The sequence below is a fragment of the Arachis hypogaea genome, chromosome 20, assembly GCF_003086295.3.
Source record: "Arachis hypogaea cultivar Tifrunner chromosome 20, arahy.Tifrunner.gnm2.J5K5, whole genome shotgun sequence".
Classification (NCBI taxonomy): Eukaryota; Viridiplantae; Streptophyta; class Magnoliopsida; order Fabales; family Fabaceae; genus Arachis; species Arachis hypogaea.
The window spans coordinates 133,798,847-133,870,935 of record NC_092055.1 but is presented as its reverse complement, the minus strand read 5'-3'; the positions used below and the strand labels follow the sequence as shown (position 1 = coordinate 133,870,935).

The following is a 72,089-nucleotide window of genomic DNA, read 5'->3' as shown; positions in this document are numbered from 1 at the left end:
GAAAAATAAAAATAAATAAAAAATAAAAATAAAATAAAATATAAAAGAAAATGAAAATAAAAGAAAAATAAAATAAAAAAATAAACTAAATAATTAAGAAAATAAAATAACTAATAAGCAAAAAGGAGTATAAAATTCAAACTTAATGAGTAAAATAACTAGGAAGAATAAAAACAACTAAGGGGACACCAAACTTAATTTCAGAAATTAAGAGAAAAAATTTTAAATAAAATAAAACAAAATAATTTTTTTTAATTTTAAAGAAATAAGTTAAATGAAATTAAAGCAAAAACGCCTAATCTAAGAAATCAAACAACCAGTAGTTGTCAATCACAGTCAATCCTCGGCAACGGCACCAAAAACTTGGTACGAGATTTATAACCCACAAACTAACCGGCAAGTGCACCGGGTCGTACCAAGTAGTACCTCAAGTGAATGAGGGTCGATCCCACGAGGATTGATGGACTAAGCAACAATAGTTAAGTGATTTACTTAGTTAGACAAACAGAAATTGGTGTTTGAAGGTTCAAAAGTATTAACAGTAAATTCAATAAATCAGAAAGCAAGCAGTAAACAAGGTGTGAATGATATATGGAGAAACAGTTAAAGCTTCAGAGTTATCTATTTTCTGGATTAACTTTTTTTACTAACTATTTTAATCATGCAAGATTTAATTCATGGCAAACTATAAGTGACTAAACCCTAATTCCTTAGACCTTTTTAGTCTCCTCTAAAATTTATCAACCGCTAATTCCTTGGTCACTTAATTCCAATTAGAGGGTGAAGTTCAATTCTAGTTTATATGCCGCAAAAACCCTAATTACCCAAATATAAGAGGATTATACGTCACGTAGCCTGTTAAGTCCAGATAATTAGAAATTTAGGAGAATATGTTTTCAAGCTGTTATTCAAGTAAAGAGTTTTTCCAAGTTATACAAGAACTCAATTAGAACAAGGGTCGTACTTCCGTTCCACCCAGATTCATAAAATAAAGAACAAAAACAATTCTTGAATTATAAATCAGTACATGAATTAAAATAGAAAAATAATAGTATCAATCCATACAATAGACAGAGCTCCTAACCTTAACAGTCGAGGTTTAGTTGCTCATGGTTCAGAGAGAAAAACTAGGATTCGTTAAAACTGTAAATTTCCAAATGAGGTAGAAGAGAAGAGAGCCCGAAGGGCTTATTTTTTTCCCTTTTTATATCTAATCCTAATTAATGTAAAATATATTTGCTAAAAACTAAATAGTATCTTTTTCTAATTATAAATAAAATAAAAGTTTAAATCAAAATTAATTTAATCAATCCGTGCGGCCTTTGGAACGCATTGGGGACCACTTGAGTTATTGAGGTCCATGCTGAACTTGAAAATTTTCAAGTTCAGCGTGGATGAGGCAGTGGCTAAACTTGTGCTTTTCTTGAGTCCACGCTGAACTTCAAAATTCTCAAATTCAGCGTGGAGGAGGCAGCGTGAAATGGAAGAAAATGGTATACTATTATATATCGTTGGAAAGCTCTAGAAATTAGCTTTCCAATGCCGCTAAAATCACATCAATTGGACCTCTGTAGCTCAAGTTATTTTTGTTTGAGTGCAAGCAGGTTGGGGTTGACAGCATCATTCGGTTTCTTCCTTTTCTGCTGCAAAGCTCCGTTAAATCCATCCGAATGCTACCTGAAATAAACAGAAATTGCAAACAACTCAAAGTAGCATTCATAGTGGCTAAAAGTAATTAAATCTTGATTAAACTCAATAATTTGAATGCAAATTTACTAAGAAAAGATAGAGAATATGATCACGCATCATGTATATGGAGTTGATGGTCTGCACGAGCATCCCACATCTAACTCCAGTCATCCAGAAAATGTTGGAACCACTCACCTCAACGAACCTACCATCATATCGATGCATCTAGTCGATGTTCTGAGGCCTGGTCGAAATGTGTTGTAGGTCACCGAACTGACACACAACTCGGTCAACCTGATACCACTCGACGATAGCAAAGCGAAGGAGCGGACATACAACTGCTGCCGAGGCTTCAGCCTCACCTATCCCCGGTGAAACTACACCTTGGAGCTGTAGGTCAGCATACGACGTCCAGTCAATCTGTTCACAAAATGCAAGACGCATCATATACAAGTTTCAAACTTAATTTACATAAAATTATAATTCTTAAATCTTTATCACTTACATTGATGATGCCGATCCCATTCAGCATACGCCTATAATGCCTAAGCATGTTCTCACTTCTGGCATTGTCTGGACAATACTCAACCCACCTAAAATACCAATAATGATTACACATTATTTCTCAATTTCATTAAATAATGAAGAAAAGTACAAAAACCAATAATACCTCTCAACTAGCGAAAATCGACGAGTCTCAAATCCATATGGGCATAGCAGTGGAATATGGTGATAGGCCTAAGAGGGTAGCAAACTGACACAACCACCCAAATTGTGCTGACTATGCTCCGTGGCACGACACATCTAGCGGTACAGCCATGCCAGCACAACCGAGCCCCATGACAACCTGCCACATCTGTCAAGGTCCTCTAACAGGGGAGCCACCTTATGTGTACCCGAGAGTCAAATGCATCAGGGAATAAGATGTCCCCGATCACCTGCATGATATACCCTCTTGTGTACCGTAACAAGCACTACTCAGTGGCGTCCTGCTCCAGTTCTCCACAGATGGTATTGTAAAACCATGTGAGTTTGACAGTCCACTTTGTCTGTGACTATCTATCCTCTAGGCTCAGAACAGCACCCAGTAGCTGCTAACAGAAGTCCTCAATGGACTATCCATCATGGTGCTGCTCCCACCCACCGATGCAGCCACTAACAGGATCACTATCAATCCTGAGTCCCAATTGGTACGCCACATCCTACAAGGTGATAGTCATCTTCCTGCATGGCAGATGAAATGTATGGGACTCAAGTCTCAATCTCTCTATCAACGCTGACGCCCATGGCTAGTCATGCTCGAACTCCACCATGTATGCCACATATTCAAACCCAACTCATCTGAAATATGGCCTAATATGCTCAGGCGGGCATCTCATCGAATTCCGTTTGGTGCGCAAGATTCGAGACGCCTACTAAACAAAATAAACAAGTTAAAAAAAAAGAGGGACAATACATAAAATTATAAAATTACATTTTATTACAATATAATAAACAAGAGTGATAAAAGTGTACCATTCAATCAAGTATGCCTACAATTTGCTCAGCCTGATCCAATCTATAAAGCGTATGCTCGTACCCAAATAACTATTGCTCCATCTAACTACACTCTAGTAAAACAAAATAAAATAAACTGAATTCAATTCCTTTTACATTTTTTTTAAAAGACATATTTAAACTAACTAATTGTCTACCTTACATCTTAATCAGTTTATAAACTTACTAATTAATATGTAAACCAACTACATGATCATATCAACTAACTCTATAAACATACTAATGAATAATTAACTGATAACATAATTTTACTAACTATGTATCATTCTAATATAATCTAATTACATATTCAACTAACTCTATAAACATACTAGTGAATAATTAACCGATAACTTAATTTTACTAACTATGTATCATTCTAATCTAATCGGACTACATATTCAACTAATTAACATCTAACTCACAACTTAAACTAACTATTTCGACTAAACTAACAAACAATTAACTATTACGTTACTCTAACTAACATGTTATAAACATAAACAGTAACTCTACCTGAAAACAATAATATAAAAAATCTAACTAACATGTAAACAGTAACTCTAACTAACATGTTATATACTGACATGAAGCTAACGATATAGTAGATAAAGGACTTTACGGACGTCGAAAGACAGAAAATCTTGTAGAGAAGATTCTGAAAATGACAAACAAAGAAGGAAAAAAGGATAGTTAGAAGAGAGAAAGGTTGAAAGCGACAAAATGAATAGCCCCACGGTTATATACTATGGCAAACTCAAGGTGAAGTTCGCCAAGGGTGCGCGAACTCTATTAAAATAGTGGAGTTCGCTGGGGGTTCGACGAACTTGCCCTTAATGCAAAAAAAAAAAAAACGTATCTCTGAATTTAAAGTTCAAATAATTTGTTTTTGGAAATATTTTTTTTATTTCAGAAAAAAACTCGTCTATTGTGAGAAGTTTTTTGTCTATTGCGAAAAAGATTTAATATAGAGTATTTACCCATTTTGGTCCTCAAAGAATTCCGGGTCAGACACTTTAGTTTTCAACTAAAATTAATTACTCGATTGGTCCCTAACAATTAATTCTGTCAGTCACTTAGGTCCTTGGCTCCGTCAACTCTAACAGAAGACAAAATTATCCCTAACAACTCTAACATGGGACAAAATGTTCAAAAACGACACTATTCTTTCCAAATTTTCATCATATCTCGCATAATCCTAACATTCATACCCTCCTTCTTCACCTTGATAGTGTTCATTTTCATCTTTTCCTTCCTCCTCTTCAGCTCCAAGATCAAGCCATGGTGTAACTGCCACGTATGTCGTACCTACCTCAACATGTCATGGACCACACACTTCCTAAATCTCTGTGACTGGTACACCCACCTCCTCTGCACTTCACCCACCAAAAGCATCCACCTCCACGTCCTCGATAACAACATCACCTCCAACCCCGACAATATCTATCACATCCTCAAGACCAAGTTCCACAATTACCCCAAGGACAAGCCTTTCTCCACTCTCCAGCAAGCAATATAGATTCTTGGACATTAGGATATCATGATAAGATTCTCCTTCGACATAATATGTAAATTCTCATTTGGAATGGACCCCGAGTGCTTCATTCCTTCTTTTCTAGAGTCTAAGTTGACAGACAGCTTCGACCTCGCATCCAAGCTATCAGTATAACGAGCAATGTCGCCGTTGTCGCTCATATGAAAACTGAAGCGATTCCTGAACATTGGTTCAGAGAAGAAGCTGAAGGAAGCGATCGGAGTGGTGAACAATGTGGTCATGGAGATGATAGGGCAGAGGAGGAGGGAGATGGCGATGACGACGACGGGTCTCAACAAATCAGACTTGCTATCTAGATTCATGGGATCCATCGAAGACGACAAGTACTTGAGAGAAGTCATTATTTTCTTGAGTATGAATTGGTTGAGAACAAGTTGATGATTTTTCTTCTTGTGAACATTGAAGTTGCAGAGTGTGCAATGTGTAACTTGAAGTTACAGTGTTAAAATATTAGTGTTATGCGAGATATGATGGAAATTGAGAGAGAACAGTATCGTTTCCGAACAGAGGAGGTCAAGGACCATTTTGTCCACTGTTAGAGTTGTTATAGACTATTTTGTCATTTGTTAGAGTTGACGGAGCAAAGGACCTAAGTGACTGACGGAGTTAATTGTTAGGGACCAATCGAATAATTAATTTTAGTTGAAAACTAAAGTGTCTAGTCCAAAATTCTTTGAGGACCAAAATAGATAAATATTCTATTTTAAATTAAATTCAGAAATCAAAACTACAACATAGTAAACGTCAAAAATTCAAAATAATCATCAAAATTCTTATCCACCAAAACAAATCTACTCCACCAAAACATCAAAATTTTGGATGTGTCTTCCTCCAAATCTTAGAAGCTCATCATTTTTTCTGCTACATTAAAGTTAAAAAGCACCGCCAAGGCGCAATTATAATAAATAAGAGATAATGCCTTAAAATGGTCTCTGAAATGTCCAATGCGATTTAGATACGTTTCTAAACTTTTAAAATAACGAAATAAATCTCTCAAGTTACAAAACGTGAATCTCTATTAGTCCTTTTGTCAACTGACTAAATAATATATTGCTGTGGATTGTTAACAGCCACAATGACTGTATGATATAGATGGTGACGTAAATGCCACAATAATATGTTCAAAATGGTATCTCACATTATTTGTTTGTACTCAATTTAAACTTATCATTTATTTTAAAATCCTAAAGCCCTAAATCTGATAATCATCTCAGGGACAACTCTTTTCCTTTATTAGAGAGAAACCAATACATGCAATAGAAGTTGTCCGGCCAAAACAAGTCCTTTAAAAGCAAAATGTACGCTGAATTCATATTTAGTAAGATATGAAATAGGATAAATCCATAATATTACTAACTGATTGACTTTTAAATATTCTGTCAAGAACTTTTCAATTATATATCCAAAATATTGCTCAAACATAACATAAATAATATTTTCTCTATTAAATTTATATTGATGGACTAACATCTTTCCTTTTGACATATTTAAAAATTTTCAAGCGGTTGCAGACTTGTAGAACTCACTTGTAACTCTCCAGTGGCACAAGATCCTTACTTGCTCATATCTCAATATTTTCTCCAGAAATAATAGAGAAAAGGAGGAACATGTTTGTGTATATGTAACTTCTCTGTATACTTTTTTCTGATATTGAGAAGTGAAATTCGAACCCATCACTTCAGGTGAATATGAAAATATTATATCATTTAAGTTATAACTTATTGGCATAGGTTGAAAATTGAGCATAAAATTTTTTGAAAATATATTATTAAAATGTCATTATTTATAACTAATTATCTAAATATTATCTTTTCATTAAGGTAGCAGTTAATTTATTATTTTATTTTTAATTAATTATAGTAATATAAAAATGATAGCATTTGAATAAATAATTTTTAAAAAATAATATTTAATATTAAATTTAAAAAAAAAAAACGGTACATTCGTAAAATAAAGCCAAAAATACATCCTCAAACTCCTTCGAATAACTATGGAGATAGATGGATTTGCATTGAAGGTAGAAAATATGTTGAGCCATCATGAAGATGAATACTTAAAGGAGCTGCTGTAGAGTGAGACTCTTAGGAGATGAATTGAAAGCGGTTAAGAATTTATCATGATGAGAAGATAAAATTAAGATAGAAAATGAAAAAAAAAAATAGTAATATCAATAAGATCCTAAAAAAATTATATCATGGTTTATGGCTTTATGTTGTAAAGTCATTAATTATATATGTATGAGTAGTTAAAATGATGGTATATTATGGTCTTATTTGTATGAACTTGTATCATATTCTTTTTTTGGGCTTGATATTTTGCTTATCTAAAAAAAATAAAAAAATTAGCTAACAATGATCCTAATCATAATTGTTAAGGATATTAAAAAGATTCATTATTTCTTTTTTGATCAATGCAATAGATTCAAAGTAAAAAACTTAAATTTTTATCTATGCACTCAAGTTTCTATATTTTAATATTCTAAAAATAAATTTTATTTTTTTTCAAAACAATCAAGCCAATGCAATTCAAAAATAGATAAAAGCTAAACTGAATTACATGTTTACATTGTACTTACTACTTAAAATATATAAAAAAAAGTTATAGAACCAACAAATATTATTTTTAACTAACAATTAACCAATAATAATTTACATCTATTTTTATAAAAACTTACACATATAAAACATATTTTGTATTTATATTTAACAGAATTTATATATATAAATAAACACAGCTTGTACCTACGTTTATCAAATTTACACACATGAATTGATATAATTAATTTATTTGTTAAAGACAATTTAACATTTGTACCGATCAAATACTAGTCAAAATCAATACTGACCTCAAGACTTTCAAATAAAATAAATACCACCAAAAAATATAAAAAGCCGTAATAAATTATTGTCTTCAAATATTATTTTTTAAAAATTTCTTTTCCACTTAAAATCAATCCAAATCGACCACCAACACTCTAACACCTTTAAGTTATATACTTAGTGATGATTATTTGTAATGACAAAATTGCCATTCAAGACCCAAAGACATAAAAAATGAGTAGCTTCTTGTAAATGACCTAAATGCCCCTCTCCCCAACAGAAGCAAGCGCTCACACTAGATCATTTTCACTCCTATGTATATAGTAGTAGGTGACCCTTCCATTAATAATGGCATTACATGATCCTTAAGCTTATATGACAAAAATGGCTCTAGGGACTCACATCATGCAGGTTGCAATGGTACCATGAAAAATTTTCAGAAATATCTTGCCTGTAAACAATTTGACAAGTTCCTTTGCCTTGCACAACAAGAAATCACCATTGGTATTTGGCAGCAACAAGAACTTCCTCATATTGCTGAGCAGCATTATCCCAACTAAGATCTTGCATCATTCCCCGCCGTTGAAGCCCTTCCCAGCTCTTCTTGTACTCGCGATACGTTAATAAGCAGTTGCCCAACGCGTGGATGAGCTTATGAGTTTCAGCGCTGTCAAATGTCCACCCGAGACCTGACTCGCTAAACGGATCAAAAGGCTGCACTGTGTCTCTCAGTCCACCGACTGCATGTACAACCGGAATGGTTCCATAACTCATGGCATAGAGTTGGTTCAGTCCACACGGCTCGAATCTTGATGGCATGAGCAGTATGTCGGAGCCTGCAGTTATCCTGTGAGCCATCTTCACGGAGAAGCCAACCCATCCCCTAATTTTGTCATGGTGTTGGGATTCAAATTGTCTAAGCAATTCTTCTAGGTCCGGCCGGCCAGTCCCCAACATGATTAATTGCATATCCTGGCTGACCAACCAAGGAATCGCTTCGGCTATGATGTCAACACCTTTCTGATGATCCAACCTTCCAATGAAAGCCAATATTGGAACTTCCTCACGGACAGGCAAACCAAGCTCCTTTTGCAGGGCCGCTTTACATTGACGCTTGCCGCTATGAAGGGTCTCGAGAGAGTAGTTGGCGTAGCCATCTGATGTCAAGTGAACATCAAACTTCGGATTCCAATCTTTGGTGTCGATTCCATTGACAATTCCCCTCAGTTTCCAGTCACTCTCGTTTATTATGTTATGCAAACCCCAACCACCTTCGGAAGTTTTAACTTCCCACGCATATCCATGACTGACGGTGACAACACGATCTGCTGCCTTCAAACCAGCTGCAAAGATATTGAAATGTTCGCCTCCGACGGGGTCATATAACCTGAATAGATCGAGGTAGTGTTCAGGTAAATCCACGTAGCGGAAATCATCAACAGGGCCTCGACCCTATAAAGAAAGTAAATGTGAGAATGTGAAACTTCCTTCACTATATCAAAATAGATGCAATAAAACCTCAAACACTTAAAACATGAACTCAATTTAGATGCAATCCACAAGCAATGCAAGCTTTCAATTCATTTATTGAGAAGATATGTACTTGATTTGCTTTCTAAAGAGATAAATGAACATTTACATAATTAATTATGATATTCACAAAGAAGTTGAGAGTAGGATATTCACACCGTGCTTACTTCTCGATTATTCGAAGCATATTGTAAATTTGGTTAGTTTAAACAATCTTATCTTGACGTGAATCGAAAAATATTTGAAAATTTTGGAGTTGAAGTTCAGTTATTGGAGCATAGACTAAAGATCAATAACAGTTATAGAGAGACACTAAAGATGCTATCCATAGGCCCATAGCCTTTCATTCATTTTCTGTTTTCATATAAAACAAAAAACAAAAATCAATTTAACCATTTAGATAAAAGGTGATCCAGAAGCCTTAATTCTATGCCACACATTACTCTTCAAAATGCATGCCTTCCCTAAACATATATAATATCAGCTTCTTATAGTTTGATCTGGTAACAGACAACAAGCGAAAACGGAAAATATGCATGTCTATCTCCATTCAAAACAATGAATTAACTTGCATTAAAATCACTGTATATAGAAGGAACCTGGTGAGCTATGTTATGAATCACAAGAACGGATCTTGTATACTGCATTAAACCATGGTCGCGATAGTATGCCTTCAGATATACTGGCAGCAATGCAGTATGCCAATCATTTGCTATGAAGGCCAAATTTCCATCTCCATAGCAAACACCACCACATGGAACATACCACGGAACCTGAAAATCATTAAGTTCAATTATTCTTATACAAAGTAGGCAAATATCAGAATCACACAAGAATCGCATCCACTAAGGTGACTTTTGACTGTTAAAAATTATTTGGAATTTCAGATAAAAATCATGGTAACCAATGTTATTTGATGATAATCAACAATACACTTTCAAATTTTACTGTAACATATCAATATACTTTTAAATTTCACTGTAGTTAGGAAATGGTTAAGGTATTCCATATGCTGATATATAAGAGAAATTTGTAATCTCCAGCACATGAAGATGGAAATTCCTCATTTTGTCACCGCTCAAAGCGCTGATGGCAATTATTTCTTAGATTTACCATGATGAAACCTGAACATATGTTAGAGACATTCCCTTGAAGAAAATTTACAACTAGTTATTTACTATTTTCACCCAATGTAACGTAGCCTAATGTCACTTTCAAATTAAACAAGACATTATTTACAATTATGTGCTATAATGTGTTGTGATAAAAGCTCTTCAGGTACAATAATTGTTATAATTGGACATTTGTATAATTGATCTCGTCACAAAACATTTGATTCATGTACCTCAACAGCCGCCTTGCAAAACAGCACCATGCGCTTTAGAATATCCTGTTCCAATAAAGGACAAGCTAGAGTCAAAGTCTAAGAAATAATCATAGCAGAACTGTAAGATGAGTTTCTAAGATACCTTAAATCCAAACACCATAGCATTTTAGTCATTCCATACACAATCATTAGGTGTTAGGTAATGTTATAGTTTATATCAAACTTACCACTCGGTTCCCACCATATATGTTATTCTCTATATGCCTAAGTATTGGACTGTCAATGAAAACAAAATCAACACCATCAATATAGGCCTGGAAATACAATACTTCCATGTCCTGTAAAGTGAAAAAATAAGGAATTTAAGTCAAGGCAATAGCAATTAAAAAATTTACAAATTATAACTGATTAGGAACAGAGTAGCTGCTGCACACCTGACCATCTACTTTGTATCTTCTCCGTATACCCGTATCTTGTCCTTCAGCATAATTACCATATCGAGGTGCTACAACCTACAAAGAGATAAAGAAAAGAGAGCAATAAGTTTTAAAAGAAAACATTCATAGAATATGAACCTTAGAATCCATTAAAGAATTCTAATAATAATCTTATGAGCCATGATACAAGCTATATATTGGATCCACAATTAGCATAAAATAAGGGAAATATGGACAAAAATCACACATGTCTATGGCCTAGAGAGTCCCATGTTGCTTTTCTTTTGGAAGTTGGTAAATAAAGACCTGTTTCCAAATTGTCCTGGAGTAAATGGAAATATGAAAATAAAGACTAGAACCTTTTTCTATATGTAGGACTATTATTTTGATATTATGCATTTTAATGGCAAAATATTAAATGAGATAAGAGACGGAAAATCACCCTTTCAGTATGTATCTAATAAGCAAAGAAGGAATAAATGACCAAGAACCAATTGAAGTAGGATGAACACATTTCATTACCCAGTTGAAAAGATTGTGTTTGCATGATTCTTCATTGAACATGCAGTGATTTCAAAGATTAGATTATCTTTCCAGACACATGATACTCAGACAAATTACCAACAAGACAACATATTACCATAACTCTATGTCCACGCCGAGCCAAGGCCTTTGGTAATGAACCAGCAACATCTCCAAGTCCACCTGTTAAGTTCAGGTGTGAGTCTGTAAATTACATAAGAAAGAGCAGCATGCACTGAAGGACAACCACAGGTCGAAAAATTTGGTCCATCAAAGAACATTAGTGGAAGAGTTTATGACTCGCTTCAAGAAACTAGTTGCAGCATATGAATGCTTAAGATTGCATGTGCGTGCCGCATTTGGCTGCTAAGTTGCTAGTGCCATAACTCAATTAAAGAACAAAGCTTGCCATGATGAATATACAAACAAAAAAGAGAAAACTTTCAAAATATGGACATGGTGATGATGAACTGGTTGTCAGAAAAATCAGCCAAGTATAGAATTTCAACTATCATAGTGGAGCTCCTGATACAATTACAAGCGGAAAACATTCTATTGAATAATAAAAATGATTTACAATTACCTGTTTTTGACCAAGGAGCGCATTCTACTGCTACTATTATAACATTCATGACATTGGCTCCAGCCAATGGTGGTAATTTTTCACCTTCATGCTCAGCATTTTCAGCTTCATTAGTAACGACCTCTGAACTTGATTCGTTCACAACGGTCTGTTCAATATTTAGAGGAGTGGACATTTCAGGGTTCATAAGGAAGGCTGGAAGAGTATCTGGCTTGATTGTCTCATATCTCTTGTTCTCTGATTGTTCATTGAATTGTAAACTAGAGGAAGCCATTTCACGAGTTGGGGAATCTATTATCTCCTCTTCACTGGAATAGCCATAATTGTTTAAATTAACACCACCATTTTGGTTTTCTACAGCATCGCCTCGACCAATGGAAGTTTCCGGTTGTTTTGAGCGGTTTGACACAGATTCATCATTGCTTCCATACCCCTCTGATTCAGGAATGGTGTCATTATCTATAGAAGAAACCAGCTTCTTTCTTTCAGTAATCTGAAATACACACCAAAGCATCATAAGACCACCGTATGGACTTTTATTATAATAAAACATAAAAAAAGGGAACAAATGACGTAACGCTGAGAAATATAGATCTAATCTGTATTATCAATTCCATTATCATAAATAAGGAAACTGTAGAACTTCATATCCCTTGAACTCACTCATAAATCTCAGCCTCAGACCACTTTTTAATATTTTAAGTATGCTACGCTTAACAGTGTAAAAATTTTATGAGAATGAGATTCTGTTTAACCCAATACCAGATTGTGTTCAATACATGTGCATCTAGCAACACATGATAGAGAAGCTATTGTTATTTCACCAAACGTGTTAACTGCTTTAAAATCTCCTCATAATTTTGGCGAGTTATTCAGAAGAGAATGAATAACCAGCTTATTCAATTCAAATAACAAAGTCCCATTTAGATTATGTCATTATTATGCAGTGATCAATATCCAAAGCTGAATAACAAAGTTAATCAGCCCAAAGCTGAAATTAACCATTGCTTTTTAGTTTTTACTCACCATTTGCCTTACCTTTCTCAGCACTTCTGCCACAAAGGAAACGGATGCTCGTCATTTTTTTTTTCATAATTTAAGGTCCTAATTGTCCAATTACATAGAATCACTCAACACTCAATAGCCAGAAAAAAATGGGGGGATAAAGTAAATCAACTAAAAACAGCTCTGAAGGGACTCAACTTGAAACTTTTTGTGTATGGCTTAACATGGAAAAAGTTCAACCTTTTTTTCTTAAATAAAAAACAAATATATTCCAAATCATTCACCTGTTGAAGAAGTTCCCTCTGCATAGCAAGAACCTTCTTACTCTTTTCAATGGTGGCTTGAAGAGAATCATCCTCTGACTCATCCTTATCCTCACTTTTCCCATAGCTCTTACCCACTGCTCTTATGATGCGCCTTCCACACCTATGTTGCACTCTACCACGCCCCAACCCTCTGCCACATGAATTCTCAGAAACTGAAGAACCACTTAAAGTTCCAAACTTTGCTGGAAACTTAAGAGCACCATGATGACAATGATGATGATGATGATGACGGTTGTGGTGATTATTGTTCTTGGTGTGAAGCATTAGCACTGTGGTGTCAGCATTTGCTTCCACAAGAAATGGCAATGAACCAATTGAAGCCATTGGTGATGATGATCAAGGAAGAGAGAGAGAGAGAGAGTAACAATAAAAGGGGTTACTTTTGTCTTTTTGATGAGGTGAGGTGAAAAGCGTGGAGACCCAGAAGGTGAAAGTGAGTGATGAACAAAACCCAAGTTGAGATTTTCAAATCGGAGGTGACCCAAGTGAAGAAAGTGGAGCGAAAAGGTGGTTTCTTTCTCTGGGAATGGTGAGAAAGCAGAAAAACCATGGAATAAATGGTGGTTGTGAATTGGATGAGAACTGTGAAAAGAGTAACAAAAAATAGAAAAAAAAAAACAATAAAAATAAAACAAGGGTTCAAACAGGGAACAGCAGTGATAATAATTGATGAAAAACGATGATGATGATGTTGAGAATTTTGGATGAGAATGTTATTGTGGCCACAAATTTTTAGGGTCCCATTGCTGTGATTTGTGAATATTCTAAGCTACTAACTGTAACCTGCTATGGATCGAAAAAGGTGAATTTTTTACTCCCTTTTTTTTTTCATGAGATAATCGATTTTCGTTTCTACAGTTGCTGTGAACGTGTCTTGTTCTTGTGAACTTTCCACATCTTTTAGGCTTCTTTTGTTTTTTAGAAGATGATAAGACAGCATATAGAAAACATTACAAGACAATTATAGAGAGACAAGATTTTATGTTCTTATATTTTGTTTGTTGATAAATTAAAATAAATTATAAAAATATAATTTATTTTTATTTTTTTATTTAAAAAATTTAAAATAAAAATATAATTATAAAAAATTAATAAAAATAAAAATAAATTATATTTTTTATTAATATTTTTATATTTTTTATTAAAATAAATATAAAATATATTAATTTAATGTTTTTAAATATATTATTTTTATTTATATTTTTTTTATTAAATATAATTTTATATCAATATCTTATCTTTATAAACAAATAGTTTTATAATCGATCTTGGATACTTCACTGTTCACACAGTAACGACTAATGCAAAAAATAAATTATATAGTAATATTTTTTCAAAAAAATAAATGATGTTTATTATTGAATAAAAAAAAGCTTAGTTTTATTTATTTACATTAATAAATAATAAATAATTATATAGAAAAATTCATTTAACTAAATACGGTCACATAAAAAATTATTTTTAATATAAAGATAATAATGATATTTTGTTTAAATATTAATATTTGAAGTACATTACAATATTGTGAAAATATTTAACATGTCCTCTACATGTTTTAACAGTGTTAGCTGATGTCACGTATCCAACACATTTTTTACAGATTGACTTTTCATCTCCAAAACTTACAAATTTGTAATTACACCAAATAATTTTATTTTTAGTAAAAATACCAATATTTTTTTCATATAAAAAAATTTAGCCAGGATCACATGAACATGTCAATCTTTTTATATTAATACTGTTTAAATTTAACTTCATATAATAGGGAGCTAAAATATGATGATGAAAAAAAGACCTCGTTATACTTGAACCTTTTTTAAAATTAAAACTATTTTAATGTTTTTCACTTTATTTTGTTTTGTTTTGATACTAATGATTTTCTGCATTAAAACATTTATAATTTATTATCTGAAGTAGAACATAAAAACAATTAATTAAGAGATAGCTATAATCTTCCTAATAAATGTGTAAATCCTTAATATTAACGAGGAACATCAAATTATCCTTTGAAACATTTCATATTTAAGAACTTTGCTAATAGATGACATTAAAGGTTAAGGACATACAAATTACAATCGCAAAAATGTTATATTAAAAAGTAGCAAGGCTATATAAGTGATTGATTTATAATTAATTCGTAGTGTTTACGTAGTATTTTTTTTTATTAACATCGGAACTAAAGTTAAAAAAAAAAAAAAGAAAAATTAACTAGAAATTATTTTAAAGTGAACCATTCTTATAGTATCAGCAAAAAAATGAAAGAAAATACATGACAATGAAAAAAAAAATGACAATTATAACTTAAATTATGACCAAATGATACCAATTTATGAGCACATGAATTTGCTTCCATGAATTTATGATGAAAAGTTTAGCTATTGAGCCTGGGGCACCTAATCCTTATCGTTAGAGTTAGAAGTGAGTTAAGCTAGTTTATGAGCCAGTTCAAACTCGACTCATTAATAGTTCGATAAGCTGAAATCGTGAGTTGGTGAGTCAAATTTGAGCTTAGATTTAAAGTCATAAATTAAATGAGTCGAGTTTGAACTTAGATAAACTCAGCTCATTAACTCGTGAACTAGCTCGATTATATATATGATATTAAAAGTATAGATTAAATGCATATAAGATATGCATATTAATAATTTAATATATATATATATATATATATATATATATATATATATATAATTTTACATATATCTTAATGTTCTTAATTGTTTAAAATTTTATAGTCATTTTTTATATATATAATTTTGATGTGGGATATAAATAAAAAATTTATAATTGATAGATAGACAATATATTAAATTTATTTTTTTATATTTTTTTAATATTTATAAGTTATAATTTATTAATATAGAATTATAGATCATGTTCTTATTATTTGAGCCAGCTCGTAAGCTCGAGTCAGCTCGTGAGCTTTTGTTGAGTCGAGCTTGAGCTTACGAAATAGGCTTGATTGTTAATGAGTCAAGTCGTGAGCCAAGCAGTCGAATTTGAGTTTGGTCTAACTCGACTCAGCTCAACTCACTTCCAGTCCTACTTATCGCTGACACAAGAACTCCTACCGAATGTAAGTTACCCAAGTCTTAAGAATACAGTCGCATTGCTACCGTTGAATCAACCTCAATCTCAACATTGGAGTGTCCTATATTAATAATTAAATTAAGACTAAAGAGTATGTTTTAAAGTTCTGCCGCTGTCACGGTGCAAGCACCCAAATTTACGCTATAATAAACCATAAACTTCCATTGCTATCTTTAAGAATACCACTACAAGCCGCTTTGCCATTCTCACTAACGGAGCCATCCAAATTCAGCTTGATAAAAGGAGGAGGAGGTGGCTGCCACTTTATAAGCTTCTCTGCAAAAGTTTCCACCGTTTTCCTAGATCGCATAGATTTAAAATAAGTCCTGTGATAGTCATGTGCCATATAACAAGCTATTTCATGAATCTTTCTTTAATCTAGAATTCTATCCTTATCAAAGACAAAGGTATTCCTTCGAAACCACAGAAAGTTTAAGGTACTAGTAAGAGGAGGGGTCATGGAACCCCTTTAAAGAGAAGTTGGGAAGACAAGTTCTCCATCAACGAGGGAATGAGAGATTTGGTGAAAAAATTATCTAAAGCCAATCTATTATCAATCTTCTTCCACGTGTTATATATGACTGGATAATTACGCAAGACATGGAATAACGATTCAGAGTTACTGTCACAAACACCGTACAAAACAGACTAAACTATATTCTTCTGAACACACTTTTCATTCGTTAGAAGTGTATTATTCGCTATCAACTAACAAAAACAACAAAACTTTTGAGAGACTTCCAATTTTCGTATCCGAATAAAACGACTAACATTTTCAGTACTAATAGAAGAGACAAGGACAGAACAAGCTAATTTTATGGAGTACCTCATTCGGTGTTAGAATTCAAATAAGTGAATCTTCACCCAATTTCACTTTTGGCAGCTTAATAGAGGTAATAAAGATTGAGAGCCAATCATCCCCAAATAATAATTAATTGAATCAAAATTTTAATTATTATTCACAACATAGTCATAGGTTTTTTTAATCTGTCATATATATTATTTTTGTTTGCGCAAATCCATCAAACAATGAACACCAGAAATTTAATGATGTCTCCAAAAATTTACGGTCTGATCTAATCCTATCTTCTATATAAGATTTTTCTCAAATTGTTTTTAATACAATTCCGCTACGTTACCAATAATATTTCTGTCAACTCCTACCAACTCTTGTTTATAATTATATTTAATGAAAGTGTCTTTGTGAATGTGTCTAATAAAAATATTTTTTTATAAATATATCTAATAAAAATATCCTTATAAATATATTTTTTAGATATATCTCTTTATACATATATTTAAAATATAATAATTAATTATTATTAATAATAAGTTGATAAATAATATATATTATTACTCTATACTTTTCCTTTTAAATATGAGAGATATCTTTTCGAGTATTAAAGACGCATTAAAAAGACTTTATCACACGAATAATATTATTACTACACCTATATTTATTGCAGAAGATCTGCACTCAAAGAGAGTTTACGTAGCACGTTAATACAATAGAGTTTGTAATTTGTATATACAATAACGTCTATATATTTAGTTTCTTTTTTTTAGTGCTTATTTATAATTGATTCGTAGTGTTTAAATGGCATGTTTTTACAATGGAGTTTGTAGATATATTAACGTCTGCATATATATTTAGTTTTTTCTAGTGCTTAAATACCTCTTGTTTTTCAGTGTTTTATATATTTAATATATCAAATAATTTTTTTTATTGGTATTTTTAACAATTATCTTTAGAATATTTATTAGCTAAATTCTATATTAAATTATGAATATCAACTACCAAGTAGGCTATTTTTAATGTTGAGAAGTGTTTTTTTTTTAAATGAATCTTCTCTTTTAAATATTTATTTATTTATTGTTTACTTTATAAAAAAAGGAGGCATGAGGACTTATGGCCAAAATATGAGACAAATTACCAAATAGTGACGGACAATTTATGCTCATACATAATTGCATTTATAGTGATAAATATTTTAGTTATTTTATATTAATAAAAAGAATTCAACTTTGATATATTAATGGCATAAAAAAAATTTATACAATCATTAAATCAAAATGGTTCTTTTAAATGACTATTTATATGGTTAATATAAAAGTTAGCTACTTTTAATAATATCTTGTTATATAATTAGATGTACGTAAAAAATTGTTTTATACTAATATATATCAAAATTAAATTTTAATAAAAATATGAAGGTTTATGAAAAAATTATTTTAAGGGACCGTTAAAAAAATTTAATTATTAAAAAAAATTTTCATACCAAAATTATTAAGAAGGACTAAATCTTTTTATAATTTTTAGAAGAAAGGCCAAATTTTTTTATAAAAAAATAAATATATTTTTATATTAATAATTTTTATTTTTTTTATTTTAGTAACTTTTATTATTTATTTACTTATTTATTTATTTACTTTTGTGATATTTCATCCTTTCTTTCTCTCATTAACAATAGAAACCAATATACAAACCCAACAGTTAGGAACAACTCGGCAGAATAAAAATCATCGTGAAGATTTGCATCACTAAAAAAGCCTATTTCTTAGAAGTAAAATTATGTAGACGTGACTTTTTCTTAGGATCTTAGGATGGTTATTCTTCACCTGGTTAATTTATTATTTCTTAATTTATTTATGGACAAAATATAGATCAATCGTAATCATAAAATTAAGTTATTTTACATTAAATAATTTATATAATAATAATTTTATTTATTATCATAAATGCTGAATTAAATAAGTCATTATTATTTTTTATTTCGAATTATGTTGAATTTAAAAAACTAATATTTAATTAAAATGATGAACAAACATTATTAGAGAATTATTAATTATTTATATGATTATGTTGTGTTCGTGTGCACAAGAAAATAATTTTATAAACATGCCCAAAGAACAAATAAGTAAGCCCATACATTTTAATCCATCATAACTTAGTCAAGTCCAATCACAAGTCCATAAATCAAATAGGAGGAAATAAAGGAATGAGCCCAAAATCTTTCAAGCCTCATACGGTTACCTACTCCCACTTTTAGATATTTGAATCCCAAATTCATTCAATTTCATTTCCTTGAAACTTCCACCGAAAGCCAAAATTCTTTCTTCTCTCTCCTCTCTCTCTCTTTTTAATTTGGTCACGTCACTTAGCAAGGAAGGAAGAAAGAAAAGGAAAGTGCAGAAGCTATGAAGTGTTAAAAAATAAAAAGCTTGTTGCCAAAACTAAGTAAGAAGAAAGGGTTACAACCAAGTAGCAAGTTGCATTTGGTCAGAGCTCATTAAAAAGAAAATGTCATCATTTGTACTACACAGAGGAACTAAGAAGAAATCAACAAAGTCTCAAGCACTAATCAAGCAACTATGGAAAAATCAAAGTTAAAACTGGATAGCAGAAGATCTACGGTCCGAATCAAAATTTGGAGCCAAAGCAAAGCTCAACGGTCTAGATTGAAGAAGTTTGAAGAAAAATGATGAGAGAGAATGGGTGAGTTGTATGCAACAGATTCGGATTTCTCTCTCCTCACTGACAAAGCCGCTGCAAGCTTTATGAAGGTGAAGAAGACATTATGAACCTTGAACTAGTTTCAACCTTAGAAGCTTCACTCTTATATAATAAGGGCGAACGGCCAAGGGTTGAAGGCAAGAGAGTAGAACAGAGCACATGGTTCGGTTCTTATAGCTTCCTAAACTCTTGAGTTCTTCTCCTTCATGATTCTCATTTAGTATTTTCTCTTTCTCAGTTTAATCTGTCTGAGTCTCATTGAAAAAGGCAAACATGATGAGGTTTATAAGAAAAAGCCAATGAGAGGTAAAATGCAGTGAGTTAAACTAGGAGAAAAAGCCATTAGATGTCTCTAATTTTCTTTCTACATCTTTCTGTTTTGTTTCATAATCCTGTGGGGATTCTCTTGCAAGTTGGGTTAGTACTTTGCTGGTGAAAGCTAGATTGAGGCCTAGTTAAATTCAAATTGGATTAGAATTTGGATTTATCCCAGATAGGATTGGGTAGATCCTAGAAAAATGTTGGTGTATGTAATGTGTTGAAAAAACTAGTGAAATACCATCATAACTGGATGTAGGCTACATTGCACTAGGTAGCTGAATCAGAATACATCTGTGTGTCACTTCTTCTTCTCTACTTCACTTCTGGTTCTGTTATTCAGGAGACAAAAATAAAGTGTTTCTCAACTCGACACGAGATAAAAGCAAAACTATCTCCAAAGTTTTCTTGAGAAAGCTAAAAGCAATATTCAGCAGAAAAGGAGGCTAAGATTCAACCCCCTTTTTCTTAGCCACTGATAACCATTAATTGGTATCAGAGCTTGGTCTCATAGAGATCAAGCTTTGTAGCTTGGAGGAAAGATTCTAATGGCGAACAATAATAGTTCCAATGTGGTGGCTCTAACAGAAGGGCAATCCAACAACAGACCTTCGTTCTTCAATAAAAAGAATTACAGCTATTGGAAGGAGAGAATGAAGATCTATGTTCAATTAGTAGATTACAACATTTGAAATATCATCATGAATGCTCCCCAAGTCCCAACCAAAACTGAAGCAGATGGTGTCGTCACTCCTAAGACTGAAGCCGAATGGAATGATGAAGATAAAAAGAAAATAGAGCTCAACGCCAAAGCTGTCAACATGCTTAACTGTGCTATCAACTTTGAGGAATACCGAAGGGTATCAAGATGCAAAACAGTAAAGAAAATCTGAGACAAGTTTTAAATCACCGATGAAGGCACTACCCAAGTCAAGCGGACCAGAATAGACATGCTGAGTAAAGAATATGAAATGTTCCCTATGAAAGAAGGAAAAATGATTGATGAAATGTTTGAAAGATTCAATATCATCATCAATGGCTTAAATGCTATGGAGATTACTCACCTTGAACCTGTGTTAGAAAGAAAAGTTATAAGAAGTCTCACTAAAGAGTGGGAAACTAAGGCTATAGTTATTGCTGAGAGCAGTGGCATTGATCAAATGACATATGATGATCTGAGAAGAAATTTACTTGCTTTTGAAATCACTTACTTGAAAAATGACACAAAAAAGAAAGGAATTGCTCTCAAATTATTCACTAAGTCCCTGGATGATGAATCCAGTGATAATTTATCTGACGATGAGTTTGTTCTGTTTGCTAAGAAATTCAGAAAAAATGATGAAGTTTAAAGAAAGACGCAAGGGAGCCAGATCAGAAAGACCAAAAAGGGACTTAAGCAAGATCATCTGCCACAACTGCAAAGAAGCTGGACACTACAGGTTTGACTGTCCTAAGTTGAAGAAAGAAGAAAAGACCAAGAAAGAAAAGAAGAAGGGACTGATGGTCTCTTGAGAAGATCTGGAAAATGATTCAGACGAAGAGGAAGAATCAAAAAGCAAATTCCAAACCTGTCTCATGGCTGATCAAACTGATGAGGTAATTTTCATTGAACCATCTACTGAAGACCTTCATCTTATGATCGATCATCTCACTAAGAAACTAAGATGCTTCTTAAATGAAAATCATGACCTTGAATCTCAAAATGACATCCTAAAGGCAGAAAACACTTTTCTCAAAGATAAACTAAGGGAGGCCGAAACCGCTGTTGATCTTGTTGAAGAAAACAAACGGCTAAGGGCTGTGAGAAACAACATTCTGTAATTGCATACTTGAACTGATTTGAAGAAAATAAAAGGTTTCACAAAGAGGTAAAAAGAAGATTTGGCCAACTTTACTCAAAGTTTGAAAAATCTGAATAAACTCTTGGCTAGTCAAAAATTTCTTTATGAAAAAGCTGCATTGGGTTTCATTAAAAATCTAAAAATAATTTTGAAAGACCAGCTTTTGCAAACATAGTTTCTACTTCAGATGACATAAAGTTTCAAAACCCAACTAATCTACAAAAACAGTAAGCAAAAATGTTCATTTATGCAATCGGGATAGGCATTTTCCTATTCAATGTTTCATATGTGAAAAGATGATTGGAGACAAAGTGTACAAAATAGTTGGCAACTACAATGGTCTTGACCAAAAGAGGTGGTTTAACATTCAAGAATCCAAAAAGATTTGGATACCTAAGGTCACTTGAGATTTTTGTGTAGGTGTGTCTAACATCCAAAAGAAAGGACAATATGTGGTACTTGGACAGTAGATGCTCTAGGCATATGACCAAAAAGTCAATATTCTTCATCAAGCTAGACGAGTATGATGGAGACTTTGTAACTTTCGGTGATAATGGTAAAGGAAAGATAGTGGCCATAGGTAAAGTAGGTAAAAATTTTTCATCTTTTATAAATGATGTTTTTTTTTTGTTGACGGATTGAAATACAACTTACTAAGCATTAGTTAATTATGTGGTCTTGGATATTTGGTTATATTTAGAAAATTGGACTGTTTAGTTATTTCTGAAAAATCTAGTGTAGTTTTGTTTGAGGCAAAAAGATGTAACAACGTGTATGGACTCACTCTAGAGGACTTAAAAGATCAAAATATGACATGTTTTACCTCGATAAAATCTGAAAAATGGCTTTGGCACAAGAAGTTGGGTCATGCTAGCATGTACCAAATTTCTAAACTTGTTAAAAAAAATTGATTAGAGTTATTCCTAATATAAAGTTTGACAAGGATATCACTTGTGATACTTGTCAATTGGGAAAACAAACAAAATCTTCTTTTAAGCCCAAGGATGGAATCTCTACCAAAAGGTCATTAGAAATGTTACACATTGATTTTTTTTATCCCACTAGAACTCAAAGTTTGGGAGAAAAGCATTATGGCTTGGTAGTGGTTGAGGACTACTGTAAGGTCCCACATTGGTTGGGGAGGGGAACGAAGCATGCCTTATAAGGGTGTGGATACCTCTCCTTAGCATGACGCGTTTTGACGAGTGAGTGTGGGAGGGGGGTTTCGGCTATCATCCCTATCGTCAAAGGCAAAACCGTGAGGCCTTGTGTACCAAAGTGGACAATATCGTGCTAGCGGGTGGTCTGGGCTGTTACAGATGGTATCAGAGCCGGAGCCCGGATCGATGTGCCAGCGAGGGCGCTGGGCTCCCTTAGGGGGTTGATTGTAAGGTCCCACATCAGTTGGGGAGGGGAACGAAGCATGCCTTATAAGGGTGTGGATACCTCTCCTTAACATGACGTGTTTTGACGAGTGAGTGTGGGAATTTCGGCTATCATCCCTATCGTCAAAAGCAAAACCGTGAGGTCTTGTGTGCCAAAGCAGATAATATTGTGCTAGCGGGTGGTCTAGGCTGTTACAACTACTCTAGATACGGATGGGTTCTTTTTCTAACTCACAAAAATGATGCGTTCTATGCATTCTCTTCTCTATGTAAGAAGATTCAAAATGAAAAGGATTTGAAAATTGCCCATATAAGAAGTGATCATGGAAAAGAATTTGAAAATCAAGATTTAAAATCTTTTGCGATGAACTTGTAATTTCTCATAATTTTTCATGTCTTAGAACCTCCAACAAAATAGGATTGTTGAGAGAAGAAATAGAAGTCTACAAGAAATAACTAGGGCAATGCTTTGTGAAACTGAAATTCCTAAATTTTTATGGGTCGAAATAGTAAACACAACTTGCTATATCCTAAATAAAACAATCATTAGAAAAGGGTTAAAGAAAACTCCTTATGAGCTATGGAAAGGAATCCCTCCAAATCTTAAATACTTTCACATATTTGGATGCAAATATTTTGTATTAAACAATAAAGATAACCTTGAAAAGTTTGATCCAAAATCTTATGAAGGTATGTTTGTAGGATACTCAACTACTAGTAAAACTTATAGAATTTACCTCAAAGATCATAGAACTATTGAGGAATCTATACATGTATCTTTTTGTGATACTAGCTCCATACCAAGTGCTATCTTAGATGATAATGCAGAAAATGAAGCTGAGGAGAGTCCACAAAAGAATAAAAAAAATGCCAAATTAGGTCCTTCTGTGGAGAGTACCAGTTCTGAACCAGCTCATCAAAATGAATGAGACATTTCTGTTTTGTCTCCTGATGAAGCCAAAGAATTCATAATAATAAATGAAGCTGAACCAAGTCATAGCCAAACTGAAACCTCATCTCAAAAGCCCAGAGAGTGGAAGTTCTTGAAGAATTATCCACACGAGTTCATCATCGGAGATCCATCCCATGGAGTCACTACTAGATCCTCAAGCAAGAAAGTCGAAAGTAGCAATGTTACTTTCTTATCCCAATTAGAACCTCAAAATGTGAAACAAGCTCTTGAAAATTTCTCTTGGGTAAAGGTCATGGAAGAAGAGTTAAGCCAATCCGAAAAGAATGAGATTTGGACTCTTGTACCTTACCCAAATGGTCAGAAGGTGACCGGTACCAAGTGAATTTTCAGAAATAAATTGGATGAGGATGGTAGTGTTGTTCATAACAAAGTTAGATTAGTGACTCAATGTTATGATCAAGAAGAGGGCACTGACTTTGATGAGTCTTTTGCTCCAGTGGCAAGAATGGAAGCTATCTGGTTACTACTTGCTTATGCTACCCACAAAGATTTTAAAATATTTCAAATAGATGTCAAATGTGTCTTTTTGAATAGATTTATTAATAGAGAAGTATTTGTAGCTCAACCCTCCAGTTTTGAAAATAAAGATTTTTCTAATCATATTTTTAAACTATCAAAAGTTCTTTATGGCCTTAGACAAGCTCCAAAAGCTTGGTACGAAAGGTTTAGTGCCTTCTTGTTGCAAAATAATTTTCTAAGGAATACTACTGATACTAATTTATTTATTAAAGAATCTAATAATGATTTCTTGCTTGTCCAAGTTTATGTGGATGATATTGTGTTTGAATCGGCTAATGAATCCTTGTGTAAAGAATTTGGAAATCTAATGACTAGCGAGTTTGAAATGAGTTTGATGGGTGAACTAACATTCTTTTTTGGACTTGAAATCAAACAAACTCCTAGTGGTATTTTTATTCACCAAGGTAAATATGCCAAAAAATTAATAAAGAAATTTGGCTTAGAAAACTCTAAACCAATGGATACTCCTATGCATCCAAATACAAAACTTGACAAGGATGAGAATGGCAAAGATGTTGATGAAACAAGGTACAGAGAAATGATAGGGTCACTCATGTATCTTACATCTTTTAGGCCGGACATAGTTCAAAGTGTGGGTGTATGCTCTAGATTCCAATCACACCCAAAGGAATCACATCTTTCGACTGTTAAAAGAATCATTAGATACATAAAAGATACATCTGACCTTAATTTATGGTATCTTAGAACTAATGAATTTTGTGCAGTTGAATATTGTGATACAGATTATGCGGGTGATCGGGTGGATAGAAGAAGCTCCTCGGGATTGTGTTCTTTTTTGAAAAATCTCTAAGTTTTTGGTCAAGTAAAAAACAAGCCACTGTTGATTTGTCCACAGCTGAAGCCAAATACATTTTAGCATCCGCTTGTTGTTCACAACTGATTTAGCTTAAAACTCAACTTGCGGATTACAAATTGAAAATTGATAGTATTCCCTTACTTTGTGATAACATGAGTGCAATAAACATTTCAAAAAATTATGTGTTGCACTCAAAAACTAATCACATTGAAATGAGATATCACTTCATTAGGGAACATGTGCAAAAGGGAACTATTGAAATTCAATTTGTAAAATCTAAAGAGCAATTGGCTGATCTCTTCACTAAGCCACTGTGTGAAGAAAGATTTTGCAAACTAAGAAATGCACTGGGAATGATTGACATTAATTTTATAGATTAATTGTATTTTTTTTGTCTCTGTATTGTTTTGTCTCGCAAGTAGCAGGAAGACAAACTGGGCACGTGATGAACTCTTCAAAGGAACTTAAAAATGGCCCAGAAAATTTTTAAACTGGAAATATGGTTCCATTAGCCCAGTATGCTTCTACCACTCTTGGGCCTATGTAAGAAAAACTTTTTTTATATGATATGGGCTTATTAACAAAATCATAAAACTTTTTTTAATAATTTCTTTATTTATTCAAGTCTCTCTCTTTATATTCCATTTTAAGTCATGTCAATCAGAAACTTTTATCATCCCTCATGACTTGTCACTTCATATTTCATTGCTTTAAAATTCAAAATTTCTTGAAAATCGTTTTAATAAATTCTTTTCTTTTAAAAGAGAAGTTTTCCACTAAGTATTAATTATGATTTCATAAACTCTCTCTCCTCCACTAACCTTCTTTGATGCTTTCTCTTCTCTTCAACCTTCTTTCCATCATTCAATATGAGAAAGAAAATAGCAACAAGAAGGAGCACTGGTGTATTTATCCCTTCTCGAAATCCTCCTCAATATAAACAACCCGAATCTCACACTCACATTCACATACACTCTCATTCATTTTCTTCATCTTAACTGAGCAAATACATGGCCAGAAAAATAGTTCATCCCAAGGGTCCCTCTGCTAACAAGGGAGCCGAATCCTCTCGTGGGAAAGGCGAAAATGGAAAAGGCACCATGCAGGAAGAAGAAGATTGTCCACCATCTCCTCCTTGTTGCTTTGCTCCTCATCCTTCCGAACGCTCTGCTCGTTCCTCCAAAAATCCAAAAAAGTCCATACTTCACGATATTAAAGAGCCTTCACATCTTGACTCTCTTGAGTTCAAACAAAAGTATGGTAAACCATCACACTCTCATTATGATCCTCATCGTTTTGCCAGTTGCACTGACTATGAGTTTCATAAACAATTTCTATCAAATCGAACTCTCATCTCCTCTTATGTTGTTGATCTTGATGTTTTGTCTGAAAAAGGGATTGATTTTAAAAATAGCTTTCATGATCTGAAATGGACTAACATTTTCAATATTAGAAAGCCTGTCTATCCGAACCTGGTGCGAGAGTTTTTTGCAAATTTGTTTTTTCATGAAGGGAAATTTCATTCTTTTGTTAAAAATACTCAGTTTGTTTTAAATGTTGTAACTATCGGTGAAGCCCTCGGGTACCAAGACACAGGGGCGAATGTCTATATGTCTGAAAAATGGGACAATCATGTTGGTATCTCTCACCAAGAAGCTCTAGCCAGAATCTGTAAAAATTTCTCCTCCATGGATGGCACAACTCCCACGCACAAGGCCTTAGGTCTTGTTAGGGCTCTGTTGCATCGCATCATTACTCACATAATCATGCCTCAAAGCGGATGATATCAAAGGGTAATAGTTTGTGACACTCTTGTGCTCTATGCCATTTTGAACTCCATTCCTATTTCTTTTGCATATCTTATGATTCGCCACATGTGGGATTGTATCAAAAGTGATAAAAAGAGCTCTCTTTTGTATGGAATATTTTTAACTTGTCTGTTTGAATATTTTAATATTGAATTGAGCAATGAGCCCGTTGAGAACAAGGTGTCTATTATAAAAGGAGGTGGTGTACCCAAACAGGCACAAGGCAAAGGACTCAAAGGTACTAATGCTTTGGCAATGTATGAAAGTGAGAATGAGAGTCTTCCCTCTCCCTCAGTTGCTGGTACCTCAGATTCACATAAATACTTGATCATTGGGATAGTTAAAGACACTCTTCAAGAATTTGTCTTTATGACCAAACAGATGGTTCGATCAAGTAAGGAACAACGAAAGATTGCCTTACAAAATGAAAAATCCTTAATGAAGTCTCATGATAGGATTGAGGTGTTTTTGAAACATCTTGATTCGCTTGAGGACCAGGCTATGTCCGACGAAAACGAAGATGCCTCGAACACTGAAGACGAAGATTCTGATGCCTAATCTTACTCTCTACTGCCTCTGAATCACTCATATTTTGCTGTTTCTAAAATTGGAACTTTAAAAGATTTCTAGTTAATCTTGAACTTTATTTTATCTGGGATGACTGTAATAATTTTAACTATGTTAAACTCTATTTGGTATGCATGATTTGCTATTTTTGCTGTATTAATTGCTATTTGTGCTTGCAGGTTTTCCTCCGTGATAACAAAAGGGGGAGAAAGGATAAAAATAAATTGAAATAGAAACAGAACATCAACATTATGATCTTTTTTAGCTCTGATTCGGTTTTGAGCTCTGTTTTGAGCTCTGCTCTATTTCAGTTCTATTTTTAGTTGATAAAATACTTTGCTCTGATTTGTTTATTATACCTCTTGATTAAGGATTGGATATGAGTGAGAACATGGGTTGTACATGTTTCCCATTATGATTGGATTTATGAGCTTTTAGCTGTTAAAATCTTGCTCTATTTAAAGGATCTACAATTCTTAAAAATTTTTATCTTTGATCCTTTCAAATCGGGTTACTAATTGCATGATCAAAGGACCATATTATTGCTTGAATATAGGCATTATTTTTATGAATAAATTGTTCAAATCAGGTTGATCAAAGTACATATTAAGAGAGAGTATGGTGATCAAAAGAAAGGGGAAGTATTACATGAATTATTCATCAAAGAAAAGTTTTCTCTCCAAACTTTTTTAATTTATTTTTTAATAATATTTATCATCAATGAAGAGATTGTTGAGTTTAAAAAATTAATATTTAATTAAAATGATGAACAAACATTATTAGAGAATTATTAATTGTTTATATGATTATGTTGTGCTTGTGTGCAGGAAAATAATTTTATAAAAATGGCCCAAGGAACAAATAAGAAGGCCCATACATTGTGGTCCATCATAACTAAGCCAAGTCCAATTACAAGTCCATGAAGTAAATAGGAGGAAATAAAGGAATGAGCCCAAAATCTTTCTAGCCTCATACGGTTACCTACTCCCACTTTCAGATACTTGAACCCCAAATTTATTCTAATTAATTTTTTTGAAGCTTCCACCGAAAGTCAAAATCCTTTTTTTCTCTCTCATCTCTCTCTTTTCAATTCGGTCACGTCACTTAGTAAGGAAGAAAGAAAGAAAAGGAAAGTGCAAAAGCTATGGAGTGTTAAAAAATAAAAAGCTTGTTGCCAAAACTAAGTAAGAAGAAAAGGCTACAACCAAGTAGCAAGTTGCATTCGGTGAAAGTTCATCAAAAAGAAAATTCTCTCATTTGTGCTACACAGAGGAACTAAGAAGAAATCAACAAAGTCTCAAGCACTAATCAAGCAACTATGGAGAAATCAAAGTCAAAACTGGATAGCAGAAGATCTACGGTCCGAATCAAAATTTGGAGCCAAAGCAAAGTTCAACGGTCTAGATTGAAGAAGTTTGAAGAAAAAGGATGAGAGAGAATGGGTGAGTTGCATGCAACAGATTCGGATTTCTCTCTCCTTACTGATGAAGTCGCTGCAAGCTCTGTGAAGGTGAAGAAGACACTATGAATCTTGAACTAACTTCAACCTTGGAAGCTTCACTCTTCTATAATAAGGGTGAACCGCCAAAGGTTGAAGGCAAGAGAGTAGAACAGAGCACATGGTTCGGTTCTCATAGCTTCCTAAGCTCTTGAATTCTTCTCCTTCATGGTTCTCATTTAGTATTTTTTTTCTCAGTTTAATCTGTTTGAGTCTCATTGAAAAAGGCAAATATGGTGAGTTTTGTAAGAAAAAGCCATGAGAGGTAAAAGGCAGTGAGTTAAACTAGGAGAAAAAGTCACTAGATGTCTCTGATTTTTTTTTGTACATCTTTCTGTTTGTTCATGATCTTGTGGAGATTCCTTACAAGTTGGGTTAGCACTTTGCTAGTAAAAGCTAGATTGAGATCTAGTCAAATTCAGATTGGGATAGAATCTGGATTTATCCCAGATTGGATTGAGTAAATCCTAGGAAAATATTGGTGTATGTAATGTGTTGAAAAAAACTAGTGAAATTCCATCATGATTATGATGGAGACTGGATGTAGGCTATATTGCACTAGGTAGCTGAACCAGGATACATTCGTGTGTCATTTCTTCTTCTCTACTTCACTTCTGGTTCTGTTATTCAGGAGACAAAAATAAAGTGTCTCTCAACTCAACACGAGACAAAAGCAAAAATATCTCCAAAGTTTTTTTGAGAAAGCTAAAAGCAATATTCAGCAGAAAAGGAGGCTAAGATTCAACCCCCCCTTCTCTTAGCCACTGATAACCATCAAATTAAATGTGAATAAAACCAAAAATACTATTTTATTTGAATTTTAGGGTTTAATGGGTGTCACACTCAAATATAAATAGTGACTTTAGTATTTTGGTCCCTAACAAATCAAAGCCGCATCCGTACTTCTTTTTCCATCAAAAAAGTTGTGGTTCATCTCTATTAGGGATGTAGAAGGCTTTGGTTGAGGAAGATCATAAAACCAAACTCTTTCAATCATGCTCACGAATTAAGATACGCTTCCACATTCAAGTATTTCTTTTTTAATAATTTAACATAGATGGTTTTGAGGTTTAAAAAATTCTAAAAATTTTTAACAAGTGGTATTAGAATTATTTATAATTAAATTATTGAGAAATAATTGATTTACTCTAGTTAATATTTGAATTTTGGATTAAATTTTTTTTTTCGGATCGTTTAGCTTTCCCTCTTCATTGGTGATGTATTTATTTAGATTCAAACTAATAAAGCTTCTTCCTCTCATATTATTTTTTGTAAAATTTAATTCAGTGCAAATTCATCATTATGAACAATAAATTAGTTTTGAGTAATTAAATTTAAATCCTATGATTTTGTTATTATATGGATTTTAAACAGAAAGTGTACATCTCTCTTTAGGTATATGGACGATGATCATGCATATAGGTGTTTTGATTCATTATTTGTTTCATGGATTGGGTTTTACTGAAAAGAAAAATATTTGGTAATAAGTTGTATTTTGTATATTCTACGATTTAATTTGTGTGTCATTGATTTGGTATAAAAATTAATTATATTTTAGAATATAAGAGTTATTGTATGTGTAATTTAGGCAAATATTTATCAATTAAATAATAAAAAAAGGTTTACATTGGACTAAATTATATACATACATTAACAATATTATATATTTTGGATACGCATAATGATATGAATCAAGTTTGTGTTATATATGTTTTTTTTTTTTTTTTTCGGAAGTTTTTGTTAAAACGAAATTAGCAATTTTCATATATGAAACTATATGTATTATTAATAAAGATTGACAATATTATATGGTAGTTATATATTGTGTCTTATTATTTTGTTTATTATTTTTATGTTAAATAAGTATTTGGTTTTGTTACGTAAAAAATTAGTAATAATTTGGATTATATTATATTTATATATTTTATAAGGTTTAATTTTAAAATAAATTGATTGAACATAATGCTGTTAAAGTAGTCTTTTTTGTAAAAATTAATTTATTTTGGAATATTAAGAATATGATAATGATATGTAATTCATGCGAATATTGGTCGAACAAAAAGAAAGTTTATATTTGACAGAGTTACATTTGCATATAATTGATATTTATATATTTGGGTAGCTAGTTAAGAATAAATCAATGCTTATTATTTATGTGAACAATAATCGGCCCAAAGAAAATTTATTATTTGCCCAAATAATAAACATCGAACCTTATGTTTATTTTTTATTTAATTATGCAACTACTAATCGGTCCAAAAAAAGTTGATGTTTGGCCAATTAATAAAAAATATATGCAGTAATAAATAGGTATAATTTTCAAGTTTTCATGTGAACAATGAATCGATCTAAAGATAGGCTTATTGTTTGACAGAATTTTGGTGAGAATATTTGGCAAGCTGCACTAAATGAATTTATGTGTATGTAGTTTATGCGAGTACGAATCGGTTCAAAGGAAGTTCTGTACTTAGTCGAAATATGTGTGCATTTGTGGTAATAAACATGTGATACTTATTTGATTCCATGTGAACAATAAATTTGTCCAAAGATAGATTTATTGTTTGACATGATTTATTATCAATGTTTGATTATTGTATTAAAACACTTTCAAATTAATATTTATGTGCAAAGACTAAATATTAATATTGTGTTGAGTATTTTTGTTGAGTCCACCATTATATAAATTTTATTCATATGATATGTAACTTATGTTAATATATTATTTTGCTTTAAAGTTATATCTGCTTGATATTTGTTGGTCTAGTTTTTAAATAGAATTATTTTTTAGAAACTAAAAGAAAAGAGAGACTTTTTTTTCATTAATAACTCATATTTCATCAAATTATTATCTCACATGAACTTTTTGAGATAATTGTGGTTAATGACTTATATCAGTTCAGTGGACTAGGCGTAATTATATTTTTACTATTTTTGTATGTCGGCATGCAAAATTATAAATAAGGTTATATATTCAACTCTAAAGGAGACAAGTATAGTCCCATTACGTACTTCAAAAAAGTTATAAAGTTCAAAAATGCATAAGGTTTATTATGCTTCAGCAGTAATATGATAGATAACAAATTTGTACACTTATAATTATTGTGTACTTTATTGATAATATTTGAGTCGGTTAATAATGGACCACTAAATAGTAGACAACCAATTTTTGTTATAGCAAAAGGGTACATATTTACACATATGAAGTCAGAAATTAAAATTAAAGATCATTTGGTATTCAGATTCTCACTTTGTTGAATGTCAAGGAAATTATAATTCACTACAGGTATATTCATATATGGTGGATACTATCATGAAAATTTTATAATTGTCTTCATGTAAAGATGCATCTTTTTTACAATCAGATGATGATTTATAGGGTTTGATTTGATTTGCTATAAAAATGTTATCTTTTTTTAAAATATGGCCAAACAAACAAAACACACCTTTAACACAAGGCTCTTCATAAAAAAAATATTTTTAACATCTTTATTTGAGTAGGTGCCTTCATATATTCATTATAAGAGTGTTTGGAAAAAATTTTGTGAAGATAATTATTACTCTTTTTACTAGAATACTTGAATATAAACTACTTTATGAATACATCTATTTTGGTGACTATAAATACCTGTCACAAATTATGAAAATAAATTTAAAAGATTACTTGAGTTCTTTTGTGATAATGTGTTAGTACTTAGTAGTCTAATAATTTAAATTTTTTGTTAAACAAAAGAGTTCAGAGTGTTTAAGTGTTTTCTACGCAACTTAGCACAAATTCCACAAATGCATGCATATTTGATTAGTAAGAAACAAATATGCAAAGTCTTTTTTGTGGATAATATTCATATGGATGTCATATCATTTTATGATATATTGTTTTCGTAGAAGTGTGCATTTGGATGCTCATATGGTTTAGACAAATTTTTGATATAAATATTTTTACAGAAATAATATATTCACTTTCGTTTTCACTCTGACTCGTGATCTCATAAAGTTTATTAAAGTTAGACTAATTGAAAATAGGCATGCATGAAATCATTTTCATATGTAATTTCTGAATTTTTTCATCTAAATTTGATTTACGTCATTGAATATATTAGTATGGTGATCATAGTGGTTTTGTCACGACACTAATTTGATAAAAGTTGCGGTAATTTCATAATTGATATATGAGACGGACCAAATTGTTAAGTAATCAAAGAAATAGCATTCGCGTATAAAATTTATAAGTTGTGATTATCTCAGGAAAATATATATATATAAATCTAAGTGGGAGATTGTTAGAAAATTATTATTTCTTAATCTATTTATGGACAATACATATATCAATCATAATCACAAAATAAGTTATTTCACATTAAATATCTTATATAACGGTAATTTTATTTATTGTCATAAATGCTGAATTAAATAAATCATTATTACTTTTGATTTGGAATTAAATGAGAATAAAATTAGAAATAATATTTTATTTGGGTTTTAGGGTTTAATGGATCTCACACTCAAATATAAATAGTGACTTCAAAATTTTGATCCCAACAGATCAAAGTCGTCTTCGTACTTCTTTTGTTTGTTTGGCCATATTTTAAAAAAAGATAACATTTTTATAGCAAATCAAATCAAACACTATAAATCATCATCTGATGGTAAAAAGGATGCATCTTTACAAGAAGACAATTATAAAATTTTCATGATAGTATCCACCATATATGAATATACTTGTAGTGAATTATAATTGCCTTGACATCCAACAAAGTAAGAATCTGAATACCAAATGATCTTTAACTTTAATTTCTAATTTCATATGTGTGAACATGTATCCAGTTTTATTAAAAATACAGAAAACTTTGATTAAAAAAGATAAAAAAAATCAAACTCTTTCGATCATGCTCACACAAATTAAGATATGCTTCAACATTCAAATATTTATTTTTTAATAATTTAATATAGTATTAAAGTTTAAAGAATTCTAAGAATTTCCAGCCGTTTACACCACATAATGGAGCATTCTTATGAAACATTATGGTTTTCATCATATACTAACGTGGAAAGAAATAATAAAAAAAATGAAAGATCACAAAAATAAAAAAAAAACAAATAAAAATAAATAAATAATTAATAAAAATTACTAAAATTTAAAAAAAAATAAAAATTATTAATATAAAATTATGAAAAACAAATAAAAAATAATTAAAATATTATAAATATTATAAAAAAAATTATTCTTTTTAATATTTATAATATTATATATCCTTAATAATTAAATCTTTTTAAAAGCCTTTTAGATGATAATTATAAATCTAAATCGAGAATCTTCCGGATACTATTTTTTAAAGTTAAATCAAGTAGAAAGATTTTACCTGTTCTTGATATTATGATAAAAATAAATAGAATGTCATTTATTAAAGTTCTAATCACGTTTTTCATGATGAATTATTAGAAATATTGATGTAACAGAAAATAATATTAAATTTATATGTTTCATACGTGTACAAATAAAAAAGGTACAAAGTGCTCAAATAACAATCCTCAATAAAAATATATTGACGTACTTATCATTACTAATCAATATTGCTTTGTCAAGATTCAAGTAGTGTATATTATACATCCCAATCATTGAAATTGTAGACAAAACTTTCTAATCAATGATCTTGGCTCTGTTTAAGAGTAGCAATATCACCAGATTGAGAAGAGGAGTTTGTGGGTCAAATTTTGTCACAATTACACAAGGCAACAAGTTTGCAGAATGGATAGCAAAGGAGAGAGTGCCAAAGCATTTCCTAGATTTGACTCTTGATTTTCTGCCATTAATACTGCACTTAAGCTGAGAGTCTAACTTTAAACTAAAACCAATTTGGGTGACAGATATTATATACATGTCATATTTGGATTGAAGCCTTCCATATAAATCAATAAGAACATTAATTTAGGGGAAGACAAGCTGATACAACAAACAAAACTACATACAAATATTTTTCATGTCCCATGCATCCGTTCAAACTATAATGAACAATAGTTAATTTTAACAGCAGCAGCAACCTCACAAACCATTTAAGCAGCCTTTTGGCATACAACAAAACTCGCTGGATCAATCGTAATGCTCTTCGTGCAATTATCAGTCTTATAAATCCCAACTAGTCTATCGGCCAATTCAAACATATTGTTCCTGAGGCTGCAGGAAGAAAACACAATGTTTGGATTAGTCAAATGCATATCTGAGAATGATACTAGCACAGGTATGAACATATTCTAGAACTATCACTGCCAAACGTACCTAATGATCACGAACTGAGCATCCTTGGTCCTATCCTTTACATAATGCCCAACAATAGATACATTCTTGAAGTCTGCGAAATCATATAACAATACGGGATTCAGTACACCGTAGAATGACATAGGACTTGGAATCAAAAGAGATTTTGCTTTTATAAAAATTAGCATTTACCCAGGGCAGCATCAATTTCATCCATTACATAGAGGGGGGTGGGCTTGTAATGATGAAGGGCAAATACAAGTGCCAATGAGCTAAGAGTCTGCAAAATGGAGATAAAAAATCTAGATCAACTTTAACAGGAAAAAGATTCGTATCCATGAAACAATATTATGACAACTAACATGGAATTAAACAAGTTATTATAATTTAATAAGAAAATTTTTTAATTGAAAATATTAATTACAGCTCACAAGCGAACGGTTCAACTTCAACTGATTAGTTTGGCTTTTAGAACATTGTAATGAAGGTACTTTTGTTAATGATTACTAGGATTAAACCAATAGTCACCGAGAACATAGAATACTTGCTTAAACAAAATGATTTTTCTTTACATAAATTGAGGCCAAATAGAAAAGGAAAAGACAGCAAAAAGAGAGAGAACCTTTTCTCCACCCGATAGATTAGCAATATTTTTCCAGCTTTTCTTTGGCGGTCTAACACTGAACACAACACCTTCAGAAAAAGGATCCAAAGAATCCACCAGCTCAAGTTCTGCATCACCTCCTAGTGTAATCATCTGGTACATTTCCTTTAACTTTAAAGATATGGCATTAAATCCTTCCATAAACTCATCTAATCTGAAAGAACACATTCAGGTAATATTTTTGTCAAAGCAACACTCATCAATTAAATTAAACCAACCACCAAGTCCAATTAAGTCAGGTACCTAATCTACTTGGGCCATATTATATATAAATTAGATCATGGTAACAAAAAATATGCACACCTCTTCTTCCTCCACTCATCATATTGCTTCTTTATATCATCCCGCTCCTGGGTGACTGCATTAAGTTCTTCAACTCGCTCATTGTACAGTTGTACCTTCTTCCGGTACCTGACAGTCAAAAAGAAAATTCATTAGGAAACATCAAAATGAAAGATAACTAGGATAACAAATTTTAAAAACTTATACTCTGCAATTGAATCAAGATTTGGATTCATCTCCTTCAACTGTGCTTCAAGCAATCCAACCATTTCAAGGGCCTTTTTAAGGTCACAAGCCGCATTAAGATTATCATCAGCCAATGTAGCCTGTAGCTTTTCGGGATCTACTAAATCAACTTGGATTCTGCAACAATTGTACAACCTTATAAGAATGTCAAGATGAAAGATACCCAAATTCGAATAGCTAATGACTTACTGCTCAAGATGCTTGCTAATAGTAGTTTGCAACTCATCAAGTCTTTTCTTGTAACCCTTCCCCCTCATTTCCAATTCTTTGCATGCTTTCTTCATATCTTTTAGTTTGAAATCAGCATCAACCTAAAAATTATTTACTGCCATGAGAAAACTTCGAATATTAAGTAACCTTGGAAAGATACTAGAGGTACCTCAGATGCCCGCAACACATCCACCGCTTTTTTCATCTTTTCGTACTCTGCCTTTGCTTCATCCAAGACAACCTTATGTTTGTACATCAGCTGCATAGGGGAAAAAAATCAAATACAACACAATAACAACCAAAACTTATATACATTTAGAAAAACATATATAAAAAGCACTACGATTTAATGCATATCACTGTCCACGCACAAGTTTTACATAATATAGTGCAAGACAAGAAAACAAACCTCTTCTATTTTCTTATAACTTTCTTGAGCACCAAATGCTTTCTGTTCAATTTCTTTAAACTTGGACTTCAACTTTTCTTTTTCTCCAGTAAGGCGTTCTACCTCCTTCTTTGACTCCTCAATTCCCTTAATCAACTTTTTCATCATCTTTTGTCCCGTCTCTATTTGTACCTTGTGGCGGTTAATCTCTGATTGGTTCTTATCGATATCCTGCCAATAGGAACCATTAGTACAGACACAAAATCAAATCAACTGAACAGTTCTGGGTATACAAGTTGCTTACAGACTGAATTTTCTGGACCTTTGACTTCTGAGATTTTAGTTTTTCCCCACCAGCATTTTCTATATTTTTCTGTAGCTCTGCAGCCTGAAGAGAAAATTGAGCCAACCATGTTAAGTTAATTAAAGTCATAAGGTTTATTCAACATCCTAGGTAACCCTCACTTATAACGGAATCACCAACCTTTTTCTTTAGTTGTTTAGACCCATCAATAAGTCTATTAACCTCCCTTTCTTCTGCAGAAATAATCTTCTTCAACTCTTCCAGTCTATCAAGCTCATCCTGCTGCGGATTTGATGCAGCCTCAAGGGAATCAAGTTGCTTTTCAATGTATTTATGTTGTGAAGTCAAACTATCAACCTGCAGAATGATGGTAGAAAAGCATAAAACCTCAAGGCCCTACACCAACAACTCCAAGAAAAGTATCTTTTCAGATTCAGAACTATGGATTACCTCCTTCTGGCTTTTAGCCAACTCCATTTCCAAAGAACCAATAGCTTTTTCAGAGGCTTGATATCGTCTCACAGCATCTGCTATTCTTTCGCGAATGTCATTCAATTTATTAGCTAATCCAGATAACTCCTTTTCAGCATTTGCAACCGCTTCTGTAGACACACTGGTAGCTCGAATAGATGTCCCCATCTTCCCCCCACGGGGTTTACTGCCCCCACCACTCATTGTTCCTGATTTTTCAAAAAGTGCACCATCAAGAGTAACGACTCGTCGAAACTCATGGTTGCCACCATATGCTATACGTGTTGCCTAAAATTTTCAAGACGGAAAATACTTAAATGCTACCTTCACTGATATGAAAAAATGTTGATTATATTGTCCAAAGTTTCTATATTTTATTCCGCAAATTTGTATTACAGTAAGCCCTTATTAACGTAAAAAGCCAAGTTTTCTGCTAGAGAAGCGTAATTGACCTGGTCTAGATCCTTAGCAACAACCGTATTTCTCAGGGCAGCAAAGAAAGCAAGCTTCATTCTTTCATCATGTACTTTTACTAAATCAAAAAGGCGCGGGACCCCCTCTGGGGTGCTAACTTTCTTTTTTAACATTGGAAGAAGGTCAACTTGCTTCTCCTGATTACATAAAGAAAAAAATTGTCAGTCATAATTATCAAATTAGCTTCACTTCCATGTGCTATCAGTATACCAAAATAATACACACATCATTCATAACAGTGTGTATACAGAACTCAACGTTAAGAAGCTGTCATGCTTTCAATCCCTTACTTGGTGTAAGCGCATGGCCATTAGATTCTTCAAAACACATAAAAGGCTTTCAACTACATTAAAACCTCCAAAGATGAAGTTGGACTACACAAAAATCACACGCTATCTAATTGAAGTACATAAATGGCTATAGTACAATGGCTTTTGCCAAAAACAGAAATGGTTTAATAATAAGTTCCAGTTGAACCAGTTCAGAATCCAAAGAACCAGATGACTAAATACGTCAATCAAATGTCTCCTTCAACAACGGAATCTTCACACTTAAAACAAAGTACTTGAAATATTAATTTTAGTATTTAATGGAGATGCTAATATATAATCAGCAGAAACTCTTAAAGGAACTAGAAGCTGGGACTGGAAATGTACAAACCTAAAACCAGCATCTAGATGAGTCCACTCGAGTTTATACAAATCCAAGGAAGGCTATGGTAAAACAAATCTATTCATGCTATCCTAAACATTAAGAATGATCATTCAAAGACGTAATGATAGTTAAAAATTACCAATATCATGAACGTAGCAACACCAAGATTCTCTCGACGAAGCAGCTCAACACATGCTTGAGCTGCATTTGTTGTTTCCACTACAATATAATCAAGACCAGCACACGCTGTTGATACTGCAATATCATACTTTGCTGCAATCATGGAAGATAAAGAAGTAAAAATATTGGCATACTGGGCATACAAACAAAACATAGAGTGGTATCGAAATCACCATTTACCAGATTGCAGGGTAGAAAAAAGAACATAAATTTCATGATCAAGTATCATTCTAATAATAAACCACAGTATCAACATATAGAAAAATGGAACAATGTAAACTAACAAAAATAAACTGAGAATAGGGTAACTATGCTATTAACTTTCTTGCCAACTCCTTGGCCATGGATCAAGACTTAGGCCAAAGGCCATCTAACAATAGGATATAATGCTGAAAATAGTGCTTCTGTGAATTGATGTCATACTGGGAGAAATCATGAGATGGATTTTAGGTCTGATGTTGATTCTTTTTCTGCTCTATACCTTAAGGTCAAATATTGAATACAGCAAATACATAGATGCAGTAAGGAGAGGATTAACTGGATAAAATGGTTTTATATAGGCGTTAGAGGAGCAAGTTTGGCCCCTGTTGAATCTTACACTAACAGTCAATATCAGAACATAAAGCTACATCACTTTTTAAAGTGATCATATAACTTTTAAACACTTAACAGTTTATAATCCTGACTATCCATGTATGGTTATACAGTCCAGATTATGATTAATTATGTATGGATGAGTTTAGGAGAATAGAATTCACCTCTTCCATGAGTGACACTATCAAGTACGAACCAAATGATCAGTAGGATGAAGATAAAGTCTAGTTTCTAACCAGTGGTTTAGCATTTCCATAATACTAATGCCTCAAACAAGAAGCCTAATCATTGAGTTTTGATTACATAAAAAGATATATCTTTTCTTGAAAAACTCATAAAATAACTACAAAATTTTTAAAATTAAATTAAATACAAGCAGTATCATCCAAAACAGGTTTCCAACAGTTAAACATAAAAAAAAAATGCATATTTGGAAAACTCATGAAGCTTAAAAACAGCTTTATAAAAACCTCACCATCAATAGCCCCTAAATCACCCATGCGTCCATATATTCCCTCTATTTTCTTGGTTTCCTTAGCTTTCAAGATTGCCTTTAGAACTGATCCCTGACTTTTCTCAGAATCCATTACAGACTTCAGCTCTGCAACCTTTTGTCTGGCAGCTTGCTCTAGAGGTATCAACGCATCTTGTTCTTTAATACATTCCTGGGAGAAGACCACTCAGATAAATGCATGCTTAGGGGTAACATTTTCAAAGAGCAAGAATAATAAATAAAGATAAAAGATCCTCACTTCTTCCACTTGGTGTGCTTCCACTGCGTCACGCTTTCTCTTTTCTATATCACCCATAATTTGAGAAATGCTGGCAGTTTTTGATTCAATTGTTTCTGATATGATTTTCATCTGACTTTGAGCTTCCTTAAAAGCTTTATGAGAAGCTTCATGCTGAAAAAAGATTCAAAACTTTCATCCTACATTCTATTAGAGGAAGATTTGAACAGTTCTAGTTTTGCCAACATGAGTATGGCAGCAAGTAACAAAGCACAAAAAAAAAACATAACTGCCTCCTATTATGAAAAAATATACTGATATGATTATATTGTTGTGTCACAAGAGACACGACATTAATCCTATTTATAAAAAAAGAGAAATCCTAACCAAATAAAGAAATAATATTAGAATAATAGTATATATAAAAAACTAACCCTAGTAGATATCCATTGATATTCTAAGACATAATGGAGATAAACTAAAGTATTTTCTTCATTTCTGTGAACATTGAAATATGTCATTCTCACCTTTTCATTTAGAAGCTTAGTCTCGGTAGATGCAACATCAAGTTTCCCCTTGTGCTCGATCAAATCTTTTTCCCAAGGTTCAAGCTCGGCACGAATTTTAGCAAGCTCAGAGCGGAACTTCTCAGTTTCAACTGTTTATCAATAAGAAACAATCAATTTAAAAGTCGAACCAAAGGGAAAATAGATGCTAGTAACTAGTTCAAGGCCCACAAATATGCACATAGAATATCAGCTCCTTTGAAGAAGCAAACAAGGTTACACCTTTGGAGCAATCAATTATCTCTTCTAAGATCTTCTCCTCGTCAAGCAACAATTGTTGCAGTTTTGGGATATTGTCCTCAAGTTTTGGTATCAGATCCATTGAGTTCTCACCCTCCTTTACAAGGGTGTCATGTTTTGCAGAATCCTGAAATAAGAATGAATGGATGAGGTGTATTATTTAGGAATACTTTCAGCTAACATATAGTTATAAATTACAAACTATGGCGAATTCCTCTCACTTTTTCAACTTTATCCTCCAGCTTCTTTATTTTCTGGCTCACATGCTTGAAATCTTCCTGAAACTTGACATCTTGTCTCTCAAATTCTTTGAACTCCTCCTTGCACTTCCTCATATCACTATCTAGCTCCTGCACAATGGAAATCAAGAAACATTTTACTAGGTTACTGCATGATGAGCGATACATTGAGCATAAAATGCCCTTAAAGCAAACAGATATCAACTCCTAGACCCATGTCCTGCAAACCTCTTGTCTTTTTAAATGCTTGTTGTGCTTGGCTTCTATCTCCTCCAAAGTTTGTTTGCTCTCTTGGATTTTATCCCTAGAGTAAGATATCACCAAGTTCTTCATGAGACAGGCATAACAATGCATTGGCTGTGACAAAATTACCAATTTAGATCAAAATTTACCTTTCTGCCTTGAGACTTTCTTCTAGGCAAGAAATTATCTCATGTTTCTCATCCATTTTTGCACCAGTATCATCAAGGGCCAACTTTGTAGCTTTCTCTTGCCATTTCAGCAAAGATAACTCCTTCAGCATGTATGCTTCAGCTTCATTTTTCACATCCTGTTACAAAGGAACTCTTAGGTGTCTGTCAAATGTAAAATGTTGCCCCAAAAAGATTAAATTAAAAAAAAAAAACCACAAATATACATGCCTCCAAGCCATCTCTTTCTTTCTCAGAAAGCTTAACCATTTGAACCACTCCAGATCGTTTCTCGTTCAGAGTTTCTAATCTTTATCAACAACCAAAGATTGCAGAAATTAGGAATTCCATGTTAAACTTGAAACTTAATTAGTTTTCAAAATCACCAAAAAGATATGAAGTTATCCTACAGACAGAAGTAGTACACAGAAAGAATTGTTACTTGTTACAATAAATGAACCATTATGTTTAATTATAGCTAATCAAATGAAATTCAATCAGGCAAAAAGAACAACAAATATAGATATTTAAAAAGAAAAATGCATTCTTAATCTTTTTGTATTGAAATGGATAAAAGGTGCTCACTGTTTATATGACTCATCAATCTTTTCAACATATTTGTTTGTTCCAATGATGTCTTCCAGATATTCTAAAAAACCTTCATCGTGAGGTCCTTGAGCTTTTGGTTTCATAAGTGATATCTGCTCAACTTCACCCTAAAAGAAACAGATCAAATATGAAGATGTATAAGACCTCATAGAAAAAAACATAAAATCATAAAAAACATCATGCAACAGATGCAAACCTGAAGGATTAGAAATCTATTATTGTCAAGGTCAACACCTTTTCCTTTAAGCTTCTTGGTAACTTCAGTGAAGTTACTGGTCCTGTCATTAATATAATACTTCGAGGAGTTATCACGGAAAGCAACCCTGGTAATCACAAAATCACTTCCAGGAACAGCCTCATACGTTCCATCATCCTGCAAGTTGCAACAAGTGATAACTAGTTCTATTTTAAGCAGAGACAGGATGGATGTGATGAAAAAGAGACGAAGAAAAAAAAAAAAAAAACACGCACACACAGAGCACTCTGAAAAGTAGCCAGTCAGTGTATCATGATGGTAAACTGAAAATTAGCTCTAGAGCATACGACAAGGAACCATTCAAAAATAAGAAATATGAGAACCAAATTAAGCAAGAAAAAGTACAGGACTATTGTGTATCAGTTAGTATCTCAGCCTTTGGAAACAGAACCAGCACCAGAATTCAATTGGCAATTTTTTCCAACTTCTGCACAAATCACTATTTGAGACTAAAAATTATATTGAAAAATAACTCAAAAGGATTTTACGAAGCATATTAAAATGAATTGAAATTCAATTGCCATTCTACTATCCATGCCTACATGATATGGTGTGCATATTGAAATCCAAACACACTAATCTTCTGAGTGAGAGGGCTTACTTTAGCTTAAATTGTAGTGGGGAAAAAATCCCCTCAAAAACTCCAGCAATAATATATTTTTTTATCATTCATTGTTTTAAACACAAGATAAACTAATCCAATGACTAACTTAGCATATTAAATATAATAAATATGAATATAAATATATCTAGCATAAGAGAATTTTACCAAATCAACAATCTCCTGGAAATGAACAGAAACCCCTGCACTGTCCAAATTCTGGTGATTGGTTGAATTATGAATAAGCTCAGATACTTTGTTCAAACGCATCTGCAAGCATAACGACCAAGACAAAATAATAATAAAATTTAAAAAAAAAAACAAGGACAAAAAAAGGAAATTGAGTTAATCAGCACAAACAAAAACACTCGGGAAAACAATCCAGAAATATCACCTGCTTCGCTCGCTTCCCGAAGACGAACAGCATTGCGTCAATGACGTTGCTCTTCCCGCTCCCGTTGGGTCCAACCACCGCCGTGAAGCTCTTAGCTCCAAAACAAACCGTTTAGCAGAGTAGCACACTCAATTTTCAGAGCAACCGAAGTGACTAAAATCAAAAGCAAGGAGAAAAAGAAAAAGAAAAACCCTAACCTTGTGGAAAAGACCAACGCGTTGTTCTCCAGCGTAGGACTTGAAGTTCCGCATCACCATTTCCTTGATGAAGAGCCTCGGCCGAATCGACCCTCCCGCCGCCGATGACTCGTCGTGCTGCTCCATTATGCTCAGTCCGAGTCAACTCGGAAGCGCTTTCCGAGTTTTTGATCTCCGAAATTGTCTGAAAATGAAAAAGATTTTGGAGCCTTTGGCTATTTGGGATTTTCAAAATTTGTTGGCAGAATTGGCGCGGAAAGGAATGTTGTTGGGCTATTCAAATTTTTAATGGGCCTTATTGATGAGCCTTTTGATGATTAGCCTTGTCCACCATCCCAAAGAAAAAAATAAAAACGCGTTGTAACCACTAACCACAACCAACTTTTGGTTTAGACGCATCCTTAGAGCATTGGCTATGATCTAAGATATTCAAATTTTAATGGAAAAACTACCTAAAAAAGTAATGACTTGGACTCTCAGGAATGAAAATCGTCTTGCTCATGCAGTGGCAAAGGTTGCAGAATCAGAAACGTTACTTTCGACTTGGAGCTTTCAACCACCTGCAGAAATACGAAGCATCTTTAAAAGCGAGATTCGAAAATGAAGAATGCCAAAAATTAAAGGAGGAAAAAAAAAAAGGAAAAGCAAAGGATACATTGAAAAAGTTCGCACCAGTCCTAAGGCAGGAAAGCAAGAGTTTAATCCAGATTGTTATGATCTGAGGCAGAGAACCTGCATGCATCCAACAGCGTCACGGTCTCACGGGCAAATGTTTTAGGTTTGAGTGTCAACCACATCTCCACAGGTGGGGTTGAAATTAAAACCGGAGATACAAAAGAAAAGAACGTTGTGGTAGAAAAAGACAGTGGAGGAATTGGCTGCGGTAAAAGAGGCAGAAGCTTTTGGCCGTTGTGAATTGGACCTCCTGGGCGATGGAGGACGCCGACGGAGAAGACCCAACTGCTGCTGCAGCAACTAGATGGGTTACGCTGGAGGCGCAACAAAATTCAGTCTCCGATAGCGAGGCTTCTAAGGTGCCACCACCGCTCAGAATAGTGGTTTCCACGCTAGTGCTGTGAAGAAGAAGATGCTTCACAACATGCAAAATTAAGCCGTTTCTCTAGTGTAGGGGTGTGCATGGCCCGACCCGACCCGAAGACCCGGTCCGATCCCGAACATTTTAGGGATTATTTTGGTGTGATTTCACCAGGTTTAGGGTAGGGTAAGGGTTTAAAAAATAGATCCGGTTATTATTTCAGGTCGAGTCCGGGCCCATGTCTCGGGTCACCCGAAGTCGGCCTGGTGATCCGGTCATCATACATAATTAATATTTTGTGTTATTAGTGATGGATGATGGGTATTCTTATGTGAAATTTAAGTATTATAAACCTTAATATTTTGTGTTATTAGTTATTATAAGACTATAAGTTAATCTTTTATGTTTAAAATGCATAAGATTTTAGACTAATGCATAATATTGTGTTATTTATATTGATTTAAATATTTGGTGTTATTAGATAATATTAGTATTGATTATGGTTATGCTTTAATTTTAGAAAAGAGTTGGTTCTTGTTATATTTTTCTAAGTGAATTTTACTATGTCAAATAATGGTTGGAGTCTTGGAAATTTGGATATTTTCACATGCTAGCTTATAAGAAGGTATCAAGGTAATATAATGTTAACGGCCCGGTTTTCACCCGATTTTTACCCGGTATAATCGTGGCCCGAAAGTGTATACGTTTCATCGGGTATAGGACCGAGTTCGGGTCTAATAAATAGGCCCGGTATATATTTCGAGTCGGGTGTGGATCACATCAAACATGGTTTCACCCGACTCATGCACACCCCTACTCTAGTGCAACAGATGGGAAGGCTCAGTGGGTAACGGGTCGGTTAGGGGGCAGGGGTTCTTTGTTTTTGGCCTGGGCGGGTCTGCTGGCCCAGGTCTCTGTCAAAAAAAAAAAAAATAGACGTATCCTTAGATAAATAGTTGATTTGACATCTAAATTTTAATATTTATAATATTTTTTTAAGTAAAAACTAAAGTACAATCAACTTCACGTAAAGTTGATAGTTGAGAGCCGTTAAATTTAAAAATTTTGTATTTTTTTTTTGTTTTATATTAAAAAAAATTAAAATACAAATATTGAATTTTAGATAATTTTCATTATATAAACTTTGACATCATGCCAAACTTCTAAAGTGTACTTCAAACTTCAAAGTTTCAACCATTGATTACATAGAGATAAGTTCGGATTGTTCAACACTATTTCATAGATTGAATAATTATGTATCTAATATTATTAATAATTGATTAATTTTACTATTTTTATATACAAATTTATTTGAAGAATAATTAAAAAGTCTAAAAATATTCCGATTAAAAGCTAGAACTCAGGACATAGGATTGTAATTTGTCAAAAAAATGAATTAACTTGTTTGGCTAACAATTTCCAACAAGAAAAAAAAAAAAATACAAAGCATTAGAGAAGTTTCGTAAACAACCTACATCAACATTCAACACCGTATTAACCTCTCTTTGAAAAGCAGAAAAAAAGTGATAGTATATTTGGATGGAGTATTTAACAAAGAAACTGTATTTTTTGTAGACTCTCTTAAATTTTTAAGGACAACATATTGTGTTTGGATATTAATTTAAAGCATCTTAAATTTTAATAATATTTTTTTTAAAATAATTACTGAAAATAGAATATTTCAAATTTCACCTATAAATAATAAAAAATTTCAATTTTCTCCATAATCTATCATTTTTCAAAATATGTTCATATATATTAAAGAGTAAACGATAAATAAGTCCCTAACTTCTTATCTCGAAAATAAATAAATCATCTATTAATAAAAAATATAAAAATGTTTATCACTTTCTAAAATATGAGATATCTAAATTTCTCTAGAAGACCAATTTGTTTTTATATATTTTAGATAGAACGACTTAAATGTTTCGTATTTTAAAAAGTTATTGACCTTTTTTATAATTTCAATTAGTCAGAAAATTATGTGTCTTCGAATTAAAAAGTTAAAAATTTATTTATTTTTAATTAATATTTAAAATTAATAAACAGTAACATCAATTACATATTTTATGAATAAAAGTTATCTAACTATTTTTTCAAATAAAGTATTTTAAAAATATAACTGATATAATTACTTTAACCAAACAAAATAGTTAAAAAAAATAATAAAATTTAATTTTTTAATTTAAAATTTTCTAAAACTTAACAACGATGAGTAGCATGCAAATAAAGGAGCCCACAGATAAAGGCCCATCCTCAATTAATACACCGACCCTATCTAATACACCAACAAATTATATAAAATAATACATGAGAGGCATTGTATAGAACCAAGAAAAGCAAATGGCAATATGGCATCATCTATTTAGTTACTAGTTAGACCATAAAGAAGGAAGAAGTAAATAAATTAAAATTATTGCATCAAATTTTTTAAAAATAAAAAACTAATAAAATAAAATCTGAGGATCTAATTATCTTGGAATCAAGATAATTAAACACATACACGATAAAATTACAATCTCAATATTAAATACTGATTTCTTATTTTTAACGATTTTTTTAATTTCCCCGGAATTATTGTTTACAAGGTTTTCAATTTTCAATTTCTCTCTGTTTAATTAACTAATTAATTAAGGGCATTTTGGTCCTCCTTCCTTGGTCTTCCAGTTGTTGTAGCAGGGGCAGACAGCTTTGTTCCCATAATACCCCGGGGGAACACAGAGGCACTTGTTACAGCACTTCTGACAGAAAAACATGCACGGCTTGTGGTATTGGGTCCTACTGCACCTTGTTGAACATTTTGATGGGCATTCTGGTCATATCACATATTTCAACACAGGTTAACTAAATGCTTCTTGCCAACAAGTATTCTAAGTAACTCTTATTAAGGTTATTCGAGATATGAAAAAATTAAAAATTTTATAATAATAATAATTGTATTAAAAATTTGAATCAACTTTAAATTTGTTAATATTGCAACAAGATTTTTTATGTTAATAAACTTAAGAAGCGTTCTTCATGCAATTATTGGCTGAATTTGTTAAGGTACATATTAAGGTGTTTAAAATAAAAATATCTTTTTTAAAAATTCAAAATTTTAAAAGATTAATAATATATAAATGTCTTTTAATTCATAAACTCAAAAGATGCAACTTTAACGGTAAATTAGATGTAATCCATGCAATAATATTTTTATGGGTAATGCTAGGTAGACAAAAAAAAAGTCAGAACTTGTCTTATTTAGCATTAATTAATTATCGCAACAATTAATGAATGCTAAATAAGGCAAGTTATGGTTATTTTTGGCTGATTTTCTTTGGTTATCAAATATTCCTGTATTTTTATAAAATAGATAGTGTAAACAAATTATTTTTTTGTTGCTTATGATATCTCATAATTTGATAGGTTAAGAATTAATTTATCATAAATTAAAATTTTATTTAAGAATATGTTGATGACTAATAAATTATTGTATGTATAAAATAAAATTCGAACTTCAAATATTTGTTTAAGTGGATAAATAAGTTAACTACTTGACCAATTCAAATTAATTATGTAAATAAATTATTTAAAATTATTTTTGAATAAATTTTGTTTTTTTTTTTTACAAAAAATAACATTTCATTAAAAAAACAGTCATAAAACACTTATAGATAACAAAAAGAAATGGATCTCAATCTAAAAAAACAAATAGATATTCTATTTGTTAAGCATTAATGATGTAATTAATAAAACAAAGGAAACATCACTTACGGTAGCTCTTGAGACTGCCAGGTCCATATTTCCTCTGAGAAAAACCACATTTGAGAAGCAGAAGTCAGCAATCATTTGGCATTATTAATTATTAATTATATTCACCCCTAAGCTTAGTAGTTGGTTGAAATCAAATTCCTAATGTTACTAATTGAAGAAAGTCTTACCCCGGCCCAACTTCTATTATTGTCAATAAGAAAACTAATGCAATAATAGAGACATATTTGATATTTCGATCCCAACAAGAACTTAATAATTTCCTTGCTAGAGAGGAGGATTCCTTTAGGTATACAGGAAAGACCGGTGTTTCAGTTATTTTAACCGTCGATCTGAATTATAAAATATATATAATATATATTAATTGAAATCAACGGTTAAAATAACTGGAATACCGGTATTTTCTGATACATTTAAATTTTTTCCTATACTATAATAGAGACAAATAAAGACATTAGATAAATGAAAATAGTTGAAAGGGAGAAAAGGAAAAAAAAATAGTGGGTACATGTTATTTGCTCTGTTTATTTATTTATTTTGATATATTTTTCTCGACATACATTATGATGTGTTGAGACATTTTTCTTAAAATAAAAGAAAAAAAAATACATCTCATTTGGTTGCGTAAAAAATACACACTGTTTATTGATTCTCTATTAGGAGTAAAAATAAGTCTATAATCCAATTAAAAAATTCTCATTAAAAAGTAAAATTTATTATAAATAAGATAATAATAATAGAGTCAGGAGGCATTCAATTAGTAATGAATATAAAAAGAATAAAATTAAAATTAAAATTCAATTAAAATGTATGTATCATGATAAACTAGTTACTTTTTTTTTTTTTTTTGCATCAAAATATCTATCAGAGCAAAAGTCTAATAACTAATTCTTTAAGTAGTATTGTAGAGATATAAAATGAACAACATCTTCACACAAGTAAATACCATTCTCATCATCCAGATCAGAAAATAAACACAGACTCTCATTCATTTGTACCAACTTTTATTAGTAGCTACCATTCTCTTAATTCTTGGGATTTTGACCACCCCGCCAAGAGAGATAGAAACAATGCATGTGTGGAAGAGAGAGAAGAGGCATTTGGTTATGCATTACATACCTGGTCATTGTAATGGTGTCCTCCATGCCCATGAGATGCCATGACCTTAAAAATCAAACAAGAACATGTTAGAGAATCCAATGTGTTTTCTACTTTCAATCAAAAGACTACCATATATATAATAATTCACAATTAGTTACCACAGTTTGAAGCATGGAAATGACAATGAGGGCCAAGATGAAAACAGGAAGGAACTTAGACTTGGCCATTGTTACCCCCTCTCTTAGATCTCCCCTACACTTAGCCAAATTTTGCTTATATAAATGAAAGAACCAAAAGGCACTATAAAGAGATTGAGAGAGGGGGCAGTGATGAGTTATTATGATGGTGGTATATGAAATAAAGAGTGTGTGGGGGCTTTTATAGAACTTTAGGTGGGGGTATCATTCCATATTATTAGGTGCCAGATTTATTTCTGGCTCATCCAAACATTAAAAAAAAAATACAACTCATCCATCACACTTTTTATGCAAAATCACACTAAGGTCGTGTGACAAATTGTCATATTGAATTTGTTAATTTGAGTTATAGGAATATTTACTGAATTGATTCAATTTTTTAATTATGCCCAATTGAAAAAGGAAAAAAATCATACCAAATGTAGTCTGTTGTACAAATACACAAACTATGTGTCTAATAACCATTCTCTTTACTTGGTGATCAAAAGTCAAAGTTCAACTTGTGTTCACATTCTCTTTTTGAATTGGGTCATAAAGTATATCAGATCATCAGCAATTTCAATTTATTTTGATTGAGTGTGAATATTGTAGAATATGTCAATGATACCAAGAATTGAACATACGAGACATGTGCATGCATTAATGCTTCACAAGACGGTGACGCAAAGCATATATAAAAGATGCCATCGCACGGTCCGTAATACGGATTATTATCGAAGCCTATTCTTCAATATATTAATAATAAGCGACTAACAAATTAAATATGGCCAAAATGGCTAATTAGTAACTAATTATGAGTAATGCTAGTGAATTGATTTTTTTATTCAATATTAATTAATCATCAGAATTTATTATTTTTGGTTATCAGTTAGCGATCAATAATATTTAAAAGTATAAGATAAAGTATATTGTTAAATTATTATATTAAAAAAATAGACTAAAAAAATTGAATTAATAACTAAATAATAATTAAAAATAATAAATTCTAATAGTTTTCTAATTCATTAACTAATTTTGTTAAAAATATTTTATTTATTATAAATTCTATATTCTAAATAAAAAATATTAAATTCTAAATTATAAATTTTAAAATAAAAATCACTAATATCAAATTATTGACTAATTAAAAATTAGTTCTTATATTTTTTATTAATTATATTGCTGTTATTGAGAATTACCTAGTTACTGGATGCGTTGGATTATATATAATATTATAATATGAAATATATAATATATTCATGTAATGAAATATATATAGTGCTATAATCTTGTCCTGAAATATAATTAAGAGTAAAAGACAAATAGGTCACTGACCTTTTAAAACGCGGACATTTTCGTTTCTCAAGATTGAAAAATACATTTCGATCCCACACGTTTTAAAACGGCCGACAATTATACCCTTCCGTCCGTTTTGGGCCAAAAACGACAACGGAGCCAGCTGACATGGAGGGGTAGTGAATGACGTGGCCGTTATACTTGCTGAAGTGGATTGGGACGAAATCTTATTGGACAAATTCGTCCCTTAAGTGCAAAACGACGACGTTTTCACCGTCCCCTATATTTGAAGCTTCGCAATCCCCATAACACCCAAGAGTGACTCCACATATTACAGAAAATCCTATTAGAACAGGAACGCCCTTCTCCCTCCAAAAAAAGAACGACTTCCTACAGTTGAAAGGGGTGGTGTGGTCAGTCGACGTGGTTGTTGTTGTTGTTGAAGGTTACAGCAAGCTTTGCGTGGAGAGGAAGCTGCCATCATCTACAGAGGTAAGGGTGATAATGAAGAGTATGTATGTTGTTTAACTGAGAATGCATGGGGTTGGGATATGGGGGGACTGCATGTTTTTTTTTTTTTGGGCTAAAAGAATGAGGAAAAGGTATGTGAAGTTAACTGATTTCAAAATTCTGATTAGGTAGGGTTTAATCTCTGATTTATGTACTTGTGGATAATGCAGATGGATGATATGTATGTGGTACCTATTTTTTACCATGGAGGCCGTTTTGGTAGAAAATCGAGTGGAACTCTTGAGTATATTGGTGGGAAAGTTAAAAAATTTCCGAAGATGGACTTAGACTTCGTGAATTTTGGGGATTTGGTGACATTGTTCAAGGGTTTGGGGTATGCATCATATAAGGCAGTGTATTGGTTTGACCCAACTAGTAGTGATCTTGAGGCTGGAATGCACATTCTGAGAGGAGATGCAAACATCAATGAACTTCGAGAGAACAAGATGAAGAATTCAACCACTGATAAATTCTACATTTACTTCGACCATCCCATTGATGAGCCACAGATAGTGGAAGAAGGTAATGCGGCAGAAGCAGGGGTGGAAGAGTTTGATGACCCTATTGATGTGGACAACATCATGAGAAAGCTCCAACCATCACCATCCATAGAAGCTGATGGGCAAGAAAGTGAGGAGGATGAAATGTATAAACCTCCTCCAACTGACTCGGAGACTATTTCAGATGAAAACTGTTCCAGTATTGATGAGGAAGATGATAGGATGAGGAAAAAAAAAGTCTAAAAGGAAAGGACAAAGTTCTGCCAAAGAAAAATAGTAGTGTGAAAGAAGGGACAGGAGCAGAGTCAAGTGAAATCATGAAAATGGTTCCTTACACTGCTTCAGGAAGATCTGGGTGATGCACATCAATTTGGTTGGAACTTTATGTCCGACCAACAAAAGGTTAAACTTCTACATTACTGCATATTAGTGTAGCATGTTAAATTACTGCATATTAGTGTAGGATATTAAATTACTGCATGTATGTGTTTGTCCTAAAATTTCTGCATATTAGTGTAGCATATTAAATCACTGCATGTATGTGTTTGAAATGGAATTTAGTGCATATATGTATTTGTAATGGATATTACTGTATAGTAGTGTATGAAATTTTGAATACTGCATATATGTGTTTGCAATATTATGTGTTGGCAGGGTCTGCTACCAGCCTTAAAGGAGGTAATGCCGAGAGCACATCATCGGAACTATGTCATGCACATGTGAAAAAACTTCATAAATAGGTTCAAAGATATGCACATTAGAGACATAGTATGGGACTGTGTTAGGTGCACAACTGAACCAGAGTTCAAAGAGACCATGGGAAAGCTGAAGGGGGTGAATAAGACGGCATGGGAGTATTTGATGAGGTTTGAGCCAGCCACTTGGGTTAAAGCTTTTTTCAGTCATGGCCCCAAGGTGGATAACCTAACTAACAACATGTGCGAAGTATTTAATGCAAAAGTGGTTAAGTACAGAATGAAGCCAGTTTTGACTATGTGTGAGGAAATTAGGTGCTACCTAATGCGGAGAATGACCAAGCACATTAGGCTGTTAGAGCACCATAGTGAAAAGCTTACACCAGTTCAGGAGAAAAGGTTGCAGATGCGGATAAAACCCAGCAGAAGGTGGATTGCCGAGTAGGTGGGTGATAACGAACGAAAAAGATTTCAAGTTAGCAGAAAGCAGACCAAAGTAGATGTGGATTTGATCAAACACACTTGTTCATGCAATGTTTGGCAATTGATCGGTACATACTTTATTTTGAATAATTTTCTTTAAGGCTGATCTAATATAATGCTAGGTAATATGTTATGTAATTTTGATTCAGGCATGCCATGCATTCACGGTATTGCTGCAATTAGGAAGAGGCATGACCAGGTAGATGATTATGTGCATTCCTGGTTATGTATGGAATCTATTCACAAAACATATGCATGTTGCATAAAACCAGTTTCAAGTGAGGAATTTTGGATAACCACTGACCAGCTGAGGCCTGCTCCACCACCCATCAAGCGACTTATTGGGAGGCCTAAGGTACACAATCATAACAAGGATCCTGCTGAGGCTCATATTCAGGGTGACAAGCTTAAGAGAAGCTTTCAAGTGACATGCAGCAAGTGCAATGAGAAATGCCATAACTGTAAGACCTGTAAGGGAGTACCAAACAACTCAAATTGGAAACCAAAAAAGAAAAAAGCTAAGAAAACTGATGTAAACACACAACCCTTGGTGCTGCTTCCCCTTTCACAATCAGCCCCTCAGCCAGAGGTATCTCTGCTATGCTTTAGGATAAATCTGTACATTTTAAATTTTGTCAGTGGTTACGATGTCATTATAACCTTTTTTTAAGAACTAATTTGTCCATGTTGTTTCCTTGCTGGATCTATGTTGCATAGGATCAAACCCAGACACATACTGAAAGTTTTGCTGAAAATAGTGTTGTGCAAAAAAAGTCTCCAGTAAGCCCCCCTAAACAATACACTCATAATGCCAATCACTTTATTCTTGTCCATGCATTTGAACAACTGAATAATTCAGTTACTTTTGCAGAATAATGTCATCAGCCAGAATACTGCAGCAACAACACCATCTGCTCCAGTCCAACCTCCATTCAGGCCTCCATCCCAGCTGCTAAGAATGGGGCAACCCAAAACCCCAGCTGCTGCCTCTAAATTTAGACCCAAGCAGACAATCAGAAGGCCCCGAACAAGTACAAATCCACCTTCAACTTCACCACCAAATCCACCCCCATATACAACCCAGACTCAAAGCACCAGTGTCAGTGTCGCTACATCATAGGAGACCTTGAAAGTCGCTGGCAGTAAAGCCGTAGGAATGAATTTCATCCCAACTCCTGGATCCAACAATTAGAAGAACTGAACACTACTGAATGAATTTCTATTTTTTGTCCTAGTCTTTAGTATGAATTAAACAACACTGTCTATTTATCGTAGTTTGGCAAACTTGTTTATATGTCAACCAGATATTTTGTTATTTTGTGGCAAACCTATGCTGTTATGTTTTGGATTAAGACAGATACATTGTTGTTTATATTTTGGTCATAATCTATGCAGAAGTACTACCTTATATAATAGCTAATTCACAGTACTTTTTACTTGTTCAACAATGACAATTTTCATTAAATAGCCAACAATGGCAATTTTCATTACATCATCAATATTGTACATCAATTCATCCTCACCACTTTAAGAAACATACAGCAACAACAAAAACAACTACACTAATCAAAGCAATATGCCACATACTCATTTTTTCTTCTTCTCCATACATAACAGTTTCCTCTCCAACTCTTTCATTTTTTTTCTCCAGTTCCTGACTTCGCACCAGTTGAATTTTTTTTTCCAATTTCTGACTTCGCACCACTTGATCTTCAACGTCTACACCTCCAACATCATCCACAGCACCCAATGCTTCAGACTCCATGGCCCTAATTTTTTTCAGGTATTCATCAAGCCAGACAAAGTACCGGCAACACCGTTCTTTAACCTGGAGCAATTTTTCACATAACGCCATAATTAGACACAGAACAGTCTCATCCAACTACTATCAAAATAATCGCTCACCTTGAAGAATGGACACCCGAGAAACATCCTATTGGGATTAGATGTTGTTCTTGACTTGTAAAGAATGGCATAAAGCCCGCAGAAACACTTCGGCGCAACCCCATCTCGATCACATCCTCCTGCAACAGCGCATGAAGATCCCCCTTCACTCATCATGGACGATCACACACCAGCAGCGGCCATGACTTCCACCTTGTATTTGGATGAAATAGGGCTCACTGGTGGAAACGGCGTCGTTTTGCACTTAAGGGACGAATTTGTCCACTAAGATTTCGTCCTAATCTACTTCAGCAAGTGTAACGGCCACGTCATTCACTACCCCTCCATGTCAGCTGGCTCCATTGCCGTTTTTGGCCCAAAACGAACGGAAGGGTATAATTGTCGACAGTTTTAAAACGTGAGGGATCGGAATGTATTTTTCAATCTTGAGAGACGAAAATATCCGCATTTTAAAAGGTAAGAGACCTATTTGTCTTTTACTCTATAATTAATGTATGTTACAACTGCAAAATAATAAAATATGATTATATTACCAAAAATACTATGTATATATTATAATATTAAAAATCAATCACTAAATTAGTCATTACATATTTTTGAGATATATATATATAGCGAAATGTTCGAACTAAAAGTGATATTCGCTCTTAAATAGCGGATAACAATGACCACACAGTATTTTTGAAATTTTACAATATAACATTCTAATAAAAAAAATGGAAAAGTCTAGGAGGCTAACAACTTTTTTAAATTTTGGCCAGCATGTAATCAGTAAAGAAAAGTGAGTCATTTGATGAAATCTCACACCAATCTCACACCATTAAATCAATATTAATGACTATTTGATGGCTACAAATCACAAAAATTACTGCCCCTAGTATTTCTCTAAAAAAAATTATGATTAAAATTATATTACTCCTATATCGATCCATTAAATCCAAACTAACACTTAAAAGTTGTTATTGGAAGATTTATCTAATAATCTAGCATAATAAAGAGATATACTCATTTGTCATTTCATCCTTAAAATTTATTATCCACTACTAAAAATAAGTATTCTCGAACAAATTTTAAAATAAAATTGAGATAAATTTTGAATAATATTAGAAACAACATCTTAATTTTGGACAAAATTCGAACAAATTCTTTTCGTCCAAAAAATTCTTGTCGTTAAATTACATTTCGTCTGTAATTTCATTCAAAAAAAATTTTAAAATGATTTTATGACAAATTTCAAATAAATATTTATCTATCAGATTTTTACTTATTATAATATATTTTAAATAAATTTCAGATAGATTAATCAATATATAAATAATAATTTTCAGACAACTTTTAAACAAAAAAATACTCTAGTTTAGACAATTTCAAACAAATTTAATCGAATATAATTTATTTTTTTCAAACAAATTTTAGACGATCCAAATATTTCTTTTTGATTAATTAAATTTCAGTTATATTTAATTAACAATAATTTACATATTTCAAACAAATTTTGTACAAAATAAAAAATTTGTTCTCACAAATTTCCTACCGATCTAATTATTACTCGAACAATATTTGGACAAAAAGTTGCTATATATTTAATAAATGATACTTCCATAAAGATGCGTAAAATGTCTTTTTATAAAAACGCTTATGTGCCGCATTATTATTGGACGTATTAATGAACTATTTATTTTTGAGTTTCTTAACAAACTAGAATAAAATCAATTTTTTTATAACAATAAAAATAAACCCAATTTTTTAGGGATCTAATTGTATTTTTAGGGATTCAAATGTTTGCAAAATAAAAAGTTAGAAATATATTTATCTTTTTATCAAAAAATTTAAAGATATTCAATTTAGATTGTATAATTCGATCGAATCAAACTGGATCTAATAATTATAATACAGACAATTAGGTTTATTATTGTTGTTATAATAAACCGATTTTGTTCTGGTTTATTAAAATATAAATTATTAACCGATTTAATAAAGATGTCCAATAATAACCTGACACATATAAACATCTTTAAAAAAAGACATTTTTAGTGTCTTTATTAAAGTGGTCTCCTTTAATAAAAGCTTTATATAGACGGCATCTTCAGTATACAGAAAAATATTAGGGAATTTTCAAAATTTATTATTTTTGTTTATCAATTCAATTTCTTTAATTTAATTTTTTTTAGTTTAATAATTCAACAATATACTTTATTCCATACTTTTAAATATTAACGATTAATTGATGACAAAAAATAATAAATTATAATGATCCTCTAGTATTTCTCATATATATAAATATTTTGTAAAATAATAATCTTAATGAAATCTTTAAATAATGTTGTTTTTAATATTAAAAGCAATTATAATAAACAAATTCTTCATTCACATCATTAAAGTAATATATATAAATATATAATAAAATCATAAAAAAGTTATTTAAATTTGAATCAAATTCTAAGCAGTAAAAGACTAACAAACAAAATACTCATTTTCATAAATTTAATCAAACTAAAACAATGAAAAAGTTATTAGTCTAAAATAAAAAAATCTTTAAAAAAGTCAATAATTATGAATAAACTAAATTTATTAACTAGTTCACCTAAAGATTTCTTAATCGAAATAATAAAAAATATATATATTTTAAACATTAATCACTAATATTATCGTCATCACTAAAGTTTATTCCAAATTTATTTTTCATAGAAGTAGATAAAGTTAAAAGTAATAGGAGATTTAATTGTTTATATAAAGCATGAAGTATTTTTTTAGTCAAACTAATTTTTTTTGTTAAATTTTTAGTTGATATTCTGATCTTTTAATTTGCATATAACACCATCTAACTTAATTTTTTATTTTTTATTAATATTTTTTTGTTTTTTTATATTTTTTTCACATGTGAAGTTTTTTTTAATATTTAGATCATTTTTAAAAATTTCTGATCAAATTTTGAAATCCAACTTAAAAAAAAATATTAACTAAAAAAAATTTAAATAAAAAACAGCTTTTTTTTTTATACAATTTCGTTTCAAATAGTATATTCACCTGACATCTCTAGGATAGTAGGATATCCGCCCATATTAAAAATGGAATAAACAGCTTGTTTTGTGGTCTTGTGGGTGTTAAAAGGGAGAGAAAAGTTTGTGCTAAAAATTAAAGTGAAAATAGGTAGACCCCAATATATACTTCATTTATTGTAGATCTAACCTCACCTTCAACTTGACTTTCACACCTAAAATTATTAAATGAGAGAGAATGCGTATGATCCGAAACATAACAGGCCCACTTCAATCTAATCTTTTGTGATTTTTGAGAAAGTTGTAGTTAAATCTATTTACCTTTTTCATTGTTACTAATTACCAACAATCGGGTGATAATGCGATATGCTTTAATCTTATTTAGTTTGATAAAGTTTTAAATTTTTAAAAATAGTTTATAAGTGATATTTATATTTAATAAATTAAATTAAAAATAATTTTTAATAAGTATAAGTAATAATAAATGTATTTGATAAAATAATTTTTAAAATTTAAAAATATTATAATAGATATTAATATAAGAATTAAATTTGAATATTAATTAATGCACGATGTTATATTAGATTTTTTAATTTTGATAAACATAAGTCAACTTTAAAAAGTTCTTCTTTAGATGCTTTTAAAAGCATATTTTAAAAACTGCAAATATAAGCATATGAATTTTTTAGAGTTAAGTCTCAAAGTAGTCTCTGAAATTGCACTTGAGTTTTAAAGTAATCCCTGAAATTAATAATTTCTCAAATTTGTCTTTGAAATTGCACTCCGGGACTCATAGTAGTCCTTGAAATAATTTTCGTCCATCCTTACTACTAGAAAGCTGAGCTGGACTGAAACGACGTTGTTTTGTATTTATTAAAAAAAAAATCTAATCCCCAATATGACGTCGTTTTATATTTATAAAAAAAAAACTAATCCCCAATTATCTTCACCAATTCTCTTCTTCACATTGTTGTTGTTCTTCTTCTTCAATTTCATAGTAGCAACAACAACAACAACATCATTAAAACCAGCAAAAATCACAGAGTTAAAAAAACTAACAATTAAAAAAATCACAAAAAAACCAGCAACAATAAGAAAAGACCAATTAATATAAATAGCAATAATCACAAAAGAACAGCAATAATTACAGAATAAAAAACAACAAAAAATCAACCATGGCAACTACATTAAAACACAATCATCAGTAGCAATAATCATCCAAAATATTAAACAATAATGATTAAATAACTAAAAAATAAATAAAAAAACTCATCTTGGCCCCAGAGAAGAGAAGAAGGATGCAGAGGGAGACAGAGAGGAGAACAGAGAGCAGACGACGACAAATAAGGAGGGGATGTCAGCCGGGACAGTGGACAGCGTCTGGAGCTGGCCGTGAGAGACATTCTGTTTGTGGTCTGGAGCACTTGTCTCGTTGTGGAGCTGTTGGTGGGCCTTGGAGTCGCCGGCGAGTGTGACGCGCTCAAGAGCGATGACGGTGGCGACTGAGGAGTGTGGGCGGTTGACGGAGCGCTTGAAAACAGTGGGAAAGTACGAAATCTGGACGGCGAGGTCGGAGAGCACCTCGATCTCGTGGTGGTGAGGAGAAGCAGATTGGGAGTGTGAAAGACTAGGTTGGGGAGGGGCAATTGGTGCGGCACCGAAATGGAGGCCGACGACAGAAAGGGTTGAGGAAACCTTGCCTCTACAGTTGTGGGTGAGAGAAGGGAAAGGGAAAAGGGAAGGGAAAGGAAAGGCTCGGGGAAGGGTGGGGCTTTAGGATCTAGCGTTTTTGTTTTTGTTTTTTTTAATAGACACAAAACTACGTCGTTTCCTATATTCTGGTGAATGCTGCTTTTTTTTTCTTCTTTTTTTTTCTCTCTAAACGACGTCGTTTTAAGATTCCGATGAATGGAAAATGCTTCAAGGACTACTATGAGTCCCGGAGTGCAACTTCGAGAATGAATTTGGGTAATTATTAACTTCAGGGATTACTTTGAAACTCGAGTGCAACTTCAGGGACTACTTTGAGCCTTAATTCAAACTTTTTATTTACCAAACACAGAACGAAGTGCTTATGTTTTTAAAAAGTACAAACAACTCTTCAAAAGGTTTTATCAAACAAAACCTTAATATAAAAGGAAAAACAAAATCCAAAATAATATGTCAATGAAGGAAATTCCTGTAACAACCAACCCATTTGCCATGAATATTACCCGTTTTGGCATTTCGAGTTTTATGAATTTGTTTCTTATGATAGTGATGATTACAAAACTCTCACATTCATCTTTATTAGGTTTATTTCTTTTTTTTTTCTCCAACAAAAAATAAGACTTCACATTCTACTCATAGATAGAGTCTAACGTCTTCGTTGACATATTTATTTTCATCTACAATAGATATGAGACTGCACATTCTAACTCTTAATAGTATCTACGTCTTTGTTGACATATTGATTCGACACTTGTTCTGATATCATCTGCAATTACTGAATCCATCGGGTTGTGAATATTGTTCGTTTTGCCACTTTAGACCTCATAATTTTGTTTTTAATTATAGGGATCATTACAAAGACTTCTACCCTCACTCATCAAAATTCGCCTTGTTGGTGGACATTAGTTAGTTAGTGAATTAGCTACAATGATAAAATTTATTAGGAGATTGCCACCTTAGTATAATTGGTTACAATTTTTCTATTTATCCTTTGCTCTTTAGTCAGTTAGCATTTTTTATTATTTATCCTCTGTTTTTTAATGCTAATTAGTTAGCATTCCTATATTACTTAAATATATATACCCATAACATGTATAGTTTTAGGGTGATTTATCATTATTAATAATAAGAAGTTCATCTTATCTTCTCAATCCTTTTCTTCTTCTATCTCTTATCGAGTGCATCTCTGCTTCATCATCATCTATGAAAACTTGATTGAACCACTCCTGAACTCGCCTTTTAACATAGTGCGGTGAGCGTGGAAGGAGTTGGATATTCAGATTTCGATCAAAAATAGAGAAAGTTATGTGATGAATCCAGGATTTTATCCATTACTTTGGCTACTTATTTTTTTCCATTTCTAACCCTAATTTCTGTCACATTCTTCAATTCTATTTTCTTTTCTTCTTCACACATAGACTCACACAACATAGTTGATGAGAACTGCCTCAATTCACGTTTGATACATAAAAAAGCATAAATTTGAGGGCTTTGATAACGAGATTACGTACGAAAGGTCTTCGATCTATTCTCTGAAAGGTTAGAATTAGTGAAATTGCAACCATGATAGGTCCGAATCAAGTAAGTCCTACGAAGAATGAAAGCTTCTTGGTTACATATTTTCATACTTTTGCACGAATGATGAGCCAAATAGCCACAATGCAGAGTCAGATTACTCAATTAGGAAAAACAGTTTGCATATGCTTCAAGATCTCCCAAGCCTGTTCTATCTCCACCTTGGATAGAGTCCAGGTACTCCTCTCACGACAAATCCTCTCACAATTCAGAATTATCATTCGTGATCCCGTTCAGCATGGCTAGCATTGAAGTCTAAAAACAAGTTGCGATTTATAGATGGTTTCCTTCCTAAACCTGAAAGATCAGATAGTTCATTTGAGGCTTGGGATATGGGTAACACAATGGTATTATCATGGTTGCATGGCTCGATAGGGAAAGAAATTTTACACAGCATCTTATGGTGTAAGATAGCTCATGAACTGTAGAAGGCTTTAAAGCACAAGTTTGATCAGGAAGACATGTTTCACATTGCTAAATTAGAAGAAGTGATTTTTTTAACTAAGCAAGATGATGGCTCAATCACCTCATATTTCACAAAATTAAAAGGCTTATGGGAATAATTAGATGAATTCCAACTGCTAACGACGTGCGATTGCAAAGACACGTGCACATGTAGTTTGGGAATTGCAAGAACATATAGGCAACAAGGCCACGTAGTGCGATTGTTAAGAGGACTAAATGATGAATACACAACTGTTAGGTCTTAAATTATGCTGGTGAAGACTTTTCCATATCTGAACACAGCCTATTCACTACTGTTACAATAGGAGAGACAATTAAACCACTCCAATTCAAGTGAATGCAAGTTACTAGTGAATGTTATCACCAATGCTGCTACAAATACTGCTACAAATAGTAGAATAGCTATGGAAGACAAGATGAAATGAGAGGACAAGGACGAGGGAGAGGAACAAGAAGAAGAGGACAAGTGAGAAAGTGTTCCCACTGTGACCGAACGGGACATCTAGTTGATACATGCTATTACAAACATGAATTCCCTCCCCACTTCAAGCAAAATTCTAACACAGGAAGACTCAATAGCGTGCTAACTGATGATACATTGAAGAACATAAGTGAACCTCAATTGGAAGATAACTTGTTTTCCAAAGAACAGAAACAAGCCTTACTTGAAATATTTCAGCATCATAGTGAAAGACAAGTTCAAAATGAGAATGTGGCTAATGTGGTACAGGCACCCTCATAAGGTATCTATCAAATTTTTTCACTATCAACCCATGCGTTGAAGTATACGGACTAGATTTTAGATACTGGTGCAAGTGCTCATATTTCTTGTTCTTTAAAATTATTTAACAGTTTTTAACGAATAAATCCAGTAATACTTTAACTACCAGATAGTTCAAGAGTTGTTACCACGATTAATGGAATAATTTCATTCTCAAAAGATTTCTATCTGATAAATGTTCTTTTCGTACCATATTTTTCTTTCAATCTTATCTCAGTATCTAAAACCTCTAACACTATACTCTTTCCTACTAGTTTTTTTTTTTATGAAATTCGTTATGAAATTCACGAACACAGAAACTTGAGGATGCTTGACACTGCTAAACTTCAAATAGATCTGTATATACTAAAAATTGGTAGCATCACCCCACATACAACACACACAAATAATTGCTGAAGATCATCTTTTGGCAAGTGCATTAACTAGTGAGATAGATTTAGGTGCACTATGATATATTAGATTAGGTCATATTTCACAACTTTCTTTTCTATAAATAGAAATATGTCCCTTGTGAATAGGGGTGAAAATGTGTCGAGTCGAGTCAAGCTTTGGCTTTGACGAGCCCGACCCATGTTGTAATTAGATGGCCCAAGTCTAGGCCTGTTACCTCTCATAGACTTTTTTTCAGGCTCAAGCTCGGCCTGTTTAAAACCCGACAAGCCCACGAGCCTATTTAAAAAAGCATGTTTCGTGAATTAAAATCCAGAAAACAATAAACTTAAAAAATCTAAATTGACATTAAATGGATTCTAAAATTTATAATTCATAATTTGTAAAAAAATTTATTTATATAATAATCCTTAGTCACATATCGTAACCATACTTACAATCCATAATTTTTTTCTTTGAACAAACAAACTACAATCTTAATTAGTACTGACTATTGATTCTTTTTAGTTTTATTTTATGTTTAATATAAGTGAATAGTTAAAGTCTAAACTAAGAATAACTTGTTTTACAAAAAAAAAAAACAAATTTTGACGAGCCCACCCAACGAGCTTTGTAGGCTTTTTTTAAAGCCTGGCATGTGTAAACCCTGAGTAATTAGTAAATAATTAACCAATAAATTAATTATAATTTAAAAAAATAGAAAATTAAATATTATAGTTTCATGAAGTAAAAATAATTTAAATATAAATTTTGACACTAATTTTAAAGATTTTGGCCTAAACCCGAACCAACGGACCGAACCGGTCGAATTGGGCCCAAAACCCACTTATATAAGCTTGATTATGAACCCAATTGCCTATTGTTTCAATGAAAGCACGTAGAAGAGGGAAAAACATGTTGAAAGCTAACCCTAACGTCCCCAAAGATTCAATCGTCCGTAACTTTCAATTCGGAGTTCCGATTGATGAGCAGTCAGCGGCCACGCGTTCGTCTCGAAATTCTCTATAAAACTCACCAAAAAATTTGGTAAGGGAATCACGTTTTCTCACCTACTTCTCCCCTCTTCAATTCGTAATTTTGAGATTTAGTATTGAGAGATTTTGTGATTTTAATAGTTTAGGGGTATTCTAGCGGTGGATAATCACCGGATTTTGTCTATTTGACTCGTGGGTAACGGTAAGAAAACCCTAACCCTTATGAATTAGTAATTTAGTGAGCTCAATATTGATTATTGTGATATTGTATAAATTAGATCGTGTATCTTATTGAATTGGAGTTAAATTGGTGGATATTGGAAGCTTGGAATTGAATCCTGGGAGTTAGGAATTCAATTGGTGAGGAGTTAGAGCTTTGGAGCTTGAGGAACGGTGGATAACTGAGGTGTTCGGGTTTAGGAAAGAATCGGCCAAGGTATAGTTTGGTTTCTTGTAGATAATATATAATGTTTCATGAAAACATAGGCTAGATGACCACAAGATAAGCTGTATGATATGGAAGGTTGAGGTTTAGTGACTCGTTGGAAATTATTGAGTGTGTGGTTGAAATGCATGATGATTGATTATTAATGATGGTGAATAATGATGATGAGAATGATTGATTATTGATGAATGGTATTGAATTATAATGACGAGCTTTGAAATGAATAATTGTTCCGAGGGTTACCTGAAACTGTAGGTCGATCTCGGACGAGATCTTCTGTGCTGGTCGGAGATGATGTGTCCGGCTGGTGGGTGACGGCCGGAGCTGTCGTGTCCGACGTGTTGATCTAGCTGCACGGCTGATCCTTTGTCATCGGAGGGTGGGGGGTACCTACAAGAGACTCCGATGCTTAAGTTAGCATGGGTATTAAGTAGGTTTTTAGTAGAATCAGAGTATGAGTTATACCTGGGTGCTCCAGTGTATTTATAATGGTGTAGAGTGATCTTTTTAGATAAGATAAGTTAGTTATCTTATCTTATCTTATCTTATCTTATCTTATCTTTTGGTGAGGTCAGATTATCTTCAAGGGAACTGCCTTTATCTCTTTAGGCTTGGATTGCCTTTGGATTTGGGTCGTGTTCCTCTATTTGGGCCCTTTACTTGGGCTTTCTTGTCGATTTGGCCGAGCTTTTTGCAAAGAGGTCGGATAGCTTGACCTGAAGAGATCGGTCGCTTTGTTACTGAACATCCCGAGTCGGATAACTCGACCCAGGGTGTGAACAGTGTCCCTGCTCGAGCTTGGTCTTTCTTTTTGAGGTTGAGTCCTAGTTCTTAAGACTTCGATCCTTCTCTGGTGAAGCCGAACTCGAGCATTTGTCGACTTCTTTTTGTAGAATCTTCCTTTTTTGAATGTGGAACGTTTTCTTCTGAAAGCGCGCGCTTTTATATTAGCGCCCTGTTCTTGGGAACGTGCGAGGGTTTAATACCTTCATTAATTAGTTTTAATTGCCCCGTTTCTCTTGGCTTTTTATTTTGAACTTTACACACAGAAACAATTTCTTTTCTTTTCATTTTTCTCTGTAACTTCCCCCTTTACTCTCTCGCTTTCTGTTTTTGCCTAAATTTTGCATTTCTTGCGTTGCGGCGTCATTTGGCGATTTCTGGGCGATTCCGTCTCTCCATCTTCAATCACCTTCAAAGCTTCCTCCTTTGTTCAGGTTGGTTTTTCTTTCTCTGCACTTCTTTCGTCGTTTTGATAGAGCTTCTTTTCTTTTCTCTTGAAGTCTGAATCTTTTCGTATCACTGTGCGCCTGCATTTTCACTGTTTGGGGGGGGGGGTTTCTCTTGCTTTTAAAATGGTCCCTTTGTTTTCTAGGGCTCATACTGCTTATTTTCTCGAAAATATTATTCCTTTTGTTATGCTGATAGCTTTTGCTGATGAACTCCGTGAAAAGATAACGAGTATTTCTTCGTGCTGTTTTGCTTATTCTGGGGGATTTCATTTCTCTGAAAAAGGTGGCTTCTTTGATGAATTCTTCTTGATATGTTTTGTTATTTTGCTTTTTGATAAGTTGAGACTGCGAATTTGGAAGGTAGCTATTTCGGTTTTGTTTGATTTGTAGCTTTCTGAGATGCTGCTTTTTTGAGAAAGGGTTTTTCTCTGCGAGCTTTAGTTTTGTAGATTTTCCTGAATCCTTGTTCTCTGACTGCCTCCAAAGGATGCCCCTGGGCCTTCTGTGTGGGTCCTGGAGCTTTCCTTTTGTTGTTTGTGTTGAGTCTGCAATCTGTTGTTTTTATTTGGCTGCTCGAGTTATCTGTCTGATCTTGAGTAATCGTAGTAATTCATCTTTTTCTTAGGTTGTAGGACTAGTTGGCCATGTCTTCTCGCAAAAATATTGTAGAGATGTCTTCTAAAGTTCCTGAGGGGATATCCGATTGGTTGGACTCCCTTGTCTTAATGTGTGTTTCTGTGGTGGATGCTGAGTTTTGTGTAGAGCTTAGAAAACATCATAGGGTTTGTGGTAGCGGTGCCCGGGAGAGGGATTATGAGCTTGTAGTGCCTGATTCTGATGAGAGGGTTTGTTTTCTAACCTCGGTCGCGGGGGAGCGTCCCTTCTTCTATGCCTATGAATATTTCTTCAGCCAGTTGGACATTACCTTTCCTTTTACTGCTTTTGAGACCGACTTATTGTGGTCATGTATCGTTGCCCCGTCCCAGCTTCATCCGAATTCCTGGGATTTTGTCAAGATCTTTCTGCTACTTTGTCAAGAGTTAGGTGTCATACCTTCTCAGGCTCTTTTCCTCTATCTTTTTGTTTCGGCCAAGCCCGGGGTTTCTTCCAAAAAGAAAGCTTCTTGGGTTTCTTTTAGATCTGCCCAGGGACATAAAGTTTTTGCCATGTATGATGAGTCCTTTAAGGATTTTAAGAACTATTTCTTTAAAGTTCGCGCTGTTGAGGGAGCCCGCCCCTTTTTCCTTGATGAGAATGATGAGCGTGCTTTTCCTCTAGAATGGCAACAGAATGTGACGGTGTCTCGTTATACTTGGGAGATGCTTGACGAGGTTGAGCGAGCTTTTGTAATTGTTCTTGAAGATATATGGGGGGAACCTCCCCACCTTGATACCAAAAAGTTTCTGGGGGACCTGTCCTAGTCCGAATTGTGTTGGGTACTGTCTGACTTATTTTTATCCTTGTTTTTAGCTTTGCTTCCTCTTTTTGTGATTGTAACCCATTATTGTGGTTGATTCTATTTTTTAGAGATGTCTAAAAATAATGACTCCATGAAGGCCTTCAAGAAGGCAAGGAAGGCTGCTGCTGCTAAAAACATGTCAGCCAAGGTGGCAGGAGAGGGATCTTCTCAGGTTCAGGTGAAGCCACCTGTGCCGAGTTCACCTGGGCCGAAGAGGGTGATCTCTACTCTCCGGGTTCGTCTGGCTGACCCTCCACAAACCTCAGCTGCTGCTTCTGGTGCTCCTCCTCCGAAAAAGCAAAAAACATCTGAGCCCTTTAACCTTGATGCCCCTGATTTTGATGCCATCGAGTTTTTCGACCAGCAGATTGCCCCCTATAGAGGTCTTTCAATAGATGATGTGTCCATTCTTCATCACCTGGAGTTCATAACTAGAAGCAGTGTGAAGATGGCTCATATGGGTGCGGCTCTTTTTCGAACTGCTCAGGGTATCCCGGTTCATGCTACAAAGTCTTTCATGATAGAGGCTAAGTCAGAGTTTGATAGAATAAAAGGTTTGAAGGAGGAGCTGGAGATAAAGTTGGCGAAGGTGAAGAAAGAATTAGATGGTGAAAAGGCTAGTTCTGTGGCCTTGGCGGCTTCTGTGAGGTTGGCTGAAGACACAGCGCTGAGGCACAAGGATAGATATGTTTCGGCCTACAGAGAGGTGGTGCGTCTCAGGGATGATTTGGAGACTGCCCGGGATGATTATTCCGAGCTCCAGGGTCACCTTGTGGGTAGCGTGACTGCTGCTTATGAGAATTTAAGGGAGCAGGTTCGGGTTCTGGCGCCCGAGCTCGACCTTACTCTCTTTAGTCTTGAGAATGTTGTGAGGGACTGTAAGATTGTCCCTGACGACCCTAATGATGATGATGCTAAACCTCCTCCTGCGCCTGTTGCCAAGGCTTCTGTCGTTCCGACTTCTTTAGCTCCTTCAGCAGGAATTGAGTCAGAACCTGACTGTCAGATCTTGAACCGGGAGGATGGGATAGTGGATGCTGTGCCCCTCCAGACTTGGCCTCCTTCGCCCCATGTTGATGCAGCTTCTGGGAAACCTTTGGATCCTCTTTAGTTATTCTTGATATATTTTGCGTATGGCCCTATCTGCGGTCTTTTGAACTGTTTATTTTTTGTAAATGGTATTTTGCTGACTGTTGACACTCTCTTGGTTGCTTGTTTAGCAACTTTATTTTGAAAAACAAAGCAATTTCCAAGCTTTTGGGGCTGATTTTGGTGGCCTCTGAAGCTTGCTGTTATTGTAGCTAGCAGTTTTTATATCATGTCTGTCTGCACTCGTCTTGGCACCTTTCTAGTTTTTTTTTTTGGGAGTGTTGGAACTTTTCGTTGTCTGACCTCTTTGGGTTGGCTTGGTTCTTTTGCCTGATGTCATTTCCATCAATTCGTTTTGTTTGGACTTTGTTCAGGTCTTTGTTAGGAATTTTCTTTGTATAACCCTGAGGTCGTCGATTTCATTGTCGGTTTTGTCCGAGCTGTTGTTGATAATCCTCTTTTTTGGACCCCTTTTTAGGTCTCTTTCATGGATTATTTTTGTAGCTTTATGTTTTGGACCGAATTCTTTGTGTCGGGTCCTTCTAAGTTATTTTGTAATCCTCTTTCTTTGACTTTGTTCAGGTCTCTTTCAGGGATTACTTTTTATAACTTTTATGTTTTGGGCCGACTTCGTCATGTCGGGCCCTTCTAAGTTATTTTTGTAATCCTCTTTCTTGGACCTTGTTCAAGTCTCTTTCAGGGATTACTTTGATAACTTTTATGTTTTGGGCCGACTTCGTCATGTCGGGCCCTTCTAAGTTATTTTTGTAATCCTCTTTCTTGGACCTTGTTCAGGTCTCTTTCAGGGATTACTTTGATAACTTTTATGTTTTGGGCCGACTTCGTCATGTCGGGCCCTTCTAAGTTATTTTGTAATCCTCTTTCTTGGACCTTGTTCAGGTCTCTTTCAGGGATTACTTTTATAACTTTTATGTTTTGGGCCGACTTCGTCATGTCGGGCCCTTCTAAGTTATTTTGTAATCCTCTTTCTTGGACCTTGTTCAGGTCTTTTTCAGGGATTACTTTTATAACTTTTATGTTTTGGGCCGACTTCGTCATGTCGAGCCCTTCTAAGTTAAAGTAATAATCTTTTATAGGGTTGGTCAGACCTCTTTCCAGGGTTTACTTATAACTTGGTTTGACTTGGTCCGACTTCTTAACGTCGGTCAGTCTTTAAGTTATTATTTAGCAATCCATTAAGACCTCGTCAGGTCTTTTATTCGGATCACTTTCGATAACTTCTTTCATTATTCTGTTTTCATCTTTGCCGATTTGTAGAAGGTGAGTTCAATCCTTTTTTAGTCGACCCTGAGATGAATTTGGTTTTCATCTCTGCTGGTCTTTATCGTGATCGTGCAGTGAATTTTATTTTCACTTTCTGCCGATCTGTTGCTTTATAATCGTGCGATGAATGTTTCAGATTTAATACATCTTGAAAACTTGTAGAACATCTAACATATTTTATTTAAAAGAAAATTCAAATATGTACATGTGGAGTTTTTATCCTTTTAAGTCGGATAATTTGTGGATCTCAACTTGGTGCCTCATTAAAAAACCTTTTCAGGAAAAAGAGTACACCTTATGCTGAGATCCCTTACCACTCCTAGCTATAGTACCTTCTTAGGTTGCAGGCGTGCCATGAACTGGGAAGCTCTCGCCCCTCGAGTTCGGACAATCTGTAGTAGCCCTTCCCAAGTACTTCTATGACTCGGTAGGGTCCTTTCCAGTTTGCTGCCAGCTTTCCTTCTCCGGGTCGAGTTGTTCTGATATCATTTCGTATTAGGATAAGATCATTCTCAGCGAAACTTCTTGGCACTACCTTTTGATTATATCTGGAAGCCATTCGACGTTTTAGTGCTTCTTCCCTGATCCGAGCTCTTTCTTGGATTTCAGGAAGTAGGTCGAGCTCTTCCATTTGAAGTTGGGAGTTGGCTTCTTCATTGTAATAGACCACTCTAGGCGACCCTTCCTCGATCTCTACTGGGATCATTGCCTCCGTTTCGTATGCTAATCGGAAGGGTGATTCCTTTGTGGTGGAATGTGGCGTTGTTCGATATGCCCATAGGACTTGTGGGAGTTCTTCGGCCCAAGCTCCCTTTGCGTCTTGTAATCTCCATTTTAGCCCAGCCAATATGACTTTGTTGGCAGCTTCGGCTTGTCCATTGACTTGGGGATGTTCGATGGAAGTGAACTGGTGCTTTATGTTCAAGTCGGCTACTAATTTTCTGAAGCCTGCATCTGTGAATTGGGTGCCATTGTCTGTGGTGATGGAGTATGGAACCCCGAACCTTGTGACAATGTTCCTATATAGGAATTTTCGATTTCTTTGAGCAGTGGCGTTAGCTAGGGGTTCTGCCTCGATCCACTTTGTGAAATAGTCTACCCCTACTATGAGGAATTTAACTTGTCCCGATCCCTGAGGAAAGGGTCCAAAAAGGTCGAGTCCCCATTTTGCAAATGGCCAAGGTGAGGTTACGCTGATGAGCTCCTCTGGCGGGGCGATGTGAAAGTTGGCATGTTTTTGACATGGTGGACATGTCTTTACGAACTCTGTGGCCTCCTTTTGTAGAGTTGGCCAATAAAATCCTGCCCGAAGTACTTTTTTGGTGAGTGCTTGTGCTCCGAGATGATTGTCACAGATGCCACTGTGTATTTCTTCTAGAACTTCCTTCGTGTTGGAAGTCGGTACACATTTTAACAATGGTATTGAAATTCCTCTTTTGTATAGAGTATTATTTATAATAGTGTAGTATTGTGCCTCCCGTTTTAACCTTTTTGCCTCCTTCTCGCCTGTAGGAAGTGTTTCTGTTTTGAGGTAGTTAATTATAGGAGCCATCCATCCTTGATCTAGACCTGTTATGGCTAGGACTTTTTCCTCTTCTGAGATTGACGGGTTCTG

General features: G+C 33.3%; 3 protein-coding genes across 3 annotated transcripts; all 3 read right to left on the bottom strand.

Moving 5' to 3' along the window:
* Positions 1-7,664: 7,664 nt before the first annotated feature.
* On the bottom strand, positions 7,665-14,264 carry LOC112786885 (granule-bound starch synthase 2, chloroplastic/amyloplastic). Its single transcript, XM_025830266.3, has 8 exons — positions 13,288-14,264; positions 11,999-12,491; positions 11,534-11,598; positions 10,891-10,968; positions 10,684-10,794; positions 10,475-10,519; positions 9,729-9,902; positions 7,665-9,051 (listed from the first exon to the last, which is right to left on the bottom strand). Exons 1-8 carry the CDS (start codon positions 13,651-13,653, stop codon positions 8,095-8,097), a joined length of 2,289 nt encoding a protein of 762 aa, XP_025686051.1. The 5' UTR covers positions 13,654-14,264; the 3' UTR covers positions 7,665-8,094.
* A 20,925-nt stretch (positions 14,265-35,189) lies between these two features.
* On the bottom strand, positions 35,190-44,824 carry LOC112782741 (structural maintenance of chromosomes protein 4). Its single transcript, XM_025825298.3, has 27 exons — positions 44,620-44,824; positions 44,423-44,512; positions 44,197-44,298; positions 43,368-43,544; positions 43,148-43,278; positions 42,794-42,872; positions 42,545-42,702; positions 42,381-42,456; positions 42,135-42,263; positions 41,896-42,040; positions 41,635-41,765; positions 41,129-41,281; positions 40,852-41,041; positions 39,742-39,875; positions 38,927-39,085; positions 38,454-38,762; positions 38,184-38,360; positions 38,004-38,087; positions 37,721-37,930; positions 37,481-37,570; positions 37,291-37,412; positions 37,063-37,218; positions 36,877-36,984; positions 36,532-36,727; positions 36,102-36,189; positions 35,931-36,003; positions 35,190-35,828 (listed from the first exon to the last, which is right to left on the bottom strand). The coding sequence occupies exons 1-27, from the start codon at positions 44,743-44,745 to the stop codon at positions 35,708-35,710; spliced, it is 3,714 nt and encodes a 1,237-aa protein (XP_025681083.1). The 5' UTR covers positions 44,746-44,824; the 3' UTR covers positions 35,190-35,707.
* Positions 44,825-48,054: 3,230 nt separating this feature from the next.
* On the bottom strand, positions 48,055-50,870 carry LOC112782742 (gibberellin-regulated protein 4). The gene is made up of 4 exons (XM_025825299.2): positions 50,665-50,870; positions 50,525-50,569; positions 49,409-49,442; positions 48,055-48,467 (listed from the first exon to the last, which is right to left on the bottom strand). Exons 1-4 carry the CDS (start codon positions 50,731-50,733, stop codon positions 48,286-48,288), a joined length of 330 nt encoding a protein of 109 aa, XP_025681084.1. The 5' UTR covers positions 50,734-50,870; the 3' UTR covers positions 48,055-48,285.
* Between the last annotated feature and the right edge of the window lie 21,219 nt (positions 50,871-72,089).

Bases quoted from the DNA above. Each gene is read 5' to 3' on its own strand.
- LOC112786885 (XM_025830266.3), bottom strand. From the start codon at position 13,653: ATGGCTTCAATTGGTTCATTGCCATTTCTTGTGGAAGCAAATGCTGAC. The intron at 12,492-13,287 runs GTGAATGATTTG...TGTGTATTTCAG, and splicing joins AGAGGGAACTTCTTCAACAG to ATTACTGAAAGAAAGAAGCT. The intron at 9,903-10,474 runs GTACATGAATCA...AATGATTTTCAG, and splicing joins TTTGCAAGGCGGCTGTTGAG to GTTCCGTGGTATGTTCCATG.
- LOC112782741 (XM_025825298.3), bottom strand. From the start codon at position 44,745: ATGGAGCAGCACGACGAGTCATCGGCGGCGGGAGGGTCGATTCGGCCG. The intron at 43,545-44,196 runs GTAAAATTCTCT...TGCAACTTGCAG, and splicing joins TCCAGGAGATTGTTGATTTG to GATGATGGAACGTATGAGGC. The intron at 36,728-36,876 runs GTGTGCATATTT...GTGTTCTTTCAG, and splicing joins GATGAGTGGAGGAAGAAGAG to ATTAGATGAGTTTATGGAAG.
- LOC112782742 (XM_025825299.2), bottom strand. From the start codon at position 50,733: ATGGCCAAGTCTAAGTTCCTTCCTGTTTTCATCTTGGCCCTCATTGTC. The intron at 49,443-50,524 runs GTATGTAATGCA...GGTTTTTCTCAG, and splicing joins GACACCATTACAATGACCAG to AGGAAATATGGACCTGGCAG. The intron at 48,468-49,408 runs GTAAGTGATGTT...TGATATGACCAG, and splicing joins TGGCAGTCTCAAGAGCTACC to AATGCCCATCAAAATGTTCA.